Source organism: Aquarana catesbeiana, linkage group LG02 (genome assembly GCF_042186555.1).
Source record: "Aquarana catesbeiana isolate 2022-GZ linkage group LG02, ASM4218655v1, whole genome shotgun sequence".
NCBI classification, from domain to species: domain Eukaryota; kingdom Metazoa; phylum Chordata; class Amphibia; order Anura; family Ranidae; genus Aquarana; species Aquarana catesbeiana.
Window position 1 is genome coordinate 86,846,544 of NC_133325.1, and position 72,089 is coordinate 86,918,632.

At 45.0% G+C, this 72,089-nt stretch overlaps 2 protein-coding genes across 2 annotated transcripts; one reads left to right on the plus strand and one right to left on the minus strand.

Moving 5' to 3' along the window:
• The first annotated feature begins 4,779 nt into the window (after window positions 1–4,779).
• LOC141127015 (hydroperoxide isomerase ALOXE3-like) lies at window positions 4,780–34,989 on the plus strand. Its single transcript, XM_073613141.1, is given in 16 exon segments — window positions 4,780–4,810; window positions 4,813–4,890; window positions 4,893–4,924; window positions 6,998–7,202; window positions 10,108–10,189; window positions 10,485–10,613; window positions 13,176–13,279; window positions 13,781–13,953; window positions 14,312–14,455; window positions 15,740–15,943; window positions 16,569–16,655; window positions 17,039–17,208; window positions 17,295–17,416; window positions 18,360–18,460; window positions 23,619–23,789; window positions 34,661–34,989. Coding segments are annotated over 16 exon segments (2,013 nt in total). The 3' UTR covers window positions 34,841–34,989.
• Window positions 34,990–42,758: 7,769 nt separating this feature from the next.
• LOC141126542 (uncharacterized) lies at window positions 42,759–44,009 on the minus strand. Its single transcript, XM_073612473.1, has one exon. It carries the CDS (start codon window positions 44,007–44,009, stop codon window positions 42,792–42,794), a length of 1,218 nt encoding a protein of 405 aa, XP_073468574.1. The 3' UTR covers window positions 42,759–42,791.
• Window positions 44,010–72,089: the final 28,080 nt, after the last annotated feature.

Here is a 72,089-nt window from a genome sequence, read left to right on the forward strand (position 1 = left end):
ATCAGGAACGTATCAGCACGTATGTTGTGAACGAGTGCTAACTGACACTTTTTCTGGACAGCTTGGTCTGTTTAAGGAAGCTGAAAAAAAAAACAGACCTACTGGCCAATATTCCAGGTTAAAAAGATAAAAGAAAAAACCTGAAAAAAAACCCCTAATGCAGCCATCACATCTTAGAATTGGTAAGCTGCAATATATAAACGGTTTGCTTTTGAGTTTAAGCCCAGGTTCACACTGAGCTGCGGGAATGAAGCTGAACTCGCACAATTTCATTCCTGCATGTCAGTCCCAATTTCGGCCGCGATTTCACAGACATCTGTGCGAGTTTCTGCACAGATGTCAGTGGAAATCGCACCCCGAAATCGCAAAAAGTAGTACAGAAACTAGTAGTACAGATGCAAATGCAGCGTCAAAACGATTAGGACAGTGCCATTGACGGCAATTGCCGCCGATTTGACATGTCAAATCACACCAATGTGATCCAGGGCTTATACTGCTTTAAATCTCTCAGTGGCAAAGAGGTTTGATGTGCTTGTGTGGCTACACCCCTCTAACACACCCTATATATATATATATATATATATATATATATATATATATATATATATATATATATATATATATATATATATATATATATATATGTATGTGTGCTCTTTGGTTCTCACTACACACTCTGCTCTCTATTCTGCTGTCAGGTGAGTAATCAGACTGGACACTTCCAATAACAATAGGTGTGGGTTGCCTGTCTACCAGGATGTTTGATGGAGTTGGCTGGTTTAAATGTGTTAGTTACAATGTTTTATGATGCAGTGTGACAAAAAAAAAAAAGTGTGTGTATATATATATATATATATATATATAATTACCATTGAGTGGAACCACCACTATAAGCTGCATTAAAGCTGTGATATTTGGCACTGAAATTAAGGCTGCCAGTTAAACTGTAGCATACAATGCCATGTGTATCCTTGCTCCAGGCTGCATATTAGGGTTGCCACCTCATCCCTTTAAACCTGAACACATATGAATTACACAGGTTCTAAAGCTAATTTAATGCAGATAAGGCCCTAAGTGAATTTAATTACCACCTTAACCAGTCACAGAACCTGTGTAATTAAAATGAAGTGCCACCCAAAAGTGGAACTTCCACTTTAAGTACTTGTGACCCCCTGACATGCCACATTTAGCGTGTAATTTGAGGGAGCGGGTGCCTGTTGAACTCCCACTTCCTCTAGCGGCATCCAGCGAAAGTTCACTTTTTGTAGCTGCTGACTTTTAAATGGGTGGCACTCCGCCTTAATGTGTTCAGGGTTAAAGGGATGAGGTGGCATGTCCTACTGCATATCCATACTGACACTAGTTACCTTTGACTGGAACCACCACTATATGCTGTTAAATGGGTGATTGACCTAGGTGTTGAAATTGAAGCATTTGTTACCCTAACATTACATATTTCTGATATGTGCCTGCTGTACCATGTACTTGTATGAGTCTACTGTTCCTTGTATTGCTTCCTTTATGTGAAATCCCTGGTGATCCTGCCAGTCCCCTTGCTTTCCTATTAAAAGCTGACCATGCTAAGCAGGAGAGCATGTATTGGTCAGTTCTCAAGCTATGCTAGGAAGTCGGTATTCTCTCCTCCAATGATCAGACTCGTCCTGACACTCCCCCGCTGCACAACATTCACTGACAATATGTATGTACTCCCTGTCAGCTCACAAGGAGGGAGCTATAGCTGTCTCCTTATATCCATCTAAAAGGTGCCAAATTGGGGGAGCGTCACGTCCATGCCATCCCACTCGTCCCAGCCGCCAACCACGCCCAGATGAGGAGGCACCCACTCGTATCAGAAACTGGTTGGTGTGTGGGAAAATGGTCCCGCCAATGATGTAAACCCCTCCGTATTGGCGTCATCTCATGTGCCGTAGCTTTCACACATGGCCAGTCATCCAGTGGAGAAATTTAGAGGTAAACAATACCTCAATTTCCTACGCATATGCAACCATATCTAAGGTTTAAATTTTGTAAATCTAAAGGAGATTGTACAATCAGATTCTATGGCCGCCTTTATAAACCTAGTTGCGCTTTCAATGCCATTAATTTGGTAACAGCACACAACAGACGCAAACACACATTTTTGCCATATGAAAAAATGAGTGGCAAATGTTGCAAAATACAGTAAAAAAAAAAACCACGTAAGCCACATGTAACACAGCCCATTGAAATCAATGGACTGCCCATTAGTGTCACAGAAAAAAATGACACAAAATGTGCGCTCCCACTATGCTAGATGTGAAATGGGGCCTGAAAGTGAAATTGGTGCATTACCACAAGACCAATGAGGCTCCATTCACATCTGTGCATTTCCTTGCAGTTCAGAACTGCGCTGCACCAAAAATCTCAGTAAAAAAGGCACCAAGCTCTGCTCCTAAAGTTCTGAAGCTTCTTTGGGGTGATATGTATAGGGCAGCCCATTCAGGAGGATGGGCTGCCCTATGCGTGATGAGTGAAAATGTTCAAACACTCCCCCCCCCGCTTAAAAAAAAAAAAAAAAAAAAAAAAAAAACACATGTGGGAATGCGAGTTCCGGCTATGCAGAGATGTGAACGGGGCTTGACAGCTGAGTGTTTCTGTCCACTCCCTCCTATGTACTTGTATAAAGATGGCCATACGCTATACAATCTGATTGTAACTTGTGTATTTAGTGAGAAGGGTGATCACTGATTGCTTTTTCACTTAAAAAAAAAAACAAAACGTGCAGTTGGGAATGGGTGGGTAGGAGGGTGGATGATGCAGAGTATGTGCTAATGAGATCAGCTGGTCAACCCCTTCCTGTGTCATGACCTATAAATCTGTTCAGGAAGTAAGGCAAAAGCAATAGATGTTTGGAAACCTGGATGAGGACAGTAAGTTAAGTGGTCTGTAGATTTAATGGAAAGAGTTGATATTTTTGCAAAAAAGTACATGAATGCAATATTGGTACATAGGGGGAGCTGGAATTTTAGAAGGGGGGGGGGGGGGAGTGAACTTATTGAAATGGCACATTTTTAAGGACTTAATAGGCACTGAGATTCAAACGTTTAAAAAAATATATATACATTTTATTAAACCGTGATTATTAAAAGGCTTTGCAAAGTATTAAAATTACCTAATATACTATATCGGCACAAACCCATGTACCAACAATAATTCCTGAAAGAATCCTAATGTCATAATACAGCAAATATAGTACTAGTAGGCTTGGTACAGGTAGATCAAAAAATGTGTGCAGTGGCTTGGCTCTACATGTTGCACGTGTGACGCTTTTCAGGAGCATACCTCCCAACATTTTGAGATGGGAATGAGGGTCACCTACTAACAAATGTAGGCATAGGACACGCCCCCTGCCACACCCCCTTAAAGGAGGATTAACCAGAAAAAGTAAATTAAATCAAGGACATTTTTTTTTTTTTTTTTTTTACCACTACTATTCCTTTATCTTGGCTTTTAAAATGTACAAATGCAGCAATTTAGAAATTGGATGAAAGGTTTAGCACTGGGAAACACTTTTTGAAAGATTAAAAGTGCATTTTATATAGAGCTTTAGAGATCAGATCAAAATGAGGGACAAATGAAGTGGAATGAGGGACATTGCTCCCAATCAGGGACAGTTGGGAGCTATGAAGGAGCTTTAGGCATATGTTAATAAACAACAACCAGGAGTAGAGACCACTGTAAAGAAATGCCCAAAAGAAATGCGTCGGAATAATGCGTCGGAATTGCAGACGTGTATCACAGGTGTAACTGATCAGATCTATGGATGCTATACAGGAAACCCCCTGATTATAAAGACCATGGTATGAAATGTTGTATAAAGGAAAGGCAATGAGAGCCTAGAAGTCCTACACAACGGTGAGGGCTTCAAAGCTTTCAAAAAGTTCTCAGTGACCGCAGCAGGAGGGGGATAGTATAAGGCTTCATGTACACGGGACATATACAACTCTCCTGAACGATTTACTTGACAAGGTTCCAAAAAAAGCCTCTAAACTCAACTGCCTCGAAATTACTATAAATGACCCTGTGTACATGTACTGATAAGATAACAGAGGAGAGTTCAGGGGCAGCCGAAAAAAAACACCCAACTGCTCCTAAACGTCTGTTTACAGCAGCAGTGTACATGAGTCCTAATATGATCCTCCATATAGAACTGCATTGTACCAACTGCCGCACAAAGGGATATGTCAGCAGTGACGTCACTGCGTAGAGGCGTGGGACAAAGATCTCCAGCTCAGAAGAAAATCTCACCTTGTGCCCATGTTTTCCTGACCCAGCTGTCTCCATGTCATTTAAAAAAAACCCTAAAACTGGTAATCAGGAGCGGACTGATAACTCATGGGGCCCCTGGGCAATCAGATTATGGGCCACACAGTATACAATCACACAGTATACATATGTATACACAAACAGATGTAAAAAAACAGATTTATACATGCTGTCCTGGTTTTACTGAGGCTAGCAACCCTGATGGGGCCCCCTAGTGGCCCAGGGCCCTTGGGCAGTGCCCGAGTGGGCTCAATGGTCAGTCCGCCCCTACTGGTAACAATTTTGGCTTTCCTTCCTCAAGTATCATTACAGGTGCAAAATAACACCTTCCAGTAGTAATGTTCAGACACAAGACTGGTCCATTACACTGGGTCTACTAATACTGTAAGTCCTAGCTCCGGTCATCTTACGTGGTGTAAGATTGTTGATTCTTGTCTTGCAGAGCTGCCGTCTGGCATGTCGTCTTCTCAAGCCATGGGGGTCTACCACCTGAAAGTAGCCACAGGAAAGACCTGACTGCTGGCACCTATAATAACATCTTTATTGTGCTTGTGGGAGTGAATGGAGAAAGTGGCAAACACCAACTGCCCGTCACTGGAACAACTACTTGCCTGGATCTGTGAGTCTTTTGATATGGTTGTCAATGAGTTGTTATGCTATCCAGTTAATATAATTTGTGCATAGCGTAACCATGTGGCAAAGTACAGTAATCCATGACAAGAAGTGATTGGTACGTGTGACTAAAGTAAATTCGGACGCTTTGGGAATTGGGTATGTATTATAGCAAAAAGTAAAAAATATTTGTTTTTCAAAATTGTCACTTTTTTTGTTTATAGTGCAAAAAATTAAAACTGCAGAAGTGATCAAATACCACCAAAAGGCTCTATTTGTGGGGGGGGAAAGGACGTAAGTTTTTTGTTTGGGTAGAGCATTGCATGACCGCAATTGTCAAAGCGACAGTGACAAATTGTAAAAAAAATGCTCTGGTCTGGAAGGGGGTAAAATCTTCCCGGGGCTGAAGTGGTTAAACTCATCTCACTTGTAGTGCCAAGAATGGTAATTTATAGTTGCATAGTTATAGTAGGTGAGGTTGAAAAAGATAAGTCCAACCAATTCATATGTCATGGCTAAATGTTTAGATGCATTATAATAAAGTATAACTAAAGGCAGAACTTCTAGTTTTTGGATAGTGGAGAGGTATTAAAACATTTGTTTTCATTACTGTCTATGTCCCCTGTTAAGGAGATTCTCCTCTATTTGTCCTGTTTACCATTATTAAAAGTGACGGTAAAAAAAATCCCACATTCTGGGTGGTCTCCAGAAAGGTAATGAAGGGAATAGGGTCCCCAAAGAATTTCCTTAATTTGCAGGGATCTCCAACTTCCTGTTTGGCTATGGGGCAGGAAGTGAAGGGAAATCTCCTGAAATGGGACACAGATGGCAAAAAAACTGACAGGGTATAACCCTGCTCTATCCAAAATAAAGAGGTTTGCCTATAGTTCAAATTTAATCATAGAACATGTTTTAGAATGTGTCTCGACTTCAGAAGTGGAACAAGCCTTCACAAACTGTCCCCTCACAGGGGCCACATGATGACGTTTTCCACCTATAAAAAAGCAGTGCTTGCAGATATTGATGGCACTGCCTATCGAATGAGGCAAGTTGCAATCATGACAACACTTTCAAGCGGTTGTTGTATTGCCTGGGTGGCTGTCAATTTAGGTCTTTAAACAGACAGATCACAAAACCAAAATAATGCACTCCACAAAGGCCTGCGCATTCATCAAGGGGGGGGGGGGGGGGGGGGGGCATCTTCCATTTTTAGGTCGGGAGCAACTGTAGTATATTAGGCATGTAAAACATACTGCGTCAACTTTTCTTGTCAAATTAGGTTTTCCCACAGACTAAGGAGCCCATTTGTTTCTTACCGAACATTTTCAAGTCAAGGAATGTGTGAAACATTGGCATGGGCCCCTTATGGTCTTGCATTATTTGCAGTGGGCTACAGTGTCAGGTGCTTGAGTATAACTTTCTTACATGGAAACCTGTTTTGTAAAGCGGCACTATAATTTTATTTATGAATGTTCATCCAACAAAGATAGCTTGCAGGTAGAGATTGAGAACTACCTGTGCCTCTGTGTCCTTTAGAACAGATCCGTCCTTGGGGCAGTGGTAGAGGGTTGGAGATCTGAAAGCCCTTAAAACACTGAAAAAAAATTATAAAATAATTATTGCTGGCTGACTATCTCCAAACGAGTATATTTTTGTAAACAAGAGGTCCATTCAATATGTTGAGCTATTGGATTTCAGGCCATAAGTGGTTTTATACCATTTGTGCAAAAAAAAAAAATTAGTTAAATCTTAAATTCTTTACATATGTATGCAAAACAAGAGATTTCCACGCAGTTCAGGTAGAATCGCAATTCTGTGCTTGCTTTTCAAAAAAATGCCCTCATCTTAACTCCAGCCAAGTGTCACTTTTGGATACTGTACAAAAGGGCTAGATCTTCTATAGTTCCCTTAAACTTCCTGTGTTGTCAGCAGGGTGTCACTTGGCCCTGCCACTTGAGCAGGGAGACGTGCTGAACCACTGTTGCACATCAGCCTAGTATGTCATGTGCAATATTCAGTCTCCATCAATGAAGACAAGAGTTTGGTAAGGGCAGATCTGACTTCTCTCAACTCTTAACAGGTGGCAGTGATTGATATAAATGTTGAGAAAGATCTTGGAGAGCTCCTGCTTGTTCGCGTGTCCATGGAGCCCTACTTAAATTTCCCTCTGGATGCTTGGTTCTGCCAGGATGTCAGCGTGACCTGCCCCAGTGGTCAGATCAACCAGTTTCCATTCTATCAGTGGATATCAAAATATATGACGGTGGAGATACCAGAGGGGAAGGGTAAGATGTGATCTCTATTTTATTTGGTAATTTTTTTCTCTGTATTTAACCCTGATGTACTACACTCTAATGCCCCGTACACATGGTCAGATTTTCCGACGGAAAATGTGTGATAGGACCTTGTTGTTGGAAATTCCGACCGTGTGTAGGCTCCATCACACATTTTTCCATCGGATTTTCCGACAGTTTGAGAGCAGGCTATAAAATTTTCCGACAACAAAATCAGTTGTCGGAATTTCCAATTGTGTGTACACAAATCCGACACAAAGTGCCACGCATGCTCATAATAAATAAAGAGATGAAAGCTATTGGCTACTGCCCCGTTTATAGTGCCAACGTACGTGTTTTACGTCACCGCGTTCAGAACGATCGGATTTTCCGACAACTTTGTGTGACCGTGTGTATGCAAGACAAGTTTGTGCCAACATCCGTCGGAAAAAATCCTAGGATTTTGCTGTCGGAATGTCAGATCAAAGTCCGACCGTGTGTACGGGGCATTAGCCTCACCCTGTGAGGATATTCCACTCACTGGACAACAATCTAAGTGACAGTGGGTGGGTTAACTTTTCTGTTAACACAAGGTAGCCCGCACATGTGTTTTAAACCAACACTGTTCACAGCATTTTCTGTTTCACTCCCTGATCTGCTGCTAAATTTAAAATGGGCATATCTGAGAGGCAGAGCATTTAGGGTTTTGGTATTTTTTTTTTTAATGAAAAGAAACTGGTAAAATCTTTACAGAAAAGGTATTACAAAAAAAACAGACCTTAAAAGAAAGTGAACTAGGTTTTTGGGTTTTTTTTTTCTTACCTACAAAAGCATGTGCTAGTATGCATCGCTGGAGCTGCGTGACATCACTCCCATGCATTCACCCGGGAGCAGCCTTTCCTTCAGGGCTTTGAAGAAATGACACAGGCGGCCATTCCTTCACAGCGCCGATGACTTAATCGGCGCAGTATACAGTAAATATCTCCTACTTGCACAGTTGAGGGAATATTTACAGTACTTATTGGTAAGCCTTATTGGCTTACCTATAGGTACAAACATTAGAGGGAAGTTTACGTTCTCTTTAAGCAACCTCAATTAGACTTAAATGTGAAAAGGTATCTATCAGTCACTGGCTCTTGTGAATGGCACTTGGCATTCCTTCATTATGCTGGTAAGCAAAAACTAAAATGCAATCTGTACCAATGAAGAGAGAATTTATAGGGCAACTGGCAATGACTGAATATGTAAATTCCAAAAAGATCACTTTACTGCAGCTAACAAACTAATGTAATAAGTTTATATAGTACATTGTTTGTTTGGTAGGCACTGCACAAATTTTGTAAGCGAGAACTCGTGAGTTGCCAGTGCAGCCATCTTTTCAGGTCCCTGAAAAGGGCATTTGCAGACATGGCACAACCAATCAGTGGGTCTGAGGGGTGTGTTGAAGGGATGTTGCAGTGACTTCTGGTCAGCAGACACTCCCTTAATTCAAATTTTGATAAATGCATCTACAATGCATTTCCATCTGACAAGGTGGACGTTTGCACTATGACCACCAACAAATTGAGCAGAATGAAATTACAATTTAGAGACCCAATATGATCTAAATCCGATGCATATATTTGGGAGGTTTAATGCGGTTTCATCAGCCTCCTGCTCATAGTGAGTTTTTGGTGTCTAGTTGTTTGATTTTCTTATACATTAGTGTAACCAACAAACCCACTAAAACATACTGTAGCTCAGATTCTTTTATATTAGTGAAGTGTCCATGTGTAAGGCTGTCCACCCAAGAAGTGCAAGTTGTACTGTAGAATCAATTTCTCAAATCTCCCTATGCAATGAAGATCTCCTCCAATATTACAATCTGTAATCCTTATTTTCAAAAGTTGGTTCTTCCCATTAAATGTACAACTGTGGAGATGGGTGCTCTGCAGAAACTACTGGCTCCTCTATCCCCCCTCTATCCTGCCATTGGCAGGAGGGGCTGAACACTATCTGTGTGGGGTTTGAGATGGCTTTTACCCAGAAAATGCTTTCCTTATTGGTTTCCAGAAACTTTTTTTTATTTTTTTTTTTGTTTTTTTTTTTTTTTTGTTTTTTGGCCTGAACCCTCCCTACTATGTTTAGATAGACTTGCACATAGCAGTTTAGGACCAGCCAAGGGGCACTACTGCACTCAACATCTTGGCTATGTCTCCCAGCTCTTCCTTGCTTTGTTTCATTATTATGGTCTGCAACACTCAATCACTCTGCCGGCCATCTCTGTAAGAGGTCAACTGTCATTGAATGAACAGTGAGCAGTAGTGAGCAAGAACTATTAAATTACTCTTCTGTGGTAATGATTTGTAGTATTTGGTGCTTTCCAATGGACAAGGTACTTGCTGGGAACCTATTTGGTTTGACTCCAAGGGCAACGGCCAGGCAGATGGTATACGGAGTATGGAGAAGGGCACCAAGCAAACTGTTTGCAGATAACTGTTTAGGCAGGTTGAAATGTGTGTAGTGAGTCCAGCAGGTTGGTGGAAGGTATTAAACATGTTCCATTATCTGGCTTTTGGTGGGCCTACCTGCTATAGCTGCTGCCACCGTAGTGCCCTTTAGTTGTATTCTAATAAACTTAATTACAAATGGAACAGCTCATAAATAAATCTATTGCAGAACATAAATCTATTGCAGAAGTTAACCAATCTATCAATCTTATGGGCCATGAACCTACTGAAGTGCAACATGCAAGAAATTATGAACCAGAAAAAAGTTTGAGATTTACTGGGTCCTAATTTCTTGTACTTTAGTAGGTTCATGGGCCATAAGATTTCGATTACCGTTTTTTGCACTTTTTTTTTTTCCTAGATTAATGTGAAAACGCTGTTCTGTTCCCGTAGCGTTATCTTATGTAAAAAACATCCTCTGTTTTCAGGCATTATTCTAAGTGAGACTATTCATCCAACTATCGCGCAACAAAGAAAAGTAGAATTGGAGCAGACCAGAGAAAATCACAAGTGAGTGTGCAGTTTGTACTGTAGGAAGTGGGTGGCTGTCTCATTGGGTCATGTTTGATTTGCATGTACATCAATATCATTCTAAAATATAAATCACTGTCCTACTTTTGACACTTTTTTTTTTTTTTCTTTGATGCTAATCTGCTTTTTTTTTTTTTTTTTTTTTTTTTTTCACAGTAAAGTGTATTTTGGTGACATCAATTTTTGAATGGCACCCAATCGCTGTTCCATTCTTCACAGTAATGCTTGTATTAACTCAACAGATCTTGTTATGACCTTTCTATCCTATCAATAGGTGGAGAGTCTATGCAAAAGGTGTCCCTCACTGCATTGATGTAGCAAATGATGACGTGCAGCATCTACCCCTTGGTGACCAGTTTTCCTTGCTAAAGGAGTCCAGCTTTGGCTTCAATGCCCTCACCATGTATGTATGAATGCCCATGCTTGGAACAGGCAACAAATCTTTGGAAGCTGCAACTGTCTAGTTGACAACACAAACTTCTTGGTCCAATTTCCATTCAGTCAAGAGCCTTGTGCAAATGCATTTACACATCAGCATCAGTGTATCTCAAAATGCAATTACTGCACAATACACCATATGGCCAAAATTTGTGGTCACCTGACCATCACACAACATGCATTTTTTAAAATGTCATGTGCCATTATACAGCCTCCACTCCAGGAATGCTTTGTGCATATGGATATTTGTGTCCATTTGATCACAGATGTTCAAAATGTTTTGGGTCAGGGCTCTGTACAGGCCATTCAAAGTTCCTCTTCACCAAACTCGTCAAACATGTACAGTGAGGGGGAAAAAAGTATTTGATCCCCTGCTGATTTTGTATGTTTGCCCACTGACAGATGCACACTCTATAGTTGTATTGGTAGGTTTATCTTAACAGTGAGACAGAAGAACAAATAAGCTAGAAAAATGAATTTCAAAAGTTTTAACTTGATTTGCATTTTAATGAGTGAAATAAGTATTTGACCCCCTATCGGCAAGATTTCTGGCTCCCAGGTGTCTACGGTATACAGGTAACAAGCTGAGATTAGGAGCATTCTAAAAGGAAGTGCTCCTAATCTCAGCTTGTTACCTGTATAAGACACCTGTCCACAGAAGCAATAAATCAGATTCCAAGGATGTCTGGGACAAGATTGCAGACCTACACAAGGCTGGAATGGGCTACAAGACCATCGCCAAGCAGCTTGGTGAGAGGGTGACAACAGTTGGTGCGGTTATTTGCAAATGGAAGAAACACAAAATAACTGTCCATCTCCCTTGGTCTGCAGGCTCCATGAAAAATCTCCCCTTGAAGGACTGGAATCCTGCAGTGCCCGACAGGTCCCCCTGCTCAAGACAGCAAATGTAAAAGCCTGTCTGAATTATTCAGATGTTCATTAGAAAACTTCAGAGGACAACTGGGTGAAAGTGTTGTGGTCAGAGACCAAAATTGAGCTCTTTGGCATCAACTCAACTTGCTGTGTTTGGAGGAATGCTGCATATGGCCCCCCAGAACACCATCCCCACCATCAAACATGCATGTGGAAATGTTCTTCTTTGGGAGTGTTTTTCTGCTAAGGGGACAGGACAACTTCACCGCATCAAAGGGACAATGGCTGGGGCCATGTACTGTCAAATCTTGGGTGAGAACCTCCTTTCCTCAGCCATGGCATTGAAAATGGGTCGTGAATGGGTTTTCCAGCAGGACAATGACACAAAACACTCGGCCAAGGTAACAAAGGAGTGGCTCAAGAAGCAAATGTCCTGGAGTGGCCTAGCCAGTCTCCAGACCTTGGTCCCATAGAAAATGTGAAGGGAGCTTAAGGGTCGAGTTACCAAACGTTAGCCTCGAAACCTTAATGACTTTGAGAGGATCTGCAAAGAGTGGGACAAAGTCCCTGCTGAGATGTGTGCAAACCTGGGGGCCAACTATAAAACTTCTGACCTCTGATTGCCAACAAGGGTTTTGCCACCAAGTACTAAGTCATGTTTTGCAAAGGGGTCAAATACTTTCCCTCATTAAAATGCAAATCCATTTTATCTTTTTCAAAATGCGTTTTTCTGGATTTTTTTTTCTGTCTCACTGTTAACATCTACCATTTAAAATTATAGACTGATCATTTCTTTGTCATTGGGCAAACGTACAAAATCAGAAGGTGATCAAATACTGTTTTCCCTTCTACAAGGTTGGAAGCACACAATTGTCTAGGGGGAACTTTGTGTGTGTCTCTCTCTATCTCCTCTTATTGGCATTTGTCCTGTCAGCACAAGCGACAACTATAGCTGTTCACCCCCCCCCAACCAAAAAAGTAAAACCTTAATGATGGTTAATGCTAGAATACGATGTGCCTGCTAAAGATGAGTATTTAAAATATAAAACTGCAATGTTTATATTTTCACTTTCCAGTAGACTTTCACCTTGTGATTAGATCTTTACACCAAGCATTAAGGGAAGCTGTTTCAGTGTAGGCTACCATCCAGTGTTAAGGCCTCCAATTAGCCAACTTCTGAAAACCAGATGTGCTTGTAACAAGCACTAAAGCTGGAATAAGAAATGCGTAGCCTTGATTGGATGATCTTATAGGTAACAGCCATCGTGACAAGTTCTGTAATCAACCTAAGCCTTTACTGACCCATGAACTACACTAGCTCAAGAATCCCTGGTAATGGCTGAACCAGGGATACCCCGATCTGGACAGTGAAACCGGGTAAATCCCCAAATGGTTAGGCCAATACATGGCCATTATCTCGCATTGGGGAATACCAGATAGGTATTAAGGAGTAGTAGAGATTCCCCCTTCTTTATTTCCTTTTTTCTTTGATTAATGGCTGAGCCTGCCTCTCTCATAGGAAGAGCTGGAACACTGTATGTAACTAAGCAGGGAAGACTTGTGTGTATCCGCTTTAGGTGTCCATAACATGGGTATTCCACATTGCCTATAGAGGAGTCTATAATATATGTATGAACATGTTTTCTTTTCTCAGCGAATTGGAAACCAAGCTGAGAGGATTTACATGCAACACTGATTCATGGCAGAGCATACAAGAAATCAAAAAGGTATCAAGCCTACACAGATCGCAGATCTCAGGTGTGTAAAATCTGCTTCTCATTTCTTTATAAAACATAACAATCACTTGTCTTTCTCCAGGGAAAAAAAAACCCCACACACTATATGTAGGCTGCCATTGCAGTTGGCATTAGCAAAAGGTAGGCAATGGCAGACTACATATAGTGTGTGTGTGGGTTTTTTATTTTTCCTGGAGAAAGACCAGTGCATCTCGGCAATACATGTACATTTTTGTCTGTCGAGTGCAAAAAAATCTGCCAGTATGAGTGAGCGGGCAACTCTGGTTTTTGAGTTGACAATGCTGCATCTGCTACACTATAAAATCCCAAGCAGTATTAATCGGGTTCTGCCTGTGCTGGAACTACAAAATGCCTCCCCCTCTCCATCCTATAACCTGAGCCAAGGTTTAATGGAATCAGTCATAACTGAATAAATGGTGTATTATATAATATAATTTATAAAAGACTTCAGAGGCTGTTGTAAACTTGATGGTCCACTCTGCTTTTTAATATTGTATTTCAGATGTAGTGACCGAGAAATGGAAGGAGGATTCATTCTTTGGTAGCCAGTATTTGAATGGAGTTAACCCCACTCTGATCAAGAAATGCTTCCGAATCCCAAAAAACTTCCCAGTTGATGAACACATGGTGGCTCCCTCAATTGGGGCTTCAACAAACCTAGAGCAAGAACTCCAGGTGGGCATATCTGATGCAAGGATCAAGTGTAATGTGTTGGTCATTTTCTCCTAATTCCAGCCAAAAGGTTTAATTTTGGATGGGAAGTATTCACTCTTTTTCATGACCCTAATAGAACAGGAAAGGACAGAGTTTGATTTTCTGTGTTCCATTGGTAGCAATTCTCCCCAACACTTCTATTAGCAGGAGGTGTGCAGGGAAATCTTCCCAATAAGAAAAAAAAATGGCAAAAACCTGACAGGCTGTGACACTTGCTATATCTAAAGTGTTCAGTTTTGAGGCTGCTTTAAAAGTTCTAATAGTTTAGTTTCGTTTTTGGTTGTGTATGGCTAAACTCAAATTCCATAAACTGTTACAGATTGGTCACATTTTCCTGGCAAACTATAAGATTCTTGAGAAAGTTCCTGCAAATGACTCGATCAATGGAAACCAACAATACCTTGCAGCCCCTATGTGTCTACTGTGGAAAAATCAGGATCAGCTTGTCCCAATTGCAATTCAGGTAAGTTCACTTCTAACACTTTTGAAGCTTTACAAGGTATTTGCCCCGGTATATGCAAGTCTGCAATACGACATGTTGGATCGATTATTAAAACCTCTACATCATGGAGAATGTGTTTGCATAGGCAAATCCATAAATTTGCCTCAAGAAACCTTGTGTGACCACTGCACAGGTAGCATAAATTACACTTGTTCCAGTTACCAGGAGCATTAGGTGTAATAGACTGCATTCAAGATTTAACTGGTAGTGAGAACAAAAACGGGAAGCTATGTCTATTTGTCTGTTCTCAAACTATAGCCTACTACTTGCAATAAACTAGCCCCTGCAATAATATCTCGTAAGCTGAAGGGAGTTTTGGTTTGTTATGAAATCCGAGTGGCACCATCAGGAGTGATCACCTGCACAATGGGGCCTGTATAGTACTGGCCATGACTGCTCCTGATGGTGAAGCCTACAAGGTGAAGACCAATGGTGGCTCTTCTTTCTTCTTTCTTTCTTCTTTCTTTCTTTCTTCTTTCTTTCTTTCTTCTTTCTTTCTTCTTTCTTTCTTTCTTCTTTCTTCCTTCTTTCTTCTTTCTTCTTCCCTCCACCAACTATAGTCGCGCGCCCCCCAGTACAGACCCTCTACGAAGTGTAGACCCCCTCCATTAGTACAGACCTTCCGCCCAGAACAAACCACCACTGCAGATTCCCCAGTCCTTTTCTCTGCAGCTTCAGCATTGCAGATGAATGGAAAGGAGACAGCAGCTCCTGTTCATAAGCTGGTTTACTCTGCTCAGTTATTACAGGACACAGGAGTGATCGTTCACTGTGTCCAGCCCCTTCCTCTGCTCTCCATCCTGACATCCCCCACAGCAGCCAGCGGGAGAAGAGGGAGCTGGCTGGGGGACAAGGGAGTGGAGGAGGACACACAGGTCTGGAGAACACGGCAGACATTTGGGGGGAACAGTTGTGAGCACAGATCTCCCTGTATGGCATTTTAGCTGACAGCCGTGGGAGGAGCGGCTGTCTAAAAAGCCATGCAGGGAGATTGGTGCTTGCAACTGTCCCCCCGCCGGGACAATCATCCATGTGTGCAGCGTGGGTCACAGTGGGGGCCTGTGTGCAGTGAACACCCTGCGTACATGGATGATACGCCACTGACCTGTAGTAATAATCATCTAGTTGAGGAAAACCACTTGCATGGTTTGCTATTAATCATGACTGTAATGCAATTATGAACATGACACCATTTCTAAACATCATGTTGGTTCATTAATCTATTGGCTATTTCTTTTTTTCCAGTTATCTCAGACCCCCGGAGATGATGCTCCAATCTTCCTGCCCAGTGACTCAGAATTTGACTGGTTACTGGCCAAGATCTGGGTGCGTAATTCTGATTTACAAGTGCATGAAATTGACACTCACCTTCTCCGCACACATCTCTTACCAGAGGTCTTTTCCGTTGCAACAATCAGGCAGCTTCCAATGGCACATCCAGTGTATAAGGTGAGTGGAGTTGCATGTACACTTGTTAGAAAAAAAAAAAGAACTTTTCAGTACCTGTTTTACTGGATTGCCAGGAACTTCATGGGTCATGCTTAATTCTCAACTACTGTACAAGGCAATGCTTTCTTTACTTTATGACCCAGTAAATATTTTACCCCATTAATTGCTAAATGAGAGCTCAGAAGGACACATTTAGAATGGGGAATGCTGCAGCACTTCACACTCATGCAGGCTGCTGTGATGGCCTACAAAGGAATGGGAGGCAAGGCCAGTCATGGCACTGGGCATCTCTCTGCTAAGCTTTTCTAATTAATGAAAATATGGGCTTGATTTTGGCTTTGTAAGTCCCATTCTGTTTTTGTTTTCCCATTGACAGTCCAACAATACAACATGTGTTGATGCATTGCTCAGATATGAAAGGGGCCTTGGTTTTACATATTTAATATTTCACAAAATAGTTCTCCATCTGTCTTGACAAACTTCAAAAATGTTAAAGCAAAATGGGCTATCATCGCTGACATTCTCTAGAAATGCTTAAACTGCAAAAAGAAAATGCAAGGTTAGATCTGACTGGAGTCTCGTATGATTTTTACATTGCTTAACACATAATCCTATATTTTCCTAGCTGCTTATGCCGCATCTTCGCTTCACACTGGAAACAAACACACTTCTCAGGAAACAGGTTATTGGACCCAAAGGCTTCTTTCATCAAGTAAGAATGTCTTCTTGTGACCACAAATATTGTGGTCTACTCTATTGCTTGAGGTGGTTTTTTTTTTTTTTTTTTTTGCCTACCTTAGAGGAACCCTTGGCAAAAAGTTTGAGATCTTGGGGAACCCCTGATATAATATTCAGATCTATAATTTACGAAACATTGGTGTGATCAGCAAGCTAACAATTTTTTAACTCGTAGTTAAATTTACCACAACTGATATTTCAAGGCAAAGCTAGAAGTTATAAAGTATGGCTAATTGTGCCTTAATTGGAGGCCTAATGTCCTAATGGTGGCTATTTGTCTTCTATATCCCCAACATGCCACTGGTGTGCTGGGAACCATACACTACTTGTACGCCTCTAATATCTGTTTCTGTCCAGGCTGTTGCGGTGGGAAATAAAGGGATCCCAGTACTGCTGAAGAAAGCCATGGATGGGGTGACTTATAGTAGCCTTTGTCTCCCTGATAACGTTGAAAGCAGAGGTATGGAGACAATTCCTAACTACTTGTACAGGGATGATGGCATGAAGATCTGGTTGGCCATGGAGAGGTAGAGGTCTCCTATTAGTGCTAAAAATTTAAAGAAAAAAATACTTTTTCTAAACATCCTTCAGTCTGATTTTCTGTTCTTTCTAGCTTTGTGTCAAACATTGTAAATTACTACTATAGCAGTGATGAAATGGTTAGCCAAGACCCTGAACTTCAAGCCTGGGTGGCTGAGATCTTCAAGGAAGGATTCCTGGAATATAAGACTTCGGGTATGTTCCCTGACCTATAGGGTGTTTTTTTTTTTTTTTTTTAATGAAATTCACTTAAAATGGACATATAAAAACACAGCTGCACCACCAGCAGAAACCAGACTGCCATTGCATGTATCCCCTCCCCAAACCTGATGTCACAATTCTAGCTCTGCCCTATACTGGCTCTGGCTTATCAGTTTTGAATTTTGTTTTTTGTATTCTCTGAATTTTGTACTGCAGTTGATTTAGCAGAATTTTTAGAAATCATTTTTTTTAGTATGTGTATATACCTTGACATGTTCATAAGTTCTGACATTTCATGCCATTAACTTGCAGCATAGTGGCTTAATTAGCACAGGTATTACACTGATGGACCTCCTTTTGGTTTTATATGCCCCAAGGGACATGGTCTGTATGGAGTCTAACTAGAGTAGGGACTGACAAATGTAGGATTTAGTTATGCCCAGGGGCGTTGCTATGTCTACAAAAGATCTGGGGCTAGAGCCCATAGCAGAAAAGTAAAGAGTCATATGTATGTCATCAGGGTCCACAGAGAGGGCAGGCGGTGAGATGATGTAATCGCTGCTGCACAGTGAGGGCAAAACAGCGGTGATGGCGAGCGGTGAGATGTCATCTCTCTGCTCTTGCCCAGCCGCACTCTCATGCTGCCCGCTTACTCTCTGGCTCTCCCGCTCTGTCATGCGGCCCGCCACTCGCAGCCCAGATGCAGAGGCCACAGCCTGGTGGTTGGGGACCCCTGCAGAGACTCGGGGCTATGGCCCCAGAAGCCACCCCCTAGCGACTTCACTGGTTATGCCACTTTCCAAATGTGTTAATTCCATGTGTTGTGGATGGGAATGCTAACTGCAGTTTGTGCAAGGGCTTAGATGAAAATGCAATGTTTTTATGGGGCTTGGGACATGTTTTGGAAACACTGTACTAAGACTGTCTTCTGTGACAGAAATGCCATCTTCCTTGGAGTCCATAGGCTCTCTGATCAAGTACTTGACTATGGTGATTTTTACATGCTCTGCTCAACATGCAGCTGTCAACAGTGGTCAGGTGAGTGGCAAAGCCAGTAAATGGCCTGGATTAGCACTACATAAGTCCTCGTCTGTTAAGTCTGCCTTCAGATTTTGCTCATATGCAGTCATTGCAACATGCTGGGGAGCAGTCATATGGGTGTATGGAAGCAACAACAAAGGCCTCATTGCAAGCCATATTTACTACTTTTGGGCTACAGTGAGGGGGGGGGGGGGGGACAACTTATGAAGGACATTTTATATTTGGAAGCCAAAATCTGACACCACTCATACATTTAATCACTAGAGAAAAGATACTGAGACAACATCAGTTGTCAGGCACATCTGAATGAATTGAATGACTCCAAAAACCACTGCATTTCATAGACTTTTTATCCAATAGAAAAGCTAATTTTTTCATGCTACTGATTCTACGCACTGCATCTGTTTTATAGAAGTCTACTTTCTTTTGACCATATAGCCCCTTTAACATAAAAAGTTGAATAGGAGGTAGAACTAGTAAAGCGTCTGTCTCCAGATAAAACAAGTTGTTCCTATGGCAGAGCAACTATAAACTGTTGACCAGGTGGTGGTATACCCCGGTGCATATAAATGGGACCAGTAGGCTTCTCCCTTTATGTTGTAATAAAGTGGGGACAATATCCTATATACGGTAGTATTGCCCTTGGATTTTCTGCTTACTGGAAGCATTTTGGTGGGCAAGATCATGTCTATCTCCATTCCATATGACCCTTGGGTGTCCCGTTTCATAGTACCCAATTTTCAGATCCAAAATATAAAAAAAAAAAAAAACTACCCTATTTATTGAATGCAGCTGGAATTTAACAAATCCATCTATGGTAGGCAAATGGTTACTGAGGATGTCCATAATCTGCTTGATATTGGAAATTAGAATTGTGAAACAGTGACTTTTTTTTTTTTTTTGTGACTTTTTACTAACTGGGAAGGGTGGACAACATTTAAAACCTCAAACCTATGACTGAATGGCCAATATACCATCTGTGGTACTAATAAATGATTTACTCTATGCAGACGGCTAATTCTAAAGCCCCATACACACCATTAGATTTTCTGCAGATTGTCTTTAGATTTACCAAAACCATATAATATGAGGTCAATCCTTAAGCGTTTTTAAATTTGTATGCAATCCGGCAGGCACTTGCACTATATGGTTTAAATCTGAAGACAAAAATCTGCAGAAAATCTAATGGTGTGTATGGGGCCTAAAGCCTCTTGCACAGGGTATGATTGTTGGCCAACCGAGTCCTTTCTTCTTCTTCCCTTTTTTTTTTGTCAACGGGGCGTGTGCCAGGATCTTGTCTTGCATACTAACAATACAAAATTGCCGTGCCACAAACACAAACGTAGTGACTTCCTATGAGGAATTTCAGCTCTTGAGCGCCACCCTTTGGGTCCCTTCTGCTAATTACGTGTTTGTACCTTCGACTTTTGTGTGACGGTTTTGTGTACTGACCATATGAAAATCTGACGTCAAACCGTTGGGTCTGCCAAAAATTTACTAGCCTGACATCCAACATTTGTTGGTGGAAAATTGGACAACAATTGTCAAAAGGAGCGTACTAACGGAAGGATTTTAGGACAACAGTCTGTCAGCAGACAATCAAAGAAAAATCAAAAAAGGACTGCGCTAAAATACATATTGAACACCATACATGATTATATGAATAATAAGAAACAGCAATCAATCAAATATAAAAGGTAAATAAAAACCATACAATAGAAATAAATGGATAATAGGGTGAACCAAATAGGACACAAAAGGCAACAATGAAATTGCCAAACATATATCCAAGGGAATGGTGAAAAATGTTCAGAGAAAATGTTCAAAGAAAAAGAGTCCCTGGAGCCGGAGCTACTAGAGGGTGATCAAACGGTTAAACACTCAGCACCCAGTGAGAAATCCTCCACCTTATAAGATGTACGCTTACCAGAAGTAAGCTGGATAATAGCTTATCTTAGGATATCCACACGGGGGACGCAACTCTATGGACCTCCTCACAAGAAAGGGGTAGGCAGGAACTCTCTAGAACCGGACCTCAGACAGCATACCAAGGGAACCCAGATTTTTAGACCCTCCAGGGTCTATCTGCGCATTAGTGAGCTTTCACCCCTCACTATGAGCCCATAGTGAGGGGTGAAAGCTCACTAATGCGCAGATAGACCCTGGAGGGTCTAAAAATCTGGGTTCCCTTGGTATGCTGTCTGAGGTCCGGTTCTAGAGAGTTCCTGCCTACCCCTTTCTTGTGAGGAGGTCCATAGAGTTGCGTCCCCCGTGTGGATATCCTAAGATAAGCTATTATCCAGCTTACTTCTGGTAAGCGTACATCTTATAAGGTGGAGGATTTCTCACTGGGTGCTGAGTGTTTAACCGTTTGATCACCCTCTAGTAGCTCCGGCTCCAGGGACTCTTTTTCTTTGAACATTTTCTCTGAACATTTTTCACCATTCCCTTGGATATATGTTTGGCAATTTCATTGTTGCCTTTTGTGTCCTATTTGGTTCACCCTATTATCCATTTATTTCTATTGTATGGTTTTTATTTACCTTTTATATTTGATTGATTGCTGTTTCTTATTATTCATATAATCATGTATGGTGTTCAATATGTATTTTAGCGCAGTCCTTTTTTGATTTTTCTTTATATGTTTTGTGTGCACGCCTCACTCTAGGACTGCAGCTTGCTTTATTCTACTTATCACTAGTAGCACAACCTTTATGTTAGCGCGGTATTGTTTATGGTTTATTTTGTCTTGTCAGCAGACAATCCCCTGCCAACAATCGAACCGTGTGTACGAGGCTTTAGACTAGATTGTTGAACATCCTAATTGCAGTAGAATGGGAAAAGACGAGTTGCATATTGTCCTTTTATTTCCCCCTAAAATTCTTTTCTAGAACGGAGTATTTTTGCATTTCTGTATTCTACTTTAATTTATGGAGTAATCTATGCAATGTGCCTTTTTGGTGTCTGATGTTCAAAAGATATGTGGGGTTTTTTTTTGTTAGGTTTTTTTTTTTCTTTATATGCTTGTGTCTGGTTAAAAGCAATAAAAAAAATTGATCACAAAAACCTGCCACAATTGCTGTGGCAGGACCAATCTCACTTTTCAACAGGCAGTGCACCACAGCACTTTTGGTATTGGGTCTTTTTGTCTGCTGCTGAGCCTGATTGTCCCTTGTAGTTGAGGAAAAAGTGGGTAAACACGCATTGTAGATCTGTTGACCCAGCTAATTGAAGCAAGCAGAGAACCCACTGCTACATGCTGCCCTGCCCAGTGACATAAATGAGGGTGATGTACGAGTAACAAAGTTGAAGGTATTGAATGGGGCACCTGTGACGTGGCCACTATTGTTGCATTAAATGGGAAGCTGTTTCTTTGGTAACTGATCAGATTCTGGCTGTGATATTCATTCTAATATCTATTGTCTAAGTCAAATGGGAGTAAATAATTGTGGTAAATGGGAGGCGTAAAGAGCCCATAGGCGCTGTTCCTGCAGGATCTTGAGTAGCAAGTCTGGCTCTGTCTTCCCTATAGACGACCCAGATATGACCAAGTTTATGCAAAAATTCTTCGGTCCTAAATCAGGCTTGCATGTGGCAGGTTTTTGTACTGATTTGGCTTCACTTACTGTATGAAGTGAAGTTCCCTTGTAAGCGGATTGCCTACACCCTTCACAGGCCTGATAAACTTACCAGCTGGGTCACTGGGCAGACTTTAGAGTGACTTGTTCCTCTAAATATAAATAGAATTTCACTTCACCCTGTTAAAGCGGAGGTCCACCCTAAAATAAATACATTAATATGCTCAAAAAAATACATAAAAAATTTTGAAGAGAAAATTTTTTTTTTTTTTTTTTTCCCCCTTCGTTAAGATGGCGGCACCCGATCCGATAGACGGATCGGCCTTGGGGGCCGACATCGCAGGCTCGCTGGACAGGTAAGTTTAAGTAGACCCAGTATGATGTCAGTCAAAAATAACTTGAATCATAATGGCTCCAGGCTGGTGTGGTGGGCAGCTAGCATTTTGTGTATAGTATTAGTATGTATGAGACTTTTTTTTTTTTTTTTTTTCTTCAACATTTAGAGAATACACTTTAAAGTAGAGCTATAGGCAAAACTAAGGGACGGTTATAACCCCTGTCAGATATTCCTTCTCTTCCTTTTTTACCTTCTCTTCCTGTCCCATAGCCAAACCAGAAGTGAGGAAATTCCTTGGACCTCAATGTCACCAGAACTAGTATCCCATTTGGAATATTTTTCCCTCTTTTCTGGGGGCAACTCAAAAATTATTTTTTTCCTCTTTAATGGTAAACCGGACAAATAGAGGGTGACTCTCCTTAACATGGGCACAGATGGCAAAAACTGACAAGCATCCTAATTTCTCTCCACTCTATCCAAAACTAAAAAAAGTTTGCCTTTTGTTTTAATTGAACAGTAACTAGAGGATTAAGTGTGCACCCCCTGCTGATCAACAGAACGATACAGTGAACACCACCTGAGCAGTTTCGGCATGGCACAAACTTGACCTGAGATCACATGGTTTCTGTTAGCCTCAGAGCTGGAAAGCCGCTCCTATCTAGCACAATGGGTTTGAGGATCACGGCCATGATTACTCATACCTTCCAACTTTTTGAGATTGGAACGAGGGAACCCTGTTTACAAAAGTATGTAGGCATAGGAAACACACCCTTCCATGCCTCAAAGGAGAATTGTGCAAACTGTTAAACCCACAAGTGCTTTTTTTTCCATTACTATTCCTTCATACTGGCTTTTGCAATTTACAAATGCAGCAATTTAGAATTTTGGTGAAAGGTTTAGCACTGGGAAAACACTTTATTGAAAGTGCATTTGATATACAACTATATAAATCGGACCAAAATGAGGGACAGGGAGGAAAAGAGGACAGTAGGGAGCTATGATTACTATATACAGACATGGAATGCCTGCTAAGAGTTCCACGTTAGTTTATTTAAAACACATTAAACATTTTCATTTCAAAACTAAAACACATTAATTTGCAGTTTAAAGCAAAGCATTGACCTATACATTGGGCATAGATTATGGACCTTTTTTTTTTTTTTTTTTTTTTTTTTTTTTTTAAGGTATAGCTTGCACAATATTTCTAATTATACATTTTCTGGATATGTTTCCTGTGCAGTTTGACTTCTATTCTTGCATGCCCAATGGACCCACCTCCATGAAGAGTCCACCACCCACTGCTAAAGGAGTCACTACAATGCAGGATATTCTAAAAGCATTGCCAGATGTGAACACTACAGCTACCAGCATTGCTACAGTGTGGCTCCTCAGCAAGGAGCCCCAGGATAGGGTGAGTGCCAGGGACTGACTAGGAGCAATGTACAAATGTGCTGCATATGAAATGTTTAGTGTAAAGTGGTGTCATATAGCCTTCTATAAATGTGTGTATATATGGTGATTTTGTGTGTGAAGCTTATTAAGTTAGTGTAACAAAATGCAGCGCCAACAAAAAACAAGTGGTAATTGCATCACAATAATGGCGAATAATGGACAGCAGATACAATTCCCTGAAGTCCAAAGTGTTTAAGTAAATAAAACATTTTTGGAAAGTCTGGTGTGATTAATTCAGTGACTGCAGATATAGTATTAAACATGTCTAAGTATTCACCACCTTCAGATAAAGTGCAAACTCACCAGAAGTAATGGCAGCATGTGCACCTAATACCAAACATGGAGATCCCTCAGGATTCATGGTGGCTCATCTTCAGGTGAGCTCTCGCTGGCCCTCACTCCTTGCATACACCACACTGGAAACTCCTCCTTGCCTAGCAGCCCCCTGCAAAGGTGAAACAGGGGGTAAAATTCCAAATTGCAGGGGGTTGCTAGGCAACGGGGGGGGGGGGTTCCGGTGTGGTGCTAGGCTCAGTGAGAGCCCACCTGAAGGTACAATTGGTGATGCTATTCTGCTATGGCTCCTGAGTGATCTCCACTTTTTGGTATAAGATGCACATGCTGCTGTTACCGCTGTCGGCTGGTGAGTTCTCACTTTATCTGAAAGTGGTGGATATATACTTGGACATGTTTAATACTATCTGCAGTCGCTGGATTAATCACACCAGACTCTTCCCATCAGCCCGCTGGTAGTTGTAGTACCACATCAGCCAGAAGGCGAATCGATTCTGTACAGGCTACATGTCCCAAAATGCTTTGCTCTGTCTTGTCGCTGATTAACCACTTCAATACAGGGCACTTCCCCCTTCCTGCCCAAGCCAATTTTCAACTTTTATCGCTGTCTTTTTAACCACTTCCCGCCGGCCGTCACATGATGTACTTGACTTTGTGCGGGTATATCTGAATGATGCCTGCAGCTACAGGCATCATTCAGATATCTGCTTTTTCAGCCGGTGATTCTCTACACCATAAGAAAGTAAGGCCCGGAGCGATGAAAGAAATGAAGTTAGAGCAGGGCCGGGCATGACAGTGTGTCTAGTGACACACAGGGTTAAGTTTTGGGAAAAGGTAGGGGGAGGAGAGAGGAGGAAAGTTGGGGGGAGTGTCCAGTTATAAGGTGGGGGTGGAGCCAGAACGGGCAGTGCGTGGGGTGAAAAGACACAAGGAGGCAGAATCTCTCTGCTCCTCAGCTATGGCCGGTTTAGAGGACTTGTTGGAGCGTTTGAGGCGGGCAGCGGAGGTGAGAGGGTCGGATTGGCTGCACGGACAAGTGGTGGAGATGCTCGGAGGGGAGGCAAGCGGATCGGCGAGGGCGGAGGAGCCGGCGGCGCGTGCGCGGAGATCGCGGCCTCCGGCACGGTACTCGCCGGGGCCGGTAAACAGACCGGGAAGAACGGAGAGGAGTCCAGGGGAAGAACGATCGCTTCCGCCGTCAAAACGGAGCAGCAAGGAGGCACCGGCGAGGCCCGGGCGCGTTTCACGGCGGGGTCAGAGTTCACCGGGCGGGGCCACGGGCCGCAATGGCGCCGCTTCCCTGCGCACGGTCACCAGAGGAAAACAGCAGACTGGCACCCCAGCAGCTCTAAACGAGCGTGGGGGGGAGGATAGCAGAGCAGTGGCGGGAGTAGGAGAAGCGGTGAGCAGAGGGTCAAGATACGCTGCGAGGGGGCGGAGCTCACTCGGCGGCGCGGAGGTGTCACAAGATGGCGGACGGAATCGTGTGCAGGCTGGCCCGGTTGCAGGGACGTCAGGGCAGCATGTGCTCTCGTCGGATCGCAACAGGGGACAAGCCATACAGCATGCAGAAGGCCGGGGCTCCAGGAGGGATTCGCCTGTGGCGTCCGTTCCAGCGCACGGGGCACCATCAGAGGAGGAAATGTCGGATGAGGCAGAGGAGCCCAGCCAGCAAGCACCGGCGAGGGAAGGCGGCTCAGCGGCTGTTGGGAGGTCTCCTGGTCAGCCCGGTAAGTCCAGTGACAATCTATCATTTACCAATGCATTGCAGGGCTTGTTGGGGGTGGTGGCAACAAGTGCACGGGGGGTGGCGGCACCTTCGCCGCGGGCGGTTAGACAGGTTCCGGACCAACAAGTGGCGGGTACAGTATCCGCCAGTTCGGGGTCCACGGGACAGCTTCAGGAGCTATTGGAGGGTTTACGGGTGCTGGTAGGTCGTTTTGGCAATGCACAAGGGGATGCACAAGGGGGTGCCCAGGATGAAGAACAGGTTGTGAGTGTGAACCCAGGGGTTGGGCCGGTGGAACGGGCGGTTACGGTGGGTCAAGCTGCCCAGACGGTGGAGCCGGTGACAGGTAAGGACACGTCAGGTGAAAAAGGGGGCCCGGAAGCTAAGGGTAAGACCGATGTGGTAAGGCTGGCAGATGCAGCGAAATGTGAGATATATGTATGTTTCGAGGGCCCGCTAGGAGCTCATCTGAAACAGGAAGTGAGAGACAAAATTCACAAAGGGGAATATGTAGAGATATTCTCCTTGTTGCCATTGGAAAAGTTTAACCTGGACAGGGTTAAGCCCAACGATTCCAAGAAGGAGGATGAGGAAAAGAGGAGGTATAGACTGATACCGCGGACGTTTGTAAATTGGTTACAAGCATTTGCTATCATGGCCAGCGTCATTGGCGAAAAGAATCCAGAACATTGTTCTGGGTTGTTTTGTTATATGGATGCTATAGGGGAAGCACACAGAGTATATGGTGGTACGGCTTGGTTACGGTATGACGAGCAGTTTCGTCAACGCAGAGCGATGCGTCCGGAGCTGCGTTGGGACCATAAGGACATTGGCTTATGGATGAGACTGATGACGTCTGCTAGGGCCCCGCCTCAGTTATTTCAGGGGGGGGCCGGGGGTACCCACTCCCCAGGACTACCGGCCGGCAGAAAATGGGGAGTGTGCTGGCAGTACAATGAAGGATCTTGTAAGTTCGGTGGATCTTGCAAGTTTAAACACGAATGCTCAGGGTGTGGGGGAACCCATACCCTGGCACGGTGTTTCAAAAAAGGAAAGCGTACCGGAGATACTGTTAACAAGAGGGACGACACCGGTGATGGCGGAAAGGATGCGGCCTTTCCTAAGTAAATATCCAGATAGGGAGGCAGCGAGGTTGTTGTTTGAGGGTTTTACTGAGGGGTTTAAAATACCGTGTTCATTGGAGGTGGTGCCTCCGGTGGCTCGGAATCTGAGATCCGCAGTACAACACCCGGGGGTGGTAGGGGAAAAATTGGAGAAAGAGGTGAAATTGGGGCGGATGGGGGGGCCGTTTGGGGAACAGCCGTTTAAGGCTTTAGTAGTGTCCCCATTAGGTGTGGTACCAAAGAAGGAACCGAACAAGTTTCGGTTGATTCACCACTTATCATTCCCAAAAGGGGGTTCGGTTAACGATTTTATTGACCCGGAGGCATGTACCGTGTCGTACACTTCGTTTGACGCGGCTGTTCGATGGGTTAGGCGATATGGAAAAGGGGCATTAATGGCAAAATCGGATATAGAGGCGGCGTTCCGGCTACTTCCGGTTCACCCGGATAGTTTTTGGCTGTTAGGTTGCCACTGGCAAGGGCAATTCTACGTGGACAAGTGCTTGCCCATGGGTTGTTCTATTTCCTGCGCCATGTTTGAAGTTTTCAGTTCCTTCTTAGAGTGGGTGGTAAGGGATGTGTCAGGGCTAGAATCGGTAATCCATTATTTGGATGACTTCCTATGCATAGGCCCCCCTTCATCCAAGGTGTGTGCGATCCTCATGGCAACGCTGCAACACATTGCGGAACGATTTGGGGTGCCCCTGGCAGCAGAAAAAACAGAAGGCCCCAAGACAGAGATTAGTTTTTTGGGGATTGTTATTGATTCCATGGCAATGGAATGCAGGTTACCGCAGGACAAGTTGGGGGATCTGCAGAAAGAAATCAGAGAGATACATGGGATGAGGAAAGTACAGCTGCGGGTACTTCAATCATTGCTAGGAAAATTGAACTTTGCTTGCAGGATAATACCGATGGGCAGAGTTTTTTGCCGCCGGCTGTCAGCGGCTACAGCAGGGGTTAAAGCACCTACACATTTCGTTAGGCTTAAGAAAGAGCATCGAGAGGACCTAAAGGTATGGTATCATTTTCTGATAGAGTACAATGGAAAGTCGGTGTGGATGGAGGGCCCGGTAAGTAATTTTGACATGGAGTTGGTTACAGACGCGGCGGGGTCAACTGGTTACGGGGCTTATTTTCAAGGGCAATGGAGTGCGGAGCATTGGCCAAAATCCTGGGTGGAAGCGGGATTCCTGCGTAACCTGGTATTGCTGGAATTATTTCCGGTAGTATTGGCTATAGAGTTGTGGGGGAAGTCTTGTCAGAACCTGAAGTTGCGATTGAATTGCGACAATATGGGAGTGGTGCAGGTAGTCAATCGCATGTCGGCGTCTTCCCCACCTGTCATAAGGCTATTACGGCAGTTGGTTTTGCGTTGCTTGCAATTGAATATTTTCATATATGCTGTCCACATACCTGGAGTCGATAACACACTGGCTGATTCACTGTCTCGCTTTCAGTGGGACAAGTTGAGGGAATTAGCTCCGGATGCAGAGTTGGAAGGAATCCCTTGCCCGGAGTGGATCTGGGAGCTGGCATTGGAGTCATCGCGGGATGGATACAACGGTCTGTGAGTGAGTCCACTTGGGCGGCATATGTGAAGGTATGGAAGGAATGGTCAGGACTTATCTGTCAAGCTGGGGTTAGTGAGGCTGGCGGGGAAGCGAGATTAATGGTACTATATTTTGTGGCTAGGAATATGGAATGTGGGGTGGCATTTTCGTCCATTGGTAAAAAGTTGGCCGCATTGTCGTTTCTCTTTAAGCTACAAGGAAAAGGGGATTGGACTAAAGATTTTGGGGTGAGGCAGGCACTAAAAGGGTATCGGAAAGGTCAAAAAAGAAGGGATAACCGTAGGCCTGTCACGTTTCAAAACCTGGTATTAATCTGTGCACAGTTACGATTTGTTTGTGATTCAAGTTATGAGTGTTTATTGTTTGCAGCGGCTTTTTCGTTAGCCTTTTTTGGGGCTTTTAGGGTGGGCGAGTTGGTTAGTCCGTCCAGGAAGGAAGCGGGAGGTATTTTGGTTCAGGATGTAAGTACTCACGCTGACAGGGTGGGTTTACGGCTGCGCAGATCGAAAACAGATCAGCTTGGCAGGGGCGTGGATGTGTGGTTGTTCGCCTTGCCAGGATCAACAGTGTGTCCGGTAAGAACGGTTAGCGCTTTTCAAAAAGTGAGACCGTCAGTTGAGGGGCCATTTTTGTGTCATGCAGATGGATCGCATTTATCCAGATTTCAATTTGTGGCAGTGTTTAGGAAATGTTTGAGTGCAGTAGGTTTGGATGGGAAGGTTACGCCTCACACTCCTTCCGCATTGGGGCGGCTACAGAAGCTGCCAGATGTGGATTGGACGAGGCGGCGGTGAAGAGGATCGGGCGTTGGGAATCAAGGAGATTCCGCACTTACATCCGTCCTCAATTAGTAGTTGAATAAAAAAAAAAAAAAAAAAAAAAAAAAAATGAAGATGAAGGGTTTTGATGTTTGTACGCAGATGGCGGGGTAGTCTTGGTTTTACTGGTGTCACCGTTCCTTGTTGTCTTTTCGTTTCAGATGGAGTGTCTCCACGCCTCGTCTGGATACTAGGACACTCGTATGTGTGTTGGGGGGCAAGGAGAGGTGATGCGAGACCCGATGGTAGGCAGTTGGGCATATCAAGGAGGGAGGCGTTTATCAGATGGTTGGGGAGACCAGGCATGTTGTGGGGTAGAGTGGTGCCAGAGGTGGAGAGATATGCATGGCTCGATAGGCCACCGGATGTGTTGGTTATTCACGCCGGGGGCAATGATTTTGGAGTAAGTACTGTCAGGGAGCTGATAGCGGCTGTTAAGGCGGATTTGTTACACATACGTTCTAAATTTCCGCAGACACTGCTGTTATGGTCAGATATTGTGGCACGTACGACGTGGCGCAATGCCAGGTCAGTGGAAAGAATCAACAAGGCTCGGATAAGAGTTAATAGGGTGGTTGGAAGGTTTATAGTGCAACAAGGGGGCATGGTGATTCGTCACAGAGAATTGGAGTTAAATGTAGGCCTCTATGTGAGAAAGGATGGGGTTCACCTCACGGATGTGGGGATTGATCTTTGGTCTATGGGATTGCAGGACGGAATTCAGAAGGCTTTGAGGGTGTGGAGGGGCCCTTAAGGATAAGGTTTCATCCTTTCGGGCTGTGGCTGGTTTTTTGATGTTGGTCGGTGACGGTAGCGGTAAATGAAAGGTTAAAATGGGGTGGGGGGTCATCAATAGTATGGCCCCTCCTGTGTATTCCGAAATGGAATACCGGTATGTTGCACTGCGGGTAGGGGTTGTCTCCGAGCGGTACAGCTGGAGGCCTTATTCAGTTTAAATCATGGTGCCCGCAGTGTACTGTTTTTGATGGGTGGTAAAATAGGGTGTAGCTCCGTCACTGACCAATAGATTGGTTTAAATAGGTTGATCGTTACCTGAGGTTATATATATATGTTATATATATATGTTATTTATATATTTAAAGTTTTGATATTGGAGTTAATTTTATACGGTGTTAATAAAGAGGCTGTCGTGGCCATTTTATACTCCAGAAGTATGGTGTGGTCTCATTATTTAGGAAGGTATGGGGGTTGGAGTATGGGTGGCCTGTTTTTGGTAAGTACAAGATGGGGGTAAAATCTGGACTACACTGGTCAAGTAAGGCCCGGAGCGATGAAAGAAATGAAGTTAGAGCAGGGCCGGGCATGACAGTGTGTCTAGTGACACACAGGGTTAAGTTTTGGGAAAAGGTAGGGGGAGGAGAGAGGAGGAAAGTTGGGGGGAGTGTCCAGTTATAAGGTGGGGGTGGAGCCAGAACGGGCAGTGCGTGGGGTGAAAAGACACAAGGAGGCAGAATCTCCCACCCTCCCTCCCTAGGTGATGTGTTGTTGTGCCGGTTAATGTGTGTGTTTTTTCGTTTCAGGATCAGTGGATGAGCGTCGTCATGACAGCTGGATGGCTGGTTTTTTGATGTTGGTCGGTGACGGTAGCGGTAAATGAAAGGTTAAAATGGGGTGGGGGGTCATCAATAGTATGGCCCCTCCTGTGTATTCCGAAATGGAATACCGGTATGTTGCACTGCGGGTAGGGGTTGTCTCCGAGCGGTACAGCTGGAGGCCTTATTCAGTTTAAATCATGGTGCCCGCAGTGTACTGTTTTTGATGGGTGGTAAAATAGGGTGTAGCTCCGTCACTGACCAATAGATTGGTTTAAATAGGTTGATCGTTACCTGAGGTTATATATATATGTTATATATATATGTTATTTATATATTTAAAGTTTTGATATTGGAGTTAATTTTATACGGTGTTAATAAAGAGGCTGTCGTGGCCATTTTATACTCCAGAAGTATGGTGTGGTCTCATTATTTAGGAAGGTATGGGGGTTGGAGTATGGGTGGCCTGTTTTTGGTAAGTACAAGATGGGGGTAAAATCTGGACTACACTGGTCATGATTATTGCGGCTGTTCCACGGCTTGATCGTTCTTATGGGCGGTGACAGGGGACGCCCCCAATTCCATCCCCCCCCCCCCCCCCCGGCCTCCAGTGCTTCTACCGACTCACGGCTTCCATCGGTGAGTCCGAGATGGGATCTGCCGGCCCCAGATGTTTACCATAGAGATTTCTGGCGGACCGGATGGTTGCTGTAGGCTCTATGATCGTTTGGAGGCCGGGCGTGATGTTATGACACCACGCCCGGCCTCTGCATTCAAACAAGCGGCGCTGCCTCAGCTGGAAAGCCGTGTGGGTTTGTTTTTTTGTTTTTTTTTGTTTTTTTGTTTTTTTCAGGCTTCCCAGCCTAGAGGTGAGATGTGGGGGTCTTATTGACCCCATATCTCTGTAGGGAGGACCAAGCATGTTATATTCCTATTACAAGGGATGCTTCCATTTCTTGTAATAGGAATAAAAGTGATCACATTTTTAAGTGTCAAACTAAAAAAAAAAAAAAAAATTTTAGTTTCACTTTAAAAAAAATGTTACTGATTACGTGTTTTGAGTTGTAGGTCTAGGGCTAGAATTATTGCTCTCGCTTTAATGTTCGCAGCGATACCTCACATGTGTGGTTTGAACACCGTTTTCATATGTGGGCGGGACTTGCGTATGCGTTCGCTTCTGCGTGCGAGCACACGGACAGGGGCGCTTTATTCGCCTATGGGGATTTTTAAGTACTGAAGTTTGGAGTTTGGCGCCTTTCCACGAACGTGTGCAATTTTGAAGCGTGACATGCTGGGTATCTATTTACTCGGCATAACTTCATCTTTCACATTATGCAAAAAATGGTGCTTACTTTACTTTTTATTTTTTTTCACAAGCAGGTATTGCTGATGGGCACACATTGCCACTCATGGCCACCAGGGATGCCATACCTGGTGGTTATTACTGGTGGTCCGGGGGGGCTGCGCTGATACAATCCGCGCAGACCCCCGCCAGTAAAGGAGCAGCCGATCGGCTCTCCTCGCGTCTGTCAGACGCGAGTGAGGAAAGGCTGATAAACAGCTCTTCCTGTTTACATCGTGATTGGACACGGCTGATCACATAAAGAGACTCCGTCAGACTCTTTACCTAGATCGGAGTTGCAGTGTCAGACTGACACGCTGCAACATTGATCGCCGCGATGCGCGCCCCGGGGGCGCACAGCGGCTTGTTATCCCAACCCCATCATATGACGTCAGGATATCGCAACCACTTAGCTGATGTCATTTTGCTATATGGCAGGCGGCAAGCAGTTAAGAAGGTAACAGGTCAGCGTCACACTCAACACTAGAGGGCTCCCCCTGCAACAATGCCACAGTGTCCTGATTGCAGGAATAAGTAGATATCAGCTCCTGGCTACATTTAGTTTTGTCTACTTATACACTTTGGACCTCAAGGAATTTTATCCGCTGTCTATTATTGTGATGTAATTACCACTTATTGTTTGAGCTGCACTTTGTTGCACTATTTTTGTTTGAAGGTTTGCTATGCTAGCTGCCTTTTTTATTTTTGAGCAAAGAGCAGATTGTCACTTATTTTATGAAGTTATAGTATAGCTAGGAAGTCACATTCACCTGCACTTGTCATGTAATGTTGCAGTTTTGCAGCTTATCAGTGTTCAGTTCAGTATTAAAGTAGAACTATAGGCAAAACTTTTTTTTTTTTTTTTTCCCCTTTTGGCTAGAGCAAAGGAGGGTGTTAACACCTACCAGATTTTTTTTTTTTTTTTTCGTCATGTGTCCCATTGTGGAGAGCCTTTCACTTCCTGTCCCATAGCCAATCGAAGTGAGATGGATTTCATTAGGGACCCCCAGGTCACAAGAACTAGTTTCCCCATTGGAAGATTTCCCCTCTAACTTTTCTGGGGACGACCCACAATTTTGGATTTTTCTTTTCTTTTACTTTGAATGATAATGGTACTGTACAAAAACTAAGTCAGCAGCTACAAATACTGTAGCTGACTTTTTAATATAAGGACACTTACCTGATCAGGGAGCTCACGATGTCGGCACCCCTAACCGATCCATCCAGTGCAGGGGTGTTGCTAGGTCTACTAAAGATCTGGGGCTAGAGCCCATAGCAGCGTGGTAAAGAAAGTCATACGCTTGGGTGGGCATACACGCGTGTGTGTGTGTGTCTGTGTGTGTGTGTATATCCTCAGAGAGCCTCCCCCCTTGCATCAGGGTCCCCAGAGAGCCCCCCCCCTTGCATCAGGGTCCCCAGAGAGCCTCCCCTCTCCTTGGGGACCCCTGCAGAGACTCGGGGCTATAGCCCCAAAAGCCACCCCCTAGCAACGCCTCTGGTCCAGTGGTTCCGGGTGCATGTGTCGGCATCCTTACTAAGGGGAACAGGAAGTTTCCTACTGTGCATGCACGAGTCGCGCTGTGCTTTTCAGAATGGTCCCACTATCTTCTGGGACCTGTCTTCCCAAAAGGCAACGGGGGGGGGTGGAGGAGGGGGCGGACATTGTGTAGAACACCGCACAAGATTGCAGCGATCTTATGCGGAAGTGGGAGCTTACACCCCCCCCGAAAGGTGCTAAATGTGGCTGCGCAGGGGGGGAGGAAGCAAAAAAGCAGAGCTTCCCCTTTTGGGTGGGGAAGCACACAAAGCAGAATTGTTGTAATCCCCACCCTATCCAAAACAAAAAAAAGCCTTATGCCGCGTACACACGGGCAGACTTTTCGACCGGACTGGTCCGACAGACTATCCAGGGGACTTCCGACTGACTTTTTAACGTACGGACTTGCCTAAACACAATCACACCAAAGTCAGACGGATTTGTATGTGATGATGTACACTGGACTAAAATAAGGAAGTTGATGGCCAGTGGCCAATAGCTGCCCTAGCACCGGTTTTTGTCTGTCGGACTAGCATACAGACGAGCGAATTTCTCGGTCCGGCGGAGTTGAAGTCTGTTCCAAATCTAAAGTCCGTCAGATTTGCGACTGGAAAAGTCTGCTGAAGGTCCGGTGAAGCCCACACGCGATCAGATTGTCCACTGGATTTGGTCCGTTGGTGTCCGTCAGACGGTCAAAAAGATCGACCCTGTGTACGCCCCATTAGTTATACTTAACTGATGTAAAACTTTAACATTACAGAATAAGTAGTTGACCGTGACTGAACTACTAGTAAAATAATGATTCAATACTGACGTGTACAGTATTTTATTGCTAACCTCAGGAAGTTCTTCTCTACAGAAGCGTCTAGGAGACTACACTAATGTACGTTTTACAGAGAAGACCCCACAGCATTTAATTAAGGAATTCCAGGATAAACTGGCTAAAATCTCCAAATCCATCCAAGAAAGGAACAAGGCCATGCCTCTACCCTATCCCTACCTGGACCCAGTTTGTATAGAAAACAGTGTTTCAGTCTAACATAGATACTGGTGGATCTGCTGGCTGTTTCTTCTCAGTCCACCCTTGGTGGGATTGGCATCTTGTCACTACAGCAGAATGTTTTGCAGGATTGAGATCTTGTATCCGAAAGATTACCCTGTATGAGTAATAAAAGATTTCTCAGTGCATGTCTTGTCTGGAGTGATTTGTCCTACCTTTCCTAAGGGGGTTTCAGGAGGACACATGAGGAGTAATTGTACAATTCATGCAACTATCAGGAACAATCTTAAAAGGCAGATTTTTTTTTTTTTCTTAATGCATGCTCTACATCAAGGTAAACCTTATACAAGCAGACCCCCCCCCCCCCTTAACTTAAACCCAATCTCAATCCAGTAATGTGCACAAGAGCAACTCTCTTGACTGCTTATTGGCACAGACACAGCAGCAGGAGCCATTGGTCAATCACAGCTAATGAGGAAGGGGCAAAGGATGGACACACAACAGGGCTAAGGAGTCGGCATGCACAAGTGGCTTGCTAGAAGGGACAATTGGCAGGGTAGAAGACTCAGGAGCGCTGGTGGCAGACTGGAGAAGAGGAGAATTTGGGCTGCTCTGTGCAAAATCACTGTATAGAGCAGGTAAGTATAACATGGGGGTCCTAGTAGATGATAGGCTCAGCAATGGCATGCAATGCCAAGCTGCTGCTAACAAAGCAAACAGAATATTGGCATGCATTAAAAAGGGAATTAATTCCAGGAATAAAACAATAATTCTCCCGCTTTACAAGACTCTGGTCCAGCTGCACCTAGAGAATGCTGTCCAGTTCTGGGCACCAGTCCTCAGGAAGGATGTACTGGAAATGGAGGGAGTACAAAGAAGGGCAACAAAGCTAATAAAGGGTCTGGAGGATCTTAGTTATGAAGATTGTGAGCACTGAATTTATTCTCTTTAAAAAGGGATATGATTTCAATATACAAATACTGGTGACCCCACAATAGGGAACATTTTCACAGAAGGGAGTTTAACAAGACTTGTGGACACATTAAAATTAGAAGAAAAGAGGTTTAACCTTAAACTACGTAGAGGGCTCTTCTCTGTAAGAGCAGCAAGGATGTGGAATTCCCTTCCACAGGCGGTGGTCTCAGCAGGGGGCGTTAATAGTTTCAAGAAACTATTAGATAAGCACCTGAATGACCACAACATACATGAATATACAATGTAATACTGACATATAATCACACACATACAGTAGGTTGGACTTGTGTCTTTTTTCAACCTCACCTACTATGTAACTATGTTTGAATAATAAAAAAAAAAAGCATTTACAATCCTTTTTAGAGCAAGTGCCAACAAGTAGGGATGAGCTGATAAGCCTGAACACCAATTCAGACCAACCTTTGCAGTTTTTTGCAAACCTTTTTTAAGGGTCTGGTATGTATTTTGGGTGGGTTTGGATTTGTAAATGTCAGTGTTTCTGTAGTGGGTTGCATACATCCTCCTACAGGTGTGGAACTTCACAGGCAGGTTTGGGACACTCCAAGCAAGTTATCCCTTCCTCCTGACGGTATGCATATGGCCTCACTGGACTGGGCTTTTTTTCTGTGGTGCTGCCAGACAGCTCACTCTCAGCACACAGGCCAGGCTTACAGAGCCCCAGTCTGAACTATCAGGACCTGGGGGCTCCCGATTCCAGGTCACCTGATTGCTGTGATAGTCTAAAATTGGCTATCGCAATGATCAGTTACTGTGAGCCCACCCCTGTTTACTTCCTCTTAATGGAGAGAATGTTTCTTCCTCTCCTTGCAAGAGCTGAAGATGTAAAGATGTGTAAAAAAATAAATAAATGTATGTAGCAAAGTCCCGGACCTCTTTAGGCCTAATGGTAACCTCCAGAGTTGGGGAGAGCTGACATCCTGTGTAGAGTGGGTTACAAGGCATGGTGGGTGTAATGCAAGATGAACAGGTGGGAGCCAGACACTTTTTGAATGCAAAGAGATGTATCGTTTGTTACACAGAACTGTGGGAGAGAGGGTTGGGGCCAGGACACCCTTGGGTAGATGCAAAGATAATTAGCAGACTCGGACTTCTATAGGTAGATGGCTATACAATGGAAGGCCTCCAGCTGGACACCACTCCTGTATTGGTAGGATCGCTGTCTTCTATGGCAACAATCTTGTAGCTGTTATGAACGGTAAAGGTATTCAACTATCTGCAACACGAACAGTTCTCAGTTTACCACTTGCTCACTCTGGGTCTTCACTCAACGAGCTCCCAGTCTCTCACTAGACTTCAGATCCACTAGCCACTGGATCCTCTGAGCTCTTCTACTTTAGCACTCAGTATCTTCCTCAAGCGTCTGTCCTGCTGGGTCCCTAGTTTGGCACTCAGATCCTCCCCAAGCTTCACCCCCCCGCTGACATGTTGGATGCCTGGCTTAGCACTCACTGATGCTCCAAGCGTCGCCTCTGCTGTTCCTCTGGCTCCCTAACTTGGCACTTGCTGAAGTTTTCCCACTTCACCGTCCCTGGCTGGCGAGAAGTCTGCCCTGGTACTGACCTCACTGTAGTCTCCGGTAACGGGGATGGTCCCTTAGTGGTGACAGCTTCCCCTCTACCTCTGACCACAGTTGGTTTCCCAGCCAGTGGAACTGTTACTTCTGGTTGGACTACAAGCCCGCAGTTGCAACCCTACACTGCTTCTCCTGCTTCTGAATAGGCCCTCAGACAGCCTAGCAGCCAGATGTCCCTGGGATAGGCCTTAGATTTCTGGCCTTGCAGCCTGGGGCACTACAGCACACGTTCACCCAGACAGCTGTCCAGGTGGCACAGAACCCTGATCACCTGACTCCACCCAAATGGGTTCTCCCAGCAGGCCAAGGGACCCAATAAAATCCCTGCCCATTGGCTGAGACACCCCATTTATTCCTAATCTGTCCTTGCAATGCCCTTGTCTTATCTAATGACATCAACTACAATGCCACCTAGTGCCAGAAGGGCAGAAATTCCAGAATTGGGGGAAAATCAGGTGATCTCTTAACAATTATCCAGGACAACTATCGCTTGGCAACTAAGTTTGATAGCAACCCTGTCTAAACATCAGGGTGCCACATCTAATAAGAGTTAAAGAAAAAAATAGATTGATCTAGGTCAGTGCCTGGGACGGGGACTGTATATTTTTGGCAGGATTTTAAATGTTTTTTAAAGACCGCGCATAATGCGGCAGGCTGGCTCTATTGTGCAAAACTACGTACCTGTTTGTTTCGTGTAATAGATTCAGGGGGCTTGGTGCAGGAGCCGATGCACGTGCTGGCGGCCGTTATGTGCTCCACCTGCGATCACTCCACAGAATAAACAAGGCGGATCCCCATTCTGACAGGGGAGGAGAGATATCACCTGTTCCTAGTGATCAGGAACAGCGATCGCTCTCTACTCCGTCAGTCCGTCCCCCTGACAGTTAGAAAGCACCTCCTCTAGGGAACATTTAACCCTGTGTTAACCCCCTTCTCTGCCAGTGCCATTTATACTGTGATCAGTGCATTTTTATAAAACAAAGGGTAAAAAACAATCACAGTAGCGCAAAACAATAAAAATTATTCAAAAATGTCCATAATAGAATCATAAATTCAAATATCAAGAAAAACAATTGTGAAAATAGTGCAATTCTTTATAAAGTGAAAATGAACACCGTAGATCCTTCACCAAAGTGTACAAGTGCCAATCCACACACCTATAGAATGACGCTCACCAGATTGTAGATATCAATTGCATGTGTGATTTAAATCACTTTAAGCTTTGTGCAGATGATCAACCCAATCTCAACTTTGATCTCCTCAGAGTCAAATGAGTGACAGCTCTCCACATGTAGAGAAAATCAACACAAAGCACCCAAGAGGTTTTTACACCATTGGAGAACAATTTTAATGAAAAAGTAATGCGCTTACATCACAAAAACAAATCGCCTTTGGTATATGTTACATGCTGGGTGCCTGCGTGCTGCATCTCTAACCCCTCTTCGCTTGCACTCAAAGGTAACACTCTCAGCATCAGGATTCAGTTGCCGTGTAGCCACACCCCTAACATGTTTCGTTACTTCCAACTCATCATGGGCTGTCGCAAGTCCTCAATTGTCGGTTAAAGTATCGCAGTGCTATATTGTAAAAAATGGCCTGGTCATTAGGGGGTAAATCCTTTCAGGGCTGAAGTGGTTAAAAAGCATTTTTTAAATTCATATTAATGTTTTTTTTAGGTAGAATGAAAAAAACAGAATGCACACCACTGCTTCTTGGCCCTACTATGGGTACAAACTTGCATACATGCGTGGTATCGCTGTGATCGCCAGGAGCAGGATATTATTTTTTATTTTGGGTTATTCTTTGGTCATAAGTTATGGAAAGAAATATGCAGCTCAATTTAAAAAAAAAAAAAAAAATTGTATTTCCTTTTAATAAGTAGATGATAAAAAAAAAAATCTGATTATCCGTTACCCTTTACCACCAAAAGAGCCTAATTTGTCTTGGGGTGGGGGTGCAAACAAGGTATAATTTGCCTGGATATACAATGTAGTTGTGGTGATAGTACATCTGTACATAACACAAGTTCTAAGTTGCAAAATTGTGGTTAGCTGCAAGGATTGAGGCCGGGTTCACACTGGTGCGACACGACAGCTGTCCTACTTTGGATCCGACTTTGCCCTGCGACTTGAAGGCGACATGCGTCTGACTTTCAATGAACGGGGATCCGACTTGGATCCCCACCAATACCGGGCACTGTGTTTGGTATAAATCTTGAGGAGGAACTCCATGCCAAATTTTAAATAAAAAACCAGCATGGGTTCCCCCTCCAAGAGCGTACCAGGTCCTTGGCACCGGTTCTCAGCGACAGGGTACTATACATCTCGCGCTCGCTGCAATAGGAAAAACGCATTTTCCTATTGCAGGGAGCGCGCGAGAGAGGTGACAATGTCCCTTAGGTCTGGTATGGATTTTAAGGGGAACCCTCTACGCCGAAAAAAACGACGTGGGGGTACCCCCCAAATCCATACCATACCCTTATCTGAGCACGCAGCCCGGCCGGTCAGGAATGGGGGTGGGGACGAGTGAGTGCCCCCCCTCCTGAACCATACCAGGCTGCATGCCCTCAACATGGGGGGTGCCCTGCGGCCCCCTCACCCCAAAGCACCTTGTCCCCATGTTGAGGACCAGGGCCTCTTTGGGACAACCCTGGCTGTCGGTTGTCTGCGGCCGGGGGGCTTTAATAAGGGGACCCCCAGATCCCAGCCCCCACCCTATGTGAATGAGTATGGGGTACATCGTACCCCTACCCATTCACCTAGGAAAAAAGTGTCAATAAAAAAAATAACACACTAGACAGGTTTTTAAAGTCATTTATTAGGCAGCTCCGGGGGTCTTCTTCCGACTTCGGGGGTCTCTTTTTCTTCTCTGCGCTCTCCGACCTCTCTTCCGCACTCTCCGGTTCTTCTCCCGCTCTCCGGTATCTTCTGCCGGTCTTCTCCGCTGTCTTCTTCCCTCTTCTCTTCTTCCGATGTTGACACGACGCTCTCTCCCACTGTAATGCAGTATGCGCATTGCGCAATGACTTATATAGGCACGGGGCGTGGTCACCGGCTGATGTCACCTGGTGACCCCGCCCCCTTATGACGTCCCCACCCATCATGCCACAGGCCGTGATGTCCTAAGGGGGCGGGGTCACCAGGTGACATCACCCGGTGACCACCTCCCGTGCCTATATAAGTCGTTGCGCAACGCGTACATGGCATTACAGTGGGAGAGAGCGTTGTGTCAACATCGAAAGAAGACCGGAGAGAAGACAACGGAGAAGACCGGGCCACCGCTAGCAAAAGAGCCAGCAGAAGATAGTGGAGGAGCCCGGCAGAAGAGTGTAGTGTCTAGTGTGTTTTTTTTTTTTTTTTTTTGACACTTTTTTGCTAGGTGAATGGGTACCCTATACTCATTCACATAGGGTGGGGGGCCGGGATCTGGGGGCCCCATTATTAAAGGGGGCTCCCGGATTCTGACAAGCCCCCCGCCAGCAGACCCCGACAACCAATGGCCAGGGCTGTCGGGAAGAGGCCCTTGTCCTCAACAACATGCTTTCACAAGTCATGCGACATGAGCTCCCAATGTCGGAGCATTTGTCGCATTAGTGTGAACCTAGCCTAATGCATCCTATGCATTAAGGTGAAAAAAAAACATCTGATGATTACCAGCCCTCCGATTTACTTACCTGACCCCTCGAAAGTCCTGCGCTCGATCATTGCCTGGGCTTCTCGGCTCTTCATTGGATAGATTGATAGCAGCGCAGCCATTGGCTCGCGCTGCTGTCAATCAAATCCAATATCGCGGGGGGCGGGGCGAAGTCCTGCACTCGGCAGCTATGGACGCCGAATGCAGGACTCGGGAGTGTGCCCGCAAGGTAACCCCCCGGGAGAGCGCTTCTCCCAGGGTGTTGTCTGAGAGGGGGAGGAGCTAGGAGAGACCCTGGGGGACCCCAGTAAACGCCATTCGGGGCCACTTTGTGCAAAACAAGCTGCACAGTGGAGGTAAGTATGACCTGTTTGTTATTTTTAAAAATAAAAATCAAACCTTTAGTTTCACTTTATGCATTCTTAACCACTTCAGCCCCGGAGGATTTGGCAGCTCAAAGACCGGAGGACTTTTTACAATTTGGCACTGTGCTGCTTTAACTGGTAATTGTGCGGTCATGCAATGTTGTACCCAAACGAAATTTGCGTCCTTTTTTTCGCACAACCAGAGCGTATATAAGCGTATATTGGTATAACAACGATATCCCTCTTCAAAGTACCGACGTATAACGACCGCGATGGTCCGTAAGTGGTAATAAAAATGGACTGCACAATGATCTATTTCTGGTTTTTGTCCACTCTTATGAGTGAATGAGAGTTTACTACTAGTGACATCCACATAGCTTGGAGTGATTTGTATTGGAGAAGACCTGATACCATAAACACAAGAATTAATACTTATTGCTTGTGGGCTGCCGGTTGGCCACAGTCATTTGGTGAGTGATTTACGTAGGTCACTGCTGTATGTGTAAACAGGGCCTTACTGTCAGCAGCTTGGTTTTATACAGTAGCTTTAAATTGAAATACCCGATCTTGTGTTTTAATTATGTGAAGAAGGGGGCACCAGCCTCTCTTTACCCCCCAATAAGGGGTGATGAGCAGGGGGTAGTGCTTCCTGTTCTGCATCTCTAATCTATCCACTGCAAGTGGGATCTCTAACTAGTCCAACTAGTCCAGTGAATGAGATGTCTTACTCACAGCCCCAGTAGAATTAGCAGACAGTGACTCCAATCATATGACATCAAGCAGATCGTAGAAAGTTTTTTTTCCCCCCAAATTCTTTATTTATACATTTAAGAAATGCAGCATCCATAGAAAGTTTTTACTCCACAATTTGTGAGGATCATACAGATAGGTAAAAAAAATCATGGTATAACTCCAGCAGGATACAGTACACATGGAGAATGAAAATGAAGACTGAACATAAAGACGAAGGGAGGGACTAACTATATAGAACATGCCCTAGCTAGAGAGGGTGATATAGACAAAATTATTTAAAGGGAGCTAAGGAAAAGTATTTTTCTCTTTTTTTTTTTTTTTTTTGGTTAAACAAAAAAGATGACTGGTGCATGGCCAGCGTAATGATGGGTACACACTGTCTGAAAATTGATAAGGGTAAGGAACGGGGAAAACAGCGAAAGTCCTTGTAAATTTGCAACTCAGGGTTCCCCAGGGCATGGAGTCTAAGCCCCAGCCTGTTTCTTCACCAGGGCCTGATGGTGGGGACGGACTTGCAGCAAGCTGGAACCAAATCGCAGCCCCCCTGGGTTGAAACATAAATAACTTGCAGTGTGTACCGAACTTAAGCCCCCTTCCCTCTTCTTTTTTACTCCTCCTCTCTCCTCTTTCTGGACTCCTCTCTCTCTCCTTTCTTCACTTCTCTCTCCGTTTAGTGCTCTACTCCCTCCTGTTTCTGTCCTCCTCCTCTGACTTTTTTCTGCGCTGCTCCTCCTTCATCTTCTTCTTGTCCTTCTTCTCCCTCTTCATGCTTTCCTCCTCCATCCTCCTTGTTCTTCCTGCACTCCTCCTTCCTCTTTGTGTACTCCTCCATTGCCTTTCTGTACTCCTTCTCTCTCCTCTTTCTGGACTCCTCTAACTCCCTTTTCCACTTCTCCCTCCTTTCATTGCTCTCCTCCCTCCTGTTTCTGTCCCCCTCCTCTAACTTCTTTCTGTGTTGCTCCTCTTCCCTCTTCTTCTTCTTTTTGTCCTTCTTCTTCTCCTCCCAATTCATGCTTTCCTCCTCCTCCCTGTTCTTTCTGTACTTCTCCATCCTCTTTGTGTAATCCTCCATCTCCTTTCTGTGCTCCTCCTCCCTCCTCTTTCTAGACTCCTCTCTCTCCTTTCTCCACTTCTCCCTCCTTTCAATGCTCTCCTCCCTCCTGTTTCTTTCATCATCCTCTGACTTCTTTCTGCGCTGCTCCTCCTTCATCTTTCTGCGTTGCTTCTGTCTCTGGTTTCTGTTTTCCTCCCCTGACAACTTTCTGTCATCCTCCTCTTTCTTCTTACTGCACAGCTCCAACCATTGATCCAGCCTACTGTTTCTGTCCTCTTCCCTCCTCTTCTTTTTGTCCTTCTCCTCCTCTGACTTCTTTCTGTCATCGTCCTCTCTCTTCTTACTGCACTGATCCAAGCATGGATCCAGCCTACTGTTTCTGTCCTCTTCCCTCTTCTTCTTTCTGTACTTCATCTCCTCCTCCCACTTCCTGCTTTCCTCCTCCTCCTCCTTATTCTTTCTGTACTCTGCCATCATCTTTGCACACTCCTCCATCTCCTTTCTGCGCTCCTCCTTCCTCTTTCTGGACTCCTCCTCCATAATCTTTCTGTCCTCCTGCTCCACCTCTCTCTTTATCAACTCCTCCAGCTCTGTCATCTCCTCCTCCTCCACCTCTCTCTTTATCATCTCCTCCAGCTCTGTCATCTCCTCCTCCTCCATCCTTTTCTCCTTCACTTCTCTCTTTATCAACTCCTCCAGCTCTGTCATCAACTCCTCCTCCATCCTTTTCTCCTCCACCTCTCTCTTTAACAACTCCTCCAGCTCTGTCATCTGCTCCTCCTCCATCCTTTTCTCCACCACCTCTATCTTTATCAACTCCTCCAGCTCTGTCATCTGCTCCTCCTCCCTCTTCCTGCTCTCCTTCTCCCTCTTCCTGCTCTCCTCCTCCTCCATCTCTCTCTTTATCAACTCCTCCAGCTCTGTCATCTGCTCCTCCCTCCTCTTCCTGCTCTCCTCCTCCTCCACCTCTCTCTTTATCAACTCCTCCAGCTCTGTCATCTGCTCCTCCCTCCTCTTCCTGCTCTCCTCCTCCTCCACCTCTCTCTTTAACAACTCCTCCAGCTCTGTCATCTGCCCCTCCTCCCTCTTTCTGCTCTCCTCCTCCATCCTTTTCTCCTCCACCTCTCTCTTCATCAACTCCTCTTCTTCTTGGTCAACAAGTATTTCAGCCTAAAAAGAAAAAAAAAGAAGGTAAGTGGATGTGCAGAATTTAAAGTGGAACTCCAAGTAAAACGTAGCTATTTACTAAATAAATCAAGAATTCAATTGTATGTAGTCACATATATAGCACCTTCCTATCATAGGTTGCTAGGCAAATTTAGCTTCAGCTCCTTCTGTAATCAAGGGAACAGTAATTGTTTGTTTTGGTCAGATCAGTGTCTCACAGCCTGGGAGTTAAATTTTTTCCCCCTGCTTCTGAATGAAGCTTTCGAAGTTTAGTGTGGGAGATTCAAACCAACCAGTCTGAATATTTATTGGGTCCCAGGCAATCTCTGGAAAGCTCATACTTACCTGTTCTTCTAACCACTTGAAAAAGACATTCCCTAGACTGTTTACTGAAGCCAGTGTGATTGGAGTGTTGTTTGTGTGGACGGGCAGCCTCTGTACTTATTGTGTCAGAATCGGTTAAAATCAGTGGTTCTTGCGGGGTTAGTGGTATACATATTACAAGAATAAATAGAAAATAGATACTTACTGGAAAAAAGTAATTCCAAAGACTTGCTGCCACTTCTCTTACTAAAACAGTAAGTAACAGCATTTTTGCAATTTGTTTGTTTCTGAGATACTTTCAACGTTTTCATCCCAAGTGACTCCAACAATCAACAATCTGCAAAGAGAAGAAAAAACAGGATTATTTTACTTTTTTATTATTTCATTAGACAGATTTTATCTAAATTCTGCACTTTGAACAGATGTAAAGAAGAGAAGACTACAGATAAACGTATACAACTTATGTAGGTGTTTCCTCTCTGTGTATCACCTGAGACCAGTTAATTCACTGGAGATATGAGAGGCTTTACAACCACTTTATATATCACACAAAATAGCTACAACTAATGGCAATGGGAGTATCATTATACTTATTACCGCCGATGCTATGGGCGGCTCAGTGTGAAAGGGTTCTTAGAGACTGAGACAAAGCCTGACCGATACTTTAAGTGGAAATAAACCCTCTTTATCATTTTCAGCCAAAGAAGCTGCCTCTGTTCAATCCTCAACTGCCATGGGGCTGTACATGTGATCAGTTATGAAACCAGCTATTGGATGTTTGACAGTTTGGTTGCCAGCACAACCAATGTGATAGTTACATTTCCTGACACATGCTGGAAATGTAAGTAACTCTTTTTTGAAACGTTTAAATCGATGGGCTTACTTCCGCTTTCATTCTGTGTCGAAATCTGTCCGATCTTCAGGAATAAATCTTCAGGATGTCATTAGGAACGGCACCACATTGCAATGGACGCACTGATCATGTACGGTCACATATTGCAGTAAAGATGGCTGGGAAATGCAGATTTTAGAGTATAGAGAGTATAATTGAGCCCGGACAGATGGCTCCGCCTCCATAAATCAATGATCGCCCTATATACACCAATCACCCTATATACACAGATTGCCCTAGATACACCGATCACCCTATATACACAGATCGCCCTATATACACCGACCACCCTATATACACCTTTCACCCTATATACACAGATTGCCCTAGATACACCGATCACCCTATATACACCGATCACCCTATATACACCTTTCACCCTATATACACTGATCACTCTATATGCAATGATTGCCAAAATACACTGATCACCCTAGACTCTCCGGTTGTCCTATATACACACCAATTGCCACAGAAACACTGATTGCCCTAGGAGTGATGATTGCCCTATATACACCGATCGCCCTGTTGTGCACGGTCACATGCATATCACTGCCAGGTATGTATTAACCGCTTCAGCCCCGGGCGATTTGCATACCTCCCAACATTTTGAGATGGGAATGAGGGACACCTACTAACAAACATATGTAGGTATAGGACACGCCCCCTGCCACACCCCTTAAAGGGGATATAACCAAAAAAAAAAAAAGGTTAATGAAATCCACAAGTGTATTTTTTACCACTAATATTCCTTTATATTGGCTTTTTAAAATTAACAATTGCAGCAATTTAGAATTTGGATGAAAGGTTTAGCACTGGAAAACACTTTTTGATAGATAAAAAGTGCATTTCATATACAACTATATAGATCAGACCAAAATAAGGGACAAATGAAGAGGAATGAGGGACAGAGGGACCTTCCTCCAAATCAGGGACAGTTGGGAGCTATGGATTTGGCTGCTCAATGACCAGGCCATTTTTTGCGATTCGGCACTGCGTCGCTTTAACTGACAATTGCGCGGTCGTACGACAATGTACCCAAACAAAATTGACGTACTTTTTATCCCACAAATAGAGCTTTCTTTTGGCGGTATTTGATCACCTCTGCGGTTTTTATTTCTTTTTTGCGGTATAAACAAAAAAAGAGTGACAATTTTGAAAAAAACAATATTTTGTACTTTTTGGTATAATAAATATCCCCAATTTTTTTTCAAAAAAGCTAATTTTTTTTCCTCAGTTTAGGCCGATATGTATTCTTCTACATATTTTTGGTAATAAAAATTGCAATAAGTGTATATTTATTGGTTTGCTCAAAATTTATAGCGTCTACAAGATAGGGGATAGTTTTATGGCATTTTTATTATTATTATTTTTTTTTTTACTAGTAATGGCGGCGATCTGCGATTTTTATTGTGACTGCAACATTATGGTGGACACATCGGACACTTTTGACACATTTTTGGGACGATTGATAATTATACATGAAGGACAATTATAATGTGAAGGACTTGAGATCACTGACACTGATGCCGCGTACACACGGTCGGACTTTTCGTCTACAAAAGTCCGACAGCCTGTCCGACAGACTTCCTGCGGACTTTCGGCGGACTTGCAGCAGACTTTCTAACGAACGGACTTGCCTACACACGACCACACAAAAGTCCGACGGATTCGTACGTGATGACGTACACCGGACTAAAATAAGGAAGTTCATAGCCAGTAGCCAATAGCTGCCCTAGCATGGGTTTTTGTCCGTCGGACTAGCACACAGACGAGCGGATTTCGGGGTCCGTCGTAGTTACGACGTAAAGATTTGAAGCATGTTTCAAATCTAAAGTCCGTCGGATTTGAGGCTGAAAAAGTCTGCTGAAAGTCCGGAGAAGCCCACACACGATCGGATTACCAGCCAGCTTTAGTCCGTCGGCGTCCGTTGGACTTTTGTAGACGAAAAGTCCGACCGTGTGTACGCGGCATTAGACATAGTATATCTTCCACCAAGAAAGTATAGATGTATACTCTTACCAGACGGAGTGAACCCACATGCCAGCGGCAGTGGGTCAATCGAGCTTGTATCAGCCAAAGCCTGGGACTCGAATGTTGCACGGGGCTGGATGAAACTGGAACAAGGTTTGGGATCAATCCAAAAATAGGTAGTAGATAGGCAGATGTTCTCACCTTGATGGAATGATCCCGGCCCAGTCCGACCTCCCTCATTGGTTGCAGTGATAGGTCAGCCCATCAGTCTCCCAGGTGAGGATTATTTCCCCCCTTTAGTTAGGCCGTGTCCTATTCAGACCTCATGTCAGCGCAGACTTGCAACAACAGACAGCTCAGGGACCAGTCACTCTCTATTTCACTATTCCAAGTGTCATTTTAAGAGCGGATCTCAAGTCCTTCACATTTGTGGACATTTGCTCAAATGAGCTCACTTTGGTGGTGATTTCACGTTTTCATGGGTTCAGTTACTGGACTTTATCATTATTAAGAATTTTTTTTTTTTTGCATATATTATTAGGTTTCCTGTATACGTTAGCATTTTATGTTTACACATTTCAGGGGGTTTTACCCCCTTCCTGACGAGAGCACTTTTTGCAATTCAGCACTGCGTCGCTTTAACTGACAACTGCGCAGTCATGGGACGTTGTACCCAAACAAAATTGATGTCCTTTTTTTCCCACAAATAGAGCTTTCTTTTGGTGGTATTTGATCGCCTCTGGTTTTTATTTTATTTTTTGGGCTATAAACAAAAAAAGAGCGACAATTTTGAAAAAAACATACTATTTTTTTACTTTTTGCTATAATAAATATCCCCCAATAATATATAAAAAAACAATTTTTCTCCTCAGTTTAGGCCAATATGTATTCTTCTACATATTTTTGGTAAAAAAATCACAATAAGCTTATATTGATTGGTTTACGCAAAAGTTATAGCGTCTACAAAATAGAGGATAGATTTATAGCATTTTTATTATTTTTGTTTTTACTAGTAATGGCAGTAATCTGCGATTTTTATCGCGACTGCGACATTATGGCGGACACATCGGACAATTTTGACACATTTTTGGAACCATTGGCATTAATACAGTGATCAGTGCGATTAAAAAAGCATTGATTACTGTAAAAATGTCACTGGCAGTGAAGGGGTTAACACTAGGTGCCAGTGAAGGGGTTTACTATGTTCCCTGGGAGGTGATTCTAGTTGAAGTGGGAGGGACTAACTACAGGAGGTAGGAACACACGATCTGTCACTCCTGTCAGAACAGAACAGGGAAGTGTGTGTTTACACACACTCGTCCCTGTTCTGTGTCTCCTAGTCACGATCGCTCGTGGCCGGCGGTCATCGTGACCTTCGGCCACGAGCTTCGACACCCCCGCCTGCTATCCGGACCCGCGAGACCACGTACAGTAACGTGGTTTTGCGCAGGGGAGTCCACCTGCTGCAGTATAACTGCGGCGGCTGCTCAGGAAGTGCTTTAGTATGTTGTATGCGCTCAGTGACAGAAGTTTTTTCACCTTAATGCATAGGATGCATTAAGGTGAAAAAACACGAGGGTTTAAAACCCCTTTAAATAAACAAAATGAGTAACTATATGAGGCGGGATTCTCTCTTCATAAATTTCTTTTGAAAATTTTAAAAACACTATTATGCCTACATGTCATTTTCTGTGACACATGGTGTACTGTATTTGTACTGCTCTTTAACTTTTCCTCATAAAACAAAGTAGCAAAAATGATGTATAAAACACAATATTTAGGCAACTCATTCTCTGATTTAAAACTTACAAGCCTTATGGCCCGTACACACGATCCGAATATCGCACGAAATCTGTCATCCGAGGAAGAGTCGTACGATTTTCGGATCGTGTGTACACTACTTTCGAGAGCCAATCACGACAGTTCATCTGATATTATTCGATCGGACAAGCACAAAAATATTCCTCGTACCATACCAGATCATACAATTTTCGTTTAGTTAGTACAGTTGTCGTCCGAAAATGCAATACAAATACATTACACCACATGACATCACTCCTGATTTTTTTTTCTGTCGTACGAGAATTTTCATGACTTTATTTACCTATTCAATTTCCACTTGCGACTATTAAGCGAAAAAGGTCGTTCGATCTGTCGTACGATGGTCAGATCGTGTGTACGGGCCATTAAACAGTCTAATTCCTGTGAAGGAAGTAAATAAAACCCTCAGAAAAGCCAATGATGACAAGCTCACTGATCAATGTGTTATGCCGCGTACACGCAAGCAGACTTTTCGACCGGACTGGTCCGACGGTCTATCCAACGGACTTTCCAAACGAACGGACTCACGCACACACGACCGGACTTTCCGGCAGAATAGGTCCGACGGTCTTCCCGACGGAGTTACGGCGGACTTTCTGACCTGCCCACACATGTTCATTTTGAACGTGATGAAGTACGACGGGACTAGAAAAGGAAGTCAATCTCGCCGGCGAGATTAACACCTTGCGAGCCCAGTCGCGGAGCATACCAGGTCCTCAGGTCTGGTATGGATTTTAAGGGGAACCCCCTACGCCGAAAAAAACGGTGTGGGGGTCCCCCCAAGATCCATACCAGACCCTTATCCGAGCACCCTCTCCGGCCTCTTCTCCACTCTCCGGTTCTTCTCCCGCTCTCCGGGTCTTCTGCCGGGCTCCTCCACTATTTTCTGCTCTTTTGCCACTCTCTTGCTAGCGGTGGCCTGGTCTTCTAAATTGTCTTCTTCCCTCTTCTCTTCTTCCAATGTTGACACAACGCTCTCTCCCGCTGTAATGCTGTGTTCACGATGCGCAACGACTTATATAGGCATGAGGCGTGGTCACCGGGTGATATCACCCGGTGACCCCGCCCCTTATGATGCCACAGTCCCGGAGCATGCTGGGACTGTGCCGTCATAAGGGGCGGGGTCACCACCCGGTGAGCACGTCCCATGCCTATATAAGTTGTTGCGCACCGTGAACACAGCATTACAGCGGGAGAGAGCGTCGTATCAACATCGGAAGAAGACGATGGAGAAGACTGGGTCACTGCTAGCAAGAGAGCGGCAAAAGAGCAGAAGATAGCGGAGGAGCCCGGCAGAAGAACCGGAGAGCGGGAGAAGAACCGGAGAGTGGAGAAGAGGCCGGAGAGCAGGAGAAGAACCGGAGAGCGGGAGAAGAGGCCGGAAAGAGTGGAGAAGTCGGAAGAGACCCCCAAAGTCGGAAGAAGACCCCCAGAGCTGCCTAATAAATTACTTTAAAAACCTGTGTAGTGTGTTTTTTTATTGACACTTTTTTCCCCAGGTGAATGGGTAGGGGTACGATGTACCCCATACTCATTCACATAGGGCGGGGGGGCGGGATCTGGGAGCCCCCTTATTAAAGGGGGCTCCCGGATTCCGATAAACCCCCGCCTGCAGACCCCGACAACAAATGGCCAGGGTTGTCAGGAAGAGGCCCTTGTCCTCATCAACATGGGGACAAGGTGCTTTGGGGTGGGGGGGCGCAGGGCGCCCCCCCTTCCCCAAAGCACCCACCACCCATGTTGAGGGCATGTGGCCTGGTACGTTCAGGAGGGGGGGCACTCGCTCATCCCCACCCCCTTTCCTGACTGGCCAGGCTGCGTGCTTGGATAAGGGTCTGATATGGATATTGGGGGGACCCCGACAGCATTTTTTTCAGCGTAGGGGGTTCCCCTTAAAATCCATACCAGACCTAAGGGACATTGTCACCTCTCTCGTGCACTCGCTGCAATAGGAAAATGTGTTTTTCTTATTGCAGCGAGCGCGAGATGTATAGTACCCTGTCGCCGAGAACCAGCGGGATAAGATTGCGCTGGAAAAATTCTCGTGGGCAGGCGCTATAGCTGCCCTTGCATCGTATTTGGTCCGTCGGAAAAGCATATAGACGAACGGGCTTCCCGATAGGAACTGGGTCACATGGAAACCTGTTTCAAATTCAAGTCCGTCGGATTTTCGACCAAAAAGGTCCGTCGGAAGTCCGATGAAACCCACACACGGTCGGATTGTCCGACAGTCGGGTCGAAAAGTCCACTCGTGTGTACAGGGCATTAGGCACACATGTAACCACACAATCTCTCCTAATAATCCTGACATGTTGTATACTGGACAGGAGCACTGACCATCCCATAGTTCCTACTGTCCCTGATTTCGACATTTCTTTACAGTGGTCTTTACACCTGGTTGTTTCTTGTATATTAACATATGCCTAAAGCTCCTGCATAGCTCCCCACTGTCCCTGATTTGGAGGGACTGTCCCTGATTTGGAGTAATGTCCCTCATTCCACCTCATTTGTCCCTCATTTTGATCAGATTTATATAGTTGTATATAAAATGCACTTTTTATCTATCAAAAAATGTTTTCCAGTGCTAAACCTTTCATCCAATTTCTAAATTGCGACTGACACGAGTAGAGGAGAGCCAATCAGCGGCTCTCCTGACAGGGGGGTCTGTGCTGATTGTTTATCAGCGCAGCCCCCACTCGGATGCCCACCTAGGACCACCAGGGAAGCACATAACATGTGGATGGCCAGGTACATCCCCCATGGCCATCCACATGTGCCAACATATGCCCAATTTATGCCAATCAGTGCCCACAAATGGGCACTGACTGGCACCATAATGAAAACAAAAAAATTCAGTGATGCTCAGCAATGCCACCTATCAGTGTCACCCATCAGTGTCATCAGTGCCACCCATAAGTACCCATCAGTGCCACCTATGAGTGCCCATCAGTGCCACCTATGAGTGCCCATCAGTGCCGCAAACCAGTGCCACTCATCAGTGCCGCCTATCAGTGCCCATCATCAGTGCCACCTCATCGGTGCCCATCAGTGCCGCTTTATCAGTGCCCATCAGTGCAGCCATATCAGTGCCCGTCGTTGAAGAAGAAAACTTACTTATTTACAAAAAATTTTAATAGAAACAAAGAAAACCTTTTTTTTTTGTCAAAATTTCCGGTCTTTTTTTATTTGTTGCGCAAAAAATAAAAAAGCGCAGAGGTGATCAATTACCACCAAAACAAAGCTCTATTTGTGGGAACGAAATCATAAAAATGTGTTTGGGTACAGTGTAGCATGACCGCGCAATCGTCATTCAAAGTGCGACAGCGCTGAAAGCTGAAAATTGGTCTGGGCAGGAAGGTGTATAAGTGCCCTGTATTGAAGTGGTTAAAGCACTAGAGAGCTGAAAGTGAACAGGAAGAGGATGGCTAAAGAGTAGAATATCCAACCTGGGCTGAGATCAGGTCAAAAGATCCAGAAGGAAGGCTGAGGAGAATCCAGAGGTGAGTCCAGCTGACAGACCTGAGGTAAATGCTGACTCCACCCAGTGACAGGGGAGGATAGAAGTAAAAGGTTACACTCATTGGCTAGATGTTTCCCGCCAAAGGATTTGTCACCAATCCAGTGCTTAGCAGCTGAGGTAAATCTTCCTAGCAACAGCAGGCAGCTTGTCACCTGAAACACAAAACAGAAAGAACCAGCAAAGCAGCCATGGAGAGACATGTACTTAACAATCACCATAGCCCTCTATTAAGAGTAAAATTTATTTATAAAACAAATGGGTGTCAGGGGTGACAATCCCATGAGGTCACTTCTCTATTTTATTCTTTTGTGGCCCTGACATTCTTGTATATAATTGTGTATACATGTGTTTGGACGCAAATTACTGCACTCCAACATACAATTTCCACATTGTTTGAATGGCTCTGAACGCATTGCTACATTATGGATCTTTACACAGCTGTTTTCATTGTACCATAGACAACAATGCACTTATATTCACATCTGTAAAAAAAAAAAAAACGACATGACTACAAACATGGTGTTTTTTTCACCTGTGCACAAGAGGCTTAAAGGATAAGTTCACCTTTGGAACATGTTACATGTTTCACCCGTTTATAGGGTGGAACATGTAAAATGTTCCAGCAACTGCAGCCTCTCCCTCCCTGTAACAGCGGGCGGAGGTTCTTCTCCCCGCACCCCCTGTCACTATTTGAAAATAGTGCAGCGCCCACATGGCTGCGCCATTCATTCACAGTTTCCTGTGAATAAATGCCTACAAGTACCATCAGCCATTGCTGCTGGCAGCTTGTATTTTTCAATGAACTGGGCAGGCGCTGGTGAGCGTTCTCGTAGTCCATTGATCTTCCGGCTCTCAGATTACTGCTTGCCGTACGAAGAACAAGCAGACAGCGATCCTGAGAGTCTGCAGAGCTGGACATTGCACCCGTGATCTGCTGATCTCCGGTGCGATGCTCTGCAGGCTCCTTAGAAAAAATAAAATAAATGCACATTTTTTTTTACCTGCAATGTGCATTTATTATTTTTTGGTAAAGGTGAACTTCTCCTTTAAGGCTAGGTTCACATCTGTGCGAATCCTTCATTGGAATGGGTTGCTGTACCTGCAGGAAAAAGTCTCTGGCCCTTTTATAACAATGCAACTCCTTGGGGCAACAGAGACAGGAAGTGAAGGGAAATCTACCCAATGGGGACACAGATGACACAAAAAAAAGCTGGCAGGGGTTATAACCCCCATATGTCATATGCCTTTGCTGCGGGAGCTCCAGGAGAATAATACATATCATTTTCAAAATTATCTCTGGATGACGGACCCCTGCTTTCACCAACTCTTGGCATTGGTGACCCCCTATATTAAGAAGCAGGACACATGCATGAGGCTTTTATTTTATTTTTTGGTTGAATAATGATTTGAATTGGTATATTTTCTATATTTATTTTTTGATGCACAGAATGCACTTTTTGGTTAAGTTCTATTGGCAGATAGCATGTCTAATTTTATTTGTTTTCTTTTTTTAATGCACAATAAAAAAAATAGTGGAGAATAATACTTGGCTATGTGTTTTACTTCAAATGACAGTTTGGGAGTAGGCAGTTACATTAAAAAAAACACAATGTAAAATTAACAAGGGACACCAACATAGTTGTATCTTTGATCTTAAAAACCACAGGATAATGGTGTTGTGGTAACTTGACCAAAAAAAAAAAGAAGCATAATAATGTTATTCTTGATATCACTAGAAAATAAAAGCCTTTTAAAATACGTTTGGCAGAACTCCATCAGTATCACCAGCAAAGCAGCTTCATTATTATCCCATTAAAGAAGAGAATTGTGCGCTGCATTTCGAAATCTCATAATTTGCCGCGTCACGAATGTTAATTCTCCATTACAAACGCTAGTTTACAAGACCGACCACTTCCGGCTCGTCCTTGCTTCCGAGCATGCGTGTTTGGACTTGTGTACACACGCTCAGAAAATCTGACATATGCTGACAATAATAATCCTCCCTTACTCTATCGTAAATTAAAAAATGTTCGCTTTTAGTTCTACTTAAAAAAAAAAGATAAACAGTATTTAACCCTTTCACTGATGTACTATATGTACATACATTGGCAGCAGCAGGTTTTTCTTTTTACTCACTTCTGACTGCCGCAGCAGTTAAGAATGTTTGTAAATCTGTTGACTGACGGCTGTGAGATGGAAGAGATTGGATAATTGTATACTAGGAGAGTTTTTGTCCCCTATATGATATAAAATAAAATTCAGTAAAAAAAAAAAAAAAAAAAAAAAAAACGCCTAAGCACATAAAATTCTACCCCCCAAAAAAGTTTTTGAAGCTTTGATTGCGCTACTTGCATATCGCTGGAGGGAGAGCAATAATCCTAGGGCCGTTATTCATGGTTAACTCCAAACTGATGACCTGTAGGGACGTTTAAAATGTCACCTATGGAAACTTTAGGGTACTGAAGTTTAGAAAAAAGCTGCTTAAAAATTGCACCTAAAGCCTCGTACACACGATCAGATTTTCCACAGACAAAACCTCTGACTTTTGTCCGAAGGGCGTTGGCCAGGAACTTGTCTTGCATACAAACAGCAAGAAATTGTCGGCCAACAAACATAGTAGTGACGTACTACGTGGTTTTTCAGCTCTTTAGCTCCACCCTTTGGGCTCCTTCTGCTAATTTTGTGTTAGTAGAAGTTTGGTCAGTGTTGATTCAAGCTTTTCATTTCGCGCTTTTCAGTTCGCACTTTTCATTTCACGCTTTTCAGTTTGTTTCTGAATGGCCGTTTGTCAACCAGCAGGTTGCTGAATCAGAGGAGATAACGTGTTATTTATTATTGGCCTTGGAGTTGTTGCTTTGACCCAAGTCCAGTCCAGGAACAGGAGGAGGAGGATTTCTTGGACCAAAAATTGGTTTCTTTATTAATCGTGACCAATTATGTCATATGCCTTTGCTGCGGGAGCTCCAGGAGAATAATACAGATCATTTTCAAAATTATCTCTGGATGACGGACCCCTGCTTTCACCAACTCTTGGCATTGGTGACCCCCTATATTAAGAAGCAGGACACATGCATGAGGCTTTTATTTTATTTTTTGGTTGAATAATGATTTGAATTGGTATATTTTCTATATTTTTTGATGCACAGAATGCACTTTTTGGTTAAGTTCTATTGGCAGATAGCATGTCTAATTTTATTTGTTTTCTTTTTTTAATGCACAATAAAAAAAATTGTGAAGAATAATACTTGGCTATGTGTTTTACTTCAAATGACAGTTTGGGAGTAGGCAGTTACATTAAAAAAAACACAATGTAAAATTAACAAGGAACACCGACATAGTTGTATCTTTGATCTTAAAAACCACAGGATAATGGTGTTGTGGTAACTTGACCAAAAAAAAAAAAAAAAAAAAAAGAAGCATAATAATGTTATTCTTGATATCACTAGAAAATAAAAGCCTTTTAAAATACGTTTGGCAGAACTCCATCAATATCACCAGCAAAGCAGCTTCATTATTATCCCATTAAAGAAGAGAATTGTGCGCTGCATTTCGAGATCTCATAATTTGCCGCGTCACGAATGTTAATTCTCCATTACAAACGCTAGTTTACAAGACCGACCACTTCCGGCTCGTCCTTGCTTCCGAGCATGCGTGTTTGGACTTGTGTACACACGCTCAGAAAATCTGACAACAGACATTTGTCTGTGGAAAATTCTAAAGCTTGCCATCCAACATTTGTCCTTGGAAAATCCAACAACAAATGTCCGATGGAGTGTACAAACGGTCGGATTTTCCTGCCAACAGCCTGTCATCACACATTTCCCGTCGGAAAATCCGATTGTGTGTACGCGCCTTAAAGCCGCGTATTGTACATACATTTAGGTGCATCAAGCATTTGGGTGTTAATGGATTTAATTGGCCACACTATGAATTTATTTTGGCCACTGGAATGCATTACACTCAAACCTACTTAAATTCATATAGCGTTTATGTGTGTTTAGGCACATCAAGCTTCTTTTTTTGCTCAAAATCTCCTCTCCTGAGTGTGCTGGTGATGGGTTTTCTTTTCAGTCTGTAAACATTCCTCTGCTAATACACCTGTAAATGCCTTGATCTCAACATCATGGAGTCTGTCTGGGATTACATGAAGAGACAGAAGGATTTGAGGCAGCCTACATCCACAGAAGATCTGTCGTTAGTTCTCCAAGATGTTGTAATAACCTACCTGCCCAGTTCCTTCAAAAACTGTGTGCAAGTGTATCTAGAAGAGTTGATGCTGTTTTGAAGGCAAAGGGAGGTCACACCAAATATTGAGTTGATTTGGATTCCCCTTCTGTTCATTTACTTTCTATTTTGTTAATTGATAAAAATTATTGGCGAGGGGCAATCAAACCCCCCGCCAGGTTCGCACACACCCCATCCACGGTTGCGGCTTCCCCGGCTTCTCTTCCCTACTAAAGCAGTTTTAAAATCTGCCTCCCATCCTGATTGGCCAGGAGGAGAAGCCGGAAGACAATAGCGAATATTGAGTCGCTAATGTCACAAGTGGGTGGGTTCGGGGCGCAGTGCTCTGCACCCCGAGCCCAACCTTTTTGAAGCCATTTAGAGTCTCAGGTTTTAATCATGTGCTTCTAAAAAAAAAAAAAAAAAAAAAAAAACCTCATAGGAGCGTATGAGTCCGATGCCCCGCATGGAAATTTTATGGACCAGCCACCGCTTGTTACATCCTACAAACTCCTGCACTCTGCATTACATACTACTGACCTGTGCATGCTATGACTAACTACTGACTCTACAGTCTGCGTTACATACTACTGACCTATACACTCTACATTACATACTGATGCCACACCCACCTATTTGCCACAGTGTGCTGACCAGGGTGCGCCTCAGGGTGATCAAGGGGACTAGGAAAGGGCCGTGCCAAGTAGGCTGCAAGGGATCCCATGCGTTCTAATGGCAGCCCTGGTTGTTACTGAAGGTGGAGTTGAGGGTTAATCATTTAGTGGGCACACCTGTTCTCTTAAAAATAAGTAAGAAAGGATCTCTTTTTTTCCTTTGGAAAGATTTTCTTTCACCTCCTTTTGTGGCTTCAGATCAGGAAGTGATGCTGGGTCCTTCACTGCCATCTTCCCTTATGTTATCAGGGGACTGGCCATCTCTTCCTGGTTCTTGCAGCCAACCCATTGATGATGCTCTGTGGGGCATGCATAATATGGTGGTTTTCTTTGAGTCTACCAGCTTTTTCCTATGCGAGAAAGTAGGCAGCAAGGCCTTCCCCCTTGCAAGGCACACTGTTTCCCTGCGTTGATTGGATAGGGGCCTCATTTCCACATCTGGCCCCTCAAAAGAATTGTAAGGGTTTGATCAGAGGCTTATCGGAATCTGGTAGCCCCTTTATAATAAGGGGGGCCCCAGATATCTTCATCCCCCACAAGGGAATAACTACAGGGTGTATTAGTACCTATATAGTATAAGGAGAGCTCCCTGAAAATTACCACATTCCCTTGGAACTAGATGTGGGATTAGGCCCTTGTCCCCTCAACATGGAGTTGCCACCCTCTCTTGTAAGGTGCCCATCCAATGTTAAGGGCATATGATCTGGTATGGTTCATGATGGGGATGGGCATATGTTCGCTGTCCCTTTCTTCCTGGCCACCCAGGCTGCTTGCTTGCAGAAGGGTTTGGTTTACATTTTTGAGGGAACCCAACTCAATTACAAGTACAAAGAGTAGCAGCCAGGGATCTGTCATTTATTATCAGTAGTACTATCGCTGCTAAATGGCAGATCCTCAGCTGGACTGTCTACAAACCGCAGCCAGAAATTCACGCAAACTAGCCAAATATGGCAATTTTGTTCATCAATTCGCTAATCTATGAACAGTTTGTGTTGTGATCGAGCTCAAGCTGGACTCAAACCCAAAGACCAGCCCTAGTCAGGACTATGTTATGTACAGCACAATACAATGCAGTGATCAACATAGTGCCCTTTACATTTCTCATCTGTGGGAGGAAAAAATGCCCCTGTAATGATATACAGTATATGATGATACTCTACAGTCTTACTCAGTACTGTGCTTGTGTCTTATGGCCCCTTCATAAAATGTAAGCTGTGATACTTAGCCTTTTGAAATTCTACTGAGTTCCCTCTGAATAACGCAGCAAGAGAACGCTTTGATTGGTGGAGAGCCGGTCACATGACAGGTCCTCCTCTTATTTATTTTAAACTCCCATTTATTTTAATAAGTGACTTTAAATCGGGTTTAGCATATTTTAATTGTACAGTATCTCCTACATCTGCAGTATTTTGCTTTTCTTTTAAAGCAATGGTGTACTGTAGCTGTATTAAGACCACCCCTCTACTTTATAAATTCACCCCTAAATGCACAGCATTGCCACATGCTTATATAGGATATATTGCAAGGAGAGCATGCTATTATTTATAATGTCATTAAGGGGGTCAGGCCACCCCTGCTGACGGTACATATTCATTCAAAAAGAATGCCAGAAAGTAGAAGTTTGTCTTAATACATTACTTTAATTTCTCTGGTTCAGTACAGCGGTACAGTTAGGTAAGCAGAAGCCCTTTTCCATTTTTCGCACAAGCAGGTCTGTGGATTTGTGTTATTTTTTGTATTTTCTGTTAAAAATGGTTTGAATTATTCTACATATGATTGTTAAGAATCTTGAATATTTGCTCTCCTCTTATTCATGCTGTAGAGTGTAGACAGTAGTGCCTCCTGATGGTGAAATCGGTGTTGCACCTTCACCAGAAAGACATGGAGGCTCTGTAATTGTGGTTGGTAACCTTTCGGACCTCACAGATCACTAAATTCACAATTTTGAATCCAGCGGACCACTAACATGAATTTTACATGCCTCTGTCTCTTTTCCCCCCTCTCCCTGGATCACACGGCTGGGTTCACACTATACTACACGACAGTAGTACGACTTTCATCCTACTTTGCTCTGCGACATCAGTCCTACATTGGTCCTACATTGATCCTACATTGGTCCTACATTCATCCGACTTTCATGAACAGGATACTACTTTGATCCGATTTTTCAGATAGTACACTTGTCCTTTGACCAATCAAAACTAACACACAATGGGAGGGGCTACAGCAGGGGGCAGCAAATAACACAATGTCGGATGCCAAAGTCGGATGGTTAGGACAAGGATCCGACTTTGATCCTACTTCAATGATAGTCAATGGGCTGAAGTAGGATCAAAGTTGGACCAAAGTAGTACAGCGGGCATTTCTAAAGTCGGAACGACTTGTGTCGGACCAGTTAGGACGGCTCCCATAGGGAAACATTGAATTTCACACGTCATGCAACATGAGCTCCCAATGTCGAGGCGGACCAGCGTGAACCTAGCCTTAGGCTGGGTTCACACTGGTCCGACAAACGCTCCGACATTGGGAGCTCATGTCGCATGACGTGTGAAATGTAATGTTTCCCTATGGGAGCCGTCCTAACTGGTCCGACACAAGTCGTTCCGACTTTAGAAATGCTCCCTGTACTACTTTGGTCCGACTTTGATCCTACCTCAGCCTATTGACTATCATTGAAGTCGGATCAAAGTCGGATTGCCGTCTTGCATGATCCGACTTCGGCAAGCGACTTGTGCTCAGATGTTCTTGAGGGGGAACTCCGCGCCAAATTTTAAATAAAAAACCGGCATGGGTTCCCCCTCCAAGAGCATACCAGGCCCTTGGGTCTGGTATGGACCTTGAGGGGAACCCCCTACGCCGATAAAAACGGCGTGGGGGTCCCCCCCCAATCCATACCAGACCCTTATCCGAGCACGCAGCCCGGCCGGACAGGAATGGGGGTGGGGACGAGCGAGCGCCCCCCCCCCCCTCCTGAACCGTACCAGGCCGCATGCCCTCAACATGGGGGGTTGGTGCCTTGGGGGAGGGGGCGCGCTGCGGCCCCCCACCCCAAAGCACCTTGTCCCCATGTTGATGAGGACAAGGGCCTCTTCCCGACAACCCTGGCCGTTGGTTGTCGGGGTCTGCGGGCGGAGGGCTTATCGGAATCCAGGAGCCCCCTTTAATAAGGGGGCCCCCAGATCCCGGCCCCCCACCCTATGTGAATGAGTATGGGGTACATGGTACCCCTACCCATTCACTAGGGAAGTGTCAATAAAAAAAACCACAGTACACAGGTTTCAAAATTAATTTATTGGGCAGCTCCGGTATCTTCTTCCGACTTCTCCCGGTGTTCCGCCTCTTCTCCCGGGCCCCGCCGCTATCTTCTTCCAGCTCTATTGCCAGCGAGGGGCCCGGTCTGCTGCCGCTATCTTCTCGCCGCTGTCTCGCCGCTGTCTCGCCGCTTCTTCTCTTCATCTCTTCTTCCGATGTTGACACGACGCTCTCCCCGGCTGGAATGCTCTCTGTGCACTCTGCTCTGACTTATATAGGCGGTGACCCCGCCCCCTTATGCCGTCACAGTCTCTGGGCATGCTGGGACTATGACGGCATAAGGGGGCGTGGTCATCGGGTGATGACCACGCCCCCTAAAACGTCACAGTCCCAGCATGCCCAGAGACTGTGACGGCATAAGGGGGCGGGGTCACCGCCTATATAAGTCAGAGCAGAGCGCGCAGAGAGCATTCCAGCTGGGGAGAGCGTCGTGTCAACATCGGAAGAAGAGATGAAGAGAAGAAGCGGCGAGAAGACAGCGGCAGCAGACCGGGCCCCTCGCTGGCAATAGAGCTGGAAGAAGATAGCGGCGGGGCCCGGGAGAAGAGGCGGAACACCGGGAGAAGTCGGAAGAAGATACCGGAGCTGCCCAATAAATTAATTTTGAAACCTGTGTACTGTGGTTTTTTTTATTGACACTTCCCTAGGTGAATGGGTAGGGGTACCATGTACCCCATACTCATTCACATAGGGTGGGGGGCCGGGATCTGGGGGCCCCCTTATTAAAGGGGGCTCCTGGATTCCGATAAGCCCTCCGCCCGCAGACCCCGACAACCAACGGCCAGGGTTGTCGGGAAGAGGCCCTTGTCCTCATCAACATGGGGACAAGGTGCTTTGGGGTGGGGGGCCGCAGCGCGCCCCCTCCCCCAAGGCACCAACCCCCCATGTTGAGGGCATGCGGCCTGGTACGGTTCAGGAGGGGGGGGGGCGCTTGCTCGTCCCCACCCCCATTCCTGTCCGGCCGGGCTGCGTGCTCGGATAAGGGTCTGGTATGGATTGGGGGGCACCCCCACGCCGTTTTTATCGGCGTAGGGGGTTCCCCTCAAGGTCCATACCAGACCCAAGGGCCTGGTATGCTCCTGGAGGGGGAACCCATGCCGGTTTTTTATTTAAAATTTGGCGCGGAGTTCCCCCTAAAGATTCATACCAAACACAGTGCCGGGCATTGGCGGGGATCCAAGTCGGATCCCCGTTCATTGAAAGTCGGACACATGCCGGCTTCATGTCGCAGGGCAAAGTCGGATCCAAAGTAGGACGGCTGTCGTGTCGCACCAGTGTGAACCCAGCCTCAGGGTGGGGACGAGCGAGCACCCCCCCCCTGAACCGTACCAGGCTGCATGCCCTCAACATGGCGGGTGGGTGCTTTGGGGCAGGGGGGCACCTTGCTGGCCCCCCTACCCCAAAGCACCTTGTCCCCATGTTGATGAGGACAAGGGCCTCTTCCCGACAACCCTGGCCGTTGGTTGTCAGGGTCTGCGGGCGGGGGGCTTATCAGAAACCCCCGAAGCCGGAAGAAGACCCCCGGAGCTGTCTAATAAATTACTTTAAAAACCTGTGTAGTGTGTTTTTTTATTGACACTTTTTCCCTAGGGGAATGGGTAGGGGTACCATGTACCCCATACTCATTCACATAGGGTGGGGGGCTGGGATCTGGGGGCCCTCTTATTAAAGGGGGCTCTCGGATTCCGATAAGCCCCCCGCCCGCAGACCCAGACAACCAACGGCCAGGGTTGTCGGGAACAGGCCCTTGTCCTCATCAACATGGGGACAAGGTGCTTTGGGGTGGGGGGGCCCGCAAGGCGCCCCCCTGCCCCAAAGCACCCACCCCCCATGTTGAGGGCATGTGGCCTGGTATGGTTCAGGAGGGGGAGGACGTTCGCTCATCCCCATGTGTTTGGGGGGACCCCCACGTCGTTTTTTTCGGCGTAGGGGGTTCCCCTTAAGGTCCATACCAGACCCAAGGGCCTGGTATGCTCTTGGAGGGGGAACCCATGCCATTTTTTTATTTAAAATTTGGCGCGGAGTTCCCCTTCAAGATCATCTGAGCACAAGTCGCATGCCAAAGTCGGATCATGCGAGACGGCGATCCGACTTTGATCCAACTTCAGTGATAGTCAATGGGTTGAAGTAGGATTAAAGTCGGACCAAAGTAGTACAGGGAGCATTTCTAAAGTCGGAACGACTTGTGTCAGACCAGTTAGGACGGCTCCCATAGGGAAACATTGAATTTCACACGTCATGCGACATGAGCTCCCAATGTCGGAGCGTTTGTCGGACCAGTGTGAACCCAGCCTCAGGCATACATATACATATATGTAACTTGGATGTGGGTTTCTCTGCATTCTATTGGCACGACAGGTGAGTGTGACTGCCTCTCAATGGAGCTGGGTCACACAGGTCCGGGGCAGCCACGGCCCAGATTGCAGAAGGGTCCTGTGAGTCTTTGGCTGTGGTTCAGACACACACTCTGCATCACACTGCTGCCATACACAGACTTATCATTGGAGCTCACTCCTTATATTGAGCTCTGTGCTTCTTCCCACATTCTGTAATCAGTGCTGCTGATCCGGCTCTCTGCACTACTCCCAGCACCTCCCTCTGAGTTCACAGGAGCCATACTACAAAGGAGGCATCGGATATCAATGCGCACTGACAGCGTGCATTGAGGACACTGGAATCGACATTAGGCGGTGATTTGCAGCAAAACCCCTGAGGACCACCAAAATTTTCTCGTGGTCCACAGACCACTGTTTGGCGACCGCTACTCTATAACAGTGGTTTTCAAACCTTCCAGTACAAGGGTCACATCTCATACAGTATCTCACAAAAGTGAGTACACCCCTCACATTTCTGGAAATATTTTATTATATATTTTCATGCAGGGCTGATCCTAGGGTCACAGACGCCTGGGTGCAGAAATATTTCTGGTGCCCCCACGTGGGCGTGGTCATCTTTACAAACTCCTCCCCTTTACAGATGTTACTATGGCAAAGACTCAAACACAGAGATGCCCCCCCTAAGAAAATACAGGAAGAGCGTACACTAATGAGACCTGGAGGGGAGTCTCTCTGATGCACACAGAGATGGCTTCTGTTAGAGAGTCTGTTAGAAAGAGCCCCCAGACATAGTACAGGAGATGGTCAGAGACTGCAGACATACTACAGGAGATGGTCAGAGACTGCAGACATACTACAGGAGATGGCCAGAGACTGCAGACATACTACAGGAGATGGCCAGAGACTGCAGACATGTTACAAGAGATGGCCAGAGACTGCAGACATACTACAGGAGATGGTCAGAGACTGCAGACATACTACAGGGGATGGTCAGAGATTGCAGACATGATACAGGCGATGGTCAGAGACTAGAGATATAATACAGGAGATGGTCAGAGACTGCAGACATAGTACAGGAGATGGTCAGAGACTGCAGACATGTTACAAGAGATGATCAGAGACTGCAGACATGTTACAAGAGATGGTCAGAGACTGCAGTTCCTATGGACGTTAGTAAATAATGGCCGATCGGCCCTCTCACCTGACCCAGCGATACAGCAACAACGGTTTCTCTGATCAGGAGTCTGCTCACTCTGAATTGCCTGTGGCGACTCCGCTGGGTAGCACCCAGATTTGTATTCTGGCAATGACTCCATTCCTTTCTCCGCCTGGAATGGCGCTAGGCTGTGTGGCTTTCCCTCTGGTGGCGCAGGGCAGCGGGGTTCTCTCTCTGATGGTGTTCCCTCAGCACTGTCCTCTCCCTCTGGAGTGCTTGGTGCACTTCCCTGAAAGCTTTCCCGGGCTCCAGGCTCTCTCTCTCTCCCATTCAGCTGAGAATGCTGTATGGGCTGCAGTTTCCGTGTTACAGTGGGGCTGCCAGTCCTCAGGACTACATATCCCACAATCCTCTTCTTTGCTCCATTTTTTTTTTCTACCCTGGCAGATATGAAGTGCGCCGCTCACTAGTACAGCAGAGCGTGTGAAGAGGAGAGGGAGAGGGGTGTCGCTCGGTGCGGTAAAACATGGTATCATCTCACAGTGTGCAGCCGCGCCGCCCGGGTGGAGAACAGAGCATGTCAGGCTTGGGCAGCAGGCAGGAGTTGCAGAGGAGGAGAACTGTCTGCAACACGGGCACGGACTGCCCCCCCCGTGACATCACTGCGCGGCTGGTCTCTCTGCACACAGAGACACAGCCGCTCCGATCTCCGCTATCTCCGCTCTCCTCCTCTGACAGGAGGAGGGAGGGGGGGTGGGCTTCGGCAAAAAACAAAGCAGTGGCGGCTGCGGTGACCAGCAGAGAGAGCCGCGCCGCCTACAGACAAGGAGAGGAGGAGGAGGGGGGAGGGGAGCACTATGGCGCTGCAGCGCCCCCACCTCTGTGGCGCCCGGGTGCACTGCACCCCGTCCAGGATCGGCCCTGTTTTAATGTGACAACACTAAAGAAATTACACTTTACTACAATGTAAAGTAGTGAGTGTACAGCTTGAATAACAGTGTAAATTTGCTGCCCCCTCAAATAACTCAACACACAACCATTCATGTCTAAACCGCTGGCAACAAAAGCGAGTACACCCCTAAGTGAAAATGTCCAAATTGGGCCCAATTAGTCATTTTCCCTCCCCGGTATCATGTGACTCGTTAGTGTTACAAGGTCTCGGGTATTAATGGTGAGCAGGTGTGTTAAATTTGGTGTTATCGCTCTCCCTCTCTCATACTTGTCACCGGAAGTTCAACATGGCACCTCATGGCAAAGAACTCTCTAAAGGATCGGAAAAATGAATTGTTGCTCTATACATAAAAATGGCCTAGCCCAGTGATGGCGAACCTTGGCACTCCAGATGTTTTGGAACTACATTTCCTATGATGCTCAACTACACTGTAGAGTGCAAGAGCATCATGGGAAATGTAGTTCCAAAATATCTGGAGTGCCAAGGTTCGCCATCACTGGCCTAGCCTATAAGTCCCTGAAATGGAGCTGCAGCACGCTGGCCAAGACCATACAGCGGTTTAACAGGACAGGTTCCACTCAGAACAGGCCACGCCATGGTCGACCAATGAGGTTGAGTGCACATGCTCAGCATCATATCCAGAGTCCATTGTCTTTGGGAAAAAGATGTATGAGTGCTGCCAGCATTGCTGCAGAGGTTGAAGGGGTGGGAGGTCAGCCTGTCAGTGCTCAGACCATACGCCGCACACTGCATCAATTTGGTCTGCATGGCTGTCGTTCCAGAAGGAAGCCTCCTCTAAAGATGATGCACAAGAAAGCCTACAAACATTTTGCTGAAGACAAGCAGACTAAGGACATGGATTACTGTAACATTGTCCTGTGGTCTGATGAGACCAAGATAAACTTATTTGATGGTGTCAAGCGTGTGTGGCAGCAACCGGGGAGGAGTACAAAGACAAGTGTGTCCTGCGCCGCTTTAACAGACAATTGCGCAGTCGTTCGACGCTGTACCCAAACGATATTTGCGTCCTTTTTTTCCCCAAATAGAGCTTTCTTTTGGTGATATTTAATCACCTCTGTGGTTTTTATTTTTTTGCGATATAAACCAAAAAAGAGCGACAATTTTAAAAAAAAGAACAATATTTTTTGCTATAATAAATATCCCCAAAAGTTTTTTTTTTAAAAACAAATTTCTTCATCAGTTTAGGCCAATATATATTCTTCTACATATTTTTGGTAAAAAAAAAAAACAAATAAATAAAAAAAAAAAATAAGCGTATATTAACCACTTGCCGACCGCCGCACGACTATATACGTCGGCAGAATGGCACGGGCAGGCAAAAGGACGTACAGGTACGTCCTTGCCTGCCCGCGGGTGGGGGGTCCGATCGGACCCCACCCCGGTGCCAGCGGCGGTCGGATCGAGGTCAGGGTCGATCGAAGGTGAGGGGGAGGCCACTCATTCGTGGCTCCCCCCTCGCGATCGCTCCTGGCCAATGATGTGCTTCCTCGGCTTCTGTGAATGTAAACAGAAGCGGAGGAAGTGATTTCATCTCTCCTCGAGACGGTCTTTTCGTCCGGCGCCGAGGAGAGAAGACATCCAAGTAAGTGCACCAACACTACACATACAGTAGAACACGCAGGCACACTTGTCACCCCCCTGTCACCCCCCAGTCACCCCCCGATCACCCCCCTGTACCCCCACACATACTGACACCAATAGCAGGTTTTTTTTTTTTCTGATTATTGCATTGGTGTCAGTTTGTGTCAGTTATAAGTGTTAGGGCAGTTAGGTTAGCCCCCTTTAGGTCTAGGGTACCCCCCTTAGGTCCAGGGTACCCCCCTAACCCCCCCTAATAAAGTTTTAACCCCGTTATCACCCCCCGTCGCCAGTGTCACTAAGCGATCGTTTTTCTGATCGCTGTATTAGTGACACAGGTGACGCTAGTTAGGGAGGTAAGTATATAGGTTCGCTGTCAGTGTTTTATAGCGACAGGGACCCCCATATACTACCTTCTAAAGGTTTTAACCCCTTAATTGCCCCCTAGTTAACCCTTTCACCAGTGATCACCATATAATTGTTATGGGTGACGCTGGTTAGTTGGTTTGTTTTTTGTAGTTTATTATAGTTTATTACAGTTTATTATAGTTTTAGGGCACCCGCCGTTTATTACCTTATAAAGGTTTAACCCCCTAATTGCCCGGCGGTGATATAAGTTAAGTTTTTAGGGTCAGATAAGGTCTGCGTCGCCCCAGGCAGCGTCAGGTTAGCGCCAGTACCGCTAACACCCACGCACGCAGCATACACCTCCCTTAGTGCTATAGTATCTGAGCGGATCGATATCTGATCCGATCAGATCTATACTCCCCAGCAGTTTAGGGTCCCCCAAAAAAACGCAGTGTTAGCGGGATCAGCCCAGATACCTGCTAGCACCTGCGTTTTGCTCCTCGGCCCAGCCCAGCCCAGCCCACCCAAGTGCAGTATCGATCGATAACTGTCACAAAACACTAAGCACACATAACTGCAGCGTTCGCAGAGTCAGGCCTGATCCCTGCGATCGCTAACAGTTTTTTGGTAGCGTTTTGAATCAGTCGCTGACAGTCAGGAGCTTTTTTGCCTGTGAGTCTCACTAGTGTACCCCTAAATTTAGAGGCCAAAATGGCAAATCGAAGGTACACTAGTGAAGAGGCCTACACGTTTCTGAGTATGACAGATAGTGAAGAGGAAGTCACTCATCTGTCAAGTTCAGGCTCAGAATACGAACCTGTAGAGGACAGCGGCTCCATGACAGATAGCTCTGACGACGGAGTTGTGGTCCCTGCTAGGGTCAGGCGTACCAGACCCCGAACTTCTTCTTCTGTCCTTGAAGTGCAAGAACCGCAGGTCCCTCGTATGGAGCAGAGCAGTACTAGTGCCGCTACTCCTTCTGGTGAACTGGCAAGCACCAGCGGCCTAGTACACCCTGGTCGTACATCCAGCACTGCAGTATCACGTGGTGACGTGGCGAGTCCCATAAGTGCAGTTCAAGCTGGTGAGGTGGCAAGCACTAGTAGGGTCCCGCTGCCACCAAGAAGACAAAGACAGGCCCGTCGTGCCCATAGTGCCCTTCCTGCTGCATTGGCCAATCCGAATTGGGTACCCACCACTTCTGCAGCACCCGTATTGCCCCCATTCACTGGCCAACCCGGAATTCAGGTGGAAACAGTTGATTTTACGCCACTGGATTTTTATTCACTGTTTTTCACCGAAGATCTCTATAGATCTATTGTGGACCAAAGCAATTTGTACGCTGGTCAACACATCGCCACTATTCCCCAGTCCTCCCTTGCCAGAGATTGGAGACCAATTACGGTCTCCGAATTTAAGGTCTTTCTGGGCCTTTCCCTCAACATGGGCATAACCAAAAAGAGTGAGTTGCGGTCATATTGGTCCACTGACCCAATTCACCATATGCCCGTGTTCTCTGCCTCCATGACCAGGGCACGATACGAGCAGATTTTGCGGTTCATGCACTTCAACGACAATGAACTCTGTCGTCCTCGTGGAGACCCTGAATACGATCGGCTCTACAAAATTCGGCCCCTCGTAAACCACTTCAACCAACGTTTTGCAGACTTGTTTACTCCCCATCAAGTTGTCTGCGTTGATGAGTCCCTAATTAAATTTTCTGGCCGCTTGTCATTCAAACAGTACCTTCCCAGCAAGCGTGCCAGATACGGGGTCAAGATGTATAAGCTCTGTGACAGGGCCACAGGCTATACATGTAGATTTATGGTTTACGAGGGCAAAGATAGTCACGTAGAGCCGACAAACTGCCCTGACTACATAGGAAGCGCTGGCAAGATAGTGTGGGACTTGGTGTCACCCTTATTCGGAAAGGGGTACCACTTGTACGTGGACAATTATTACACGAGCGTGCCACTTTTTAGTCACCTTTTTGATCATCAAATTGGAGCATGTGGCACCGTGCGACCTAATCGCCGGGGCTTTCCTCAGCGGCTTGTAGATTCCCGTCTTAGGCTGTGGGAGAGAGCCTGCTTGCAGTGTAATAACTTGCTCGCTATGAAGTGGAGGGACAATAAGAATGTTTTCGTTCTTACCTCCCTTCATGCAGACACGACGACCCAAATTACTACGGCGACTGGTGTTGTGGAGAAACCCCTCTGTGTCCACGAATATAACCAAAACATGGGAGGGGTGGACCTCAACGACCAGTTGTTGGCGCCGTACCTAATTGCCCGTAAGGCCAGACGCTGGTACAAAAAAGTGTCTGTATACTTATTTCAATTGGCTTTGCTGAACGCTCATGTGCTATACAGAGCTTCAGGACGGACTGGATCCTTCCTTAAATTCCAGGAAGAGATCGTCAGAGCCCTTCTGTTTCCAGACGGTGCTCCACCTCACCTTCCCCAACCAAATGCAGTAGGCCGGCTGCATGAGAGGCATTTTCCTTATGCCATCCCGAGTACCCCTACCCAACAAGCCCCCCAAAGAAAATGTCGTGTCTGCAGCAAGCGCGGATTTAGGCGTGACACCCGGTATTATTGTCCCTCCTGTCCTGGCAATCCTGGTCTTTGCATTGGTGAATGTTTTGAACGCTACCATACACTAGTTGAGTTTTAGCGTAGGGTACAGCACTGCACAGACTAGGACACACTTTCACAGGGTCTCCCAAGATGCCATCGCATTTTGAGAGACCCAAACCTGGAACCTTTACAGTTTTAAAAAGTTACAGTTATAAAAAAAAAAATGTAAAAAAAAAAAAAAAAGTAAAAAAAAAATAAAATACACAAAAAAAATATAAAATAAAAAAACCAAAAATAGTTGTCGTTTTTATTGTTCTCTCTCTCTCTATTTTCTCTCTATTGTTCTTCTCTTTTTTACTGTATTCTATTCTGCAATGTTTTATTGTTATGTTTTATCATGTTTGCTTTTCAGGTATGTAATTTTTTTATAGTTTAATGTGTTTTAACCATTTTTTTGTTTTCAGGTACGCCATTCAGCTGCAGCGCGGATTTATTTATCTTGACAGCAACAGCGTTTGCTCCCACGATACATAAAGCCGTGACTCCAGCGCTGTCGGAGGTGATTTCACCACCACAGTTACATACTTCAGCATATATGCCGAAGCGTGGGGGCAGCAGTGGGTGGAGGAGCGATTTGCTCCTGCCTTTTGTGGGAGGATGCCCCCATGCTTCGGCATATATATATTTTAGGTAGGCACAGGTTGCGTTAAATGTTTTATTTTTTACTATGTTTTTTTTTTTTTTGTATTTGCTTTGCAGGTATGGTAAGTATTACTGTTATACTGTAATGTTACTTTGTTTTTTGTTAACCATCATTTGCTTAGCAGGTACGCCATTCAGTTGCAGCGCGGATTTATTTATCTTGACAGCAACAGCGTTTGCTCCCACGATACATAAAGCCGTGACTCCAGCGCTGTCGGAGGTGATTTCACCACCACAGTTACATACTTCAGCATATATGCCGAAGCGTGGGGGCAGCAGTGGGTGGAGGAGCGATTTGCTCCTGCCTTTTGCGGGAGGATGCCCCCATGCTTCGGCATATATAAAACAGTGCATGTATGCCCATCATTAGAAGTGGGTGGATGAAGGGAGGTATTCTAATGGTGGGCATACCCACCGATCAAGATCTTTTTTTCGTTCAGCCCACAGGCTGCATGAAAAAAAAGTTTACAATGTATGCCCAACAAGGACCAGCAATGTACTGGTATGTTGCTGGACTTTGAGTGGTTATACCAGAATGATGCCTGCAGGTTTAGGTATCATCTTGGTATCATTCTTTTCAGCCAGCGGTCGGCTTTCATGTAAAAGCAATCCTAGCAGCTAATTAGCCTCTAGACTGCTTTTACAAGCAGTGGGAGGGAATGCCCCCCCCCCCCCCCCCCCCCACCGTCTTCCATGTTTTTCTCTGGCTCTCCTGTCCCAACAGGGAACCTGAGAATGCAGCCGGTGATTCAGCCAGCTGACCATAGAGCTGATCAGAGACCAGAATGGCTCCAAACATCTCTATGGCCTAAGAAACCGGAAGCTACGAGCATTTCATGACTTAGATTTCGCCGGATGTAAACAGCGCCATTGGGAAATTGGGAAAGCATTTTATCACACCGATCTTGGTGTGGTCAGATGCTTTGAGGGCAGAGGAGAGATCTAGGGTCTAATAGACCCCAATTTTTTCAAAAAAGAGTACCTGTCACTACCTATTGCTATCATAGGGGATATTTACATTCCCTGAGATAACAATAAAAATGATTAAAAAAAAAAAAAAAAATGAAAGGAACAGTTTAAAAATAAGATAAAAAAGCAAAAAAATAATAAGGAAAAAAAAAAAAAAAAAAAAAAAGCACCCCTGTCCCCCCCTGCTCTCGCACAAAGGCGAACGCAAGCGTCGGTCTGGCGTCAAATGTAAACAGCAATTGCACCATGCATGTGAGGTATCACCGCGAAGGTCAGATCGAGGGCAGTAATTTTAGCAGTAGACCTCCTCTGTAAATCTAAAGTGGTAACCTGTAAAGGCTTTTAAAGACTTTTAAAAATTTATA

Coding starts and splice junctions, on each gene's coding strand:
- LOC141126542 (XM_073612473.1), bottom strand. CDS start 44,009: ATGACAGAGCTGGAGGAGTTGATAAAGATAGAGGTGGTGGAGAAAAGG.